Genomic DNA, 62,358 nt, shown 5'->3' with positions numbered 1-62,358 from the left:
GTGGTCCAAGGAAGGAACAGTGGTGAACCGGCGACAGGGTCATGGGCGGCCAAGGTTCATTGATGCACATGGTCAGTGAAGGCTGGACCGTGTGATCTGATCCAACAGACGAGCTACTGTTGATCAAATTGCTGAAGAAGTTAATGCTGGTTCTGATAGAAAGGTGTCAGAATACACAGTGCATGATGGGTCAGGACTGTTTTCGCAGCAAAAGGGGAACCAACACAATATTAGGCAGGTGGTCATAATGTTATGCCTGATCAGTGTATGTGAATATGACTGCTTTAAAGATGATTTGGAGGAATAGCTAATAACCAGATGGACTCGAGTTGTGAATAAAACCACTGCATTCTGTAACAAGGTTAATATTAACAAGAGGGTTGTATGATCTGATGTGAGGTATTTTCCTTTAACAGTACTTCTCAATGTTTTATCCAACTTGTAACAGTAATTTACTAACATTTATTAATGAATGTCACATCATACTTTTTAACCATTTAGGGTTATTTATTTAAGATGTTTGTTTATAATGAAAGAAACCGTGGTTCCTGAAGATTCTTCCATTGAGGAAAACTGACACTGGAGCCTCCTCTCCTAAATGTTTAATAAATGTCTCTTTACACCCAGCATCACTCTGTTATTTGTTAGATAACAGCATGTCAGGGTTAGATTACATACAAGTCCCTGTGAAGGAGTTGTTACTATATAAACGATGACATTAGAACAAATGCAGTATTTAAAAAAAAAAAAAGTGATTTGATTTAGAACCAGCATCAGAGCCTCAGAGTAGAATTTTAGCATAAAAATGACCTAAATGTGAACGACAAACCATAATAGTTGAATAACAGATATTCTCCTTTCAGACTGAACTCTTTTTATCACTACGCTGCCTTTCGACTAATATAAAATTAGTCAGGACACCGTTGGCTTTCAAGTGTGGGACCTTTTTAACCAGAATTTATCCGATCTATCCTCGGGTCACGGTGTAGCCTGTGCCTATCTCAGGCATCATCGGGCATCAAGGCAGGATACACCCTGGACCCTGGAGTGCCAACCCATTGCAGGGCGCACACACACACTCATTCACTCATGCAATCACACACGAAGGGCAATTTAGAGACTCCAATCAGCCTTGTAGCATGTCTTTGGACTGTGGGAGGAAACCCACCAAGCACAGATAAATCCTAATTCCTACCAAAACTCCACACATACAGTGAGCGGGAGTAAGATTCCTGATTGCTTCAGGTAGATTATCTTACCTCTTTACTGACTAATTTGAATGAGTTATATCTTAGTTGTAGCTTTTCAATTCACAGTGTATGAGATATATTTGAAATAACGATTTCATGGGAAGTTTAGAGCCATATCAGCACTCAAAACCCAACACACACACACACCTGAGATCTAAGGATTTATAATATTTAGCAATTTATCCACAGATAGGCTTTTGACACATTTGGTAAAATCTGAGTTGAATATTCAGCATGAAATTCAATAAAAAACATGCGATTAGTAGCATTTAGTTTGCATTTTCATTTCCCCTAATAACTATAACCACTACACAGAAATCAGAAACAAAATATCACATGATTTAGATTTGGGGGGAAAAAAAAGAAAGAAAAAGGTGGAGACGTTCATCAGTGTGAGAAAGAGAACTCTTTCCATTTATTTACGATTCATATACATCAATATTTCTTCAGCTGTATTACAAAAAAAAGAAAGAAAAAGGAAGAATAGACATACAAACAGAATGCCTCACGACCGAGCTCGGTTTATCGGCTGCTTTAGTCACTTGGCATGAAACAGCTAAAAACCTGCATCTGAATAAAGTTTCCTCTTTCAGGCATCCTGAACGCTAATCCACCACAAAACCAACTGCTTGTCAAACACAGTCAGTTGTGTCCAGGATCCACCTAATTCTTGCACATCACATGAAAACATGTCATTGTCTATTGTCATGAAAGGTATATGTAAGACCTGGACCCTGGATTATGCAAATATGATTAAAAAAACAAAAAGAAAAAGAAAAAAAAGAAAAAAAAAAAAAAAAAGAAAAAACACGAAGTTCCATCCAAAAGTCATTGCTTTGAGGTAACAAATGTTACAAAAATGCTTCATGTAATCCCTCTGCTGCCTGTTCGCTCCACAGTCAGAGAGCAGGGCATGTCAAAGAGACGCTGCTTTAAACACTGCAGTCGTGTGCGTTGCTGGTTGACTGGGGAAGAACCATCGGTTTGGGTCGAGAGAGAAAGAAAATGAAGAATGTGTAGGGCATCGTTGACACAGAAGATGCCTGGTTCCCTTGGATCGACTGTTCAGTCCCCCCCCCTCCTCCCTCCCCTTCCCCAAAACATGTCCTTTACAGACGTGCCTTAGCACCACATGTGGTTGTATTCTATGAAGCTGAAGACTGTAGTTTGTTGTTATGAGACCTACAGAATACAAAAGAGAGCAAACTGAAGTGAAGCTGTTTGATGTTTTTTATTGAACAGCGGACAAGACACGAGGGGGAAAAAAACGAAACAAAACACACACAAGACGAACTAAATGAAAATGAGACAGATAGCTAAAAGACACGTATGCATTGTCTGGGTGATGATGTGAGATGGGATGGGATGGGCGTGGACATGGCAGCCATGTTGGCAGAAATCTGCAAGGAAAGCCCTGTCTCAATTCAAGAACTGAATCGTATCTGGAGGTAATTTTGTAGCTAAATATGATGTGGGTCACTGGCAGCTTGTATATTGGGAGGGGGGAAAACCAATAAAAGGAAGTGAAATATCATAGTAAAGTCTGGATAGCAACACTATACAAAATATTCCAATCTCCAATTCTGTATCGCCGTTTAACATAAAACCCTTCACAAAAGGATTTAAAACCAGAATCTACCACGTTTTAAATACGAACTTTTTATTACTATTTCGCTGACAAAATATTGCAGATGAATGATGAGCAATGATTTGTTCACCTGCGGGGGTACACATGATAAACCGATAAATGCATGAAGTCCAGGACAAGCAGATAAACCAGAAAAAGGCTAAGAGACTAAATCCAATCCATCTTACAATAAAAATATACAAAATATTTTACCAGTGCCACATTAAGTAAACACATTTGAGGAAAACAAGGCATCGTTGTTAGGCATATACAAATAAAATATCAGAATCACTAATACGTGAACATTATTAACAAAAAAAAAAAAAATCCACATAACATTATATGCACTCAAGTCCTATCTCTTGTATTTATGATTTAACAACATGGCTGCCATTCTGTGATCGTCAATGAAGCCATGCTTGGGATACTTTTGGCCTTTAACACGTCTCCCCCTACCCCTTGTGATGAAAAGAAAAAAAAAAAGGACTTAATTAACTTAAATATAAAAATCATGTGGAGTTTCAGCTGCTCATAAAACAGCAAGTTCCATGTATCTATAAAAGAGAAACTCCACCCCCTTCAGCATAGATTCCAGCTATACGGTCAGACTCAAGACATCAATCTGTAAGAGAAGAATGAGTGGCGTGAATGGCATGCACAACACAGAGATGGAGGAAAAGCGCATGGGACAATTCTAATCAAGACACATGACGGATTCACAGGTTAGCCCACAAATGAACATGATGTCTGTGAGTAACTTTAGAACATTTATGACATAAGCTTGGTTTTAAAATGCCCATTATGAAGGCCATGATTTGATTCCATATGTTGACCCATTTCCTTTTGTTACAGGAAGTCAGGTGTAGCGTTTGAGAAACGTGCACCTCGAACCAAATCTAAAGCGACATTCACACATAAAGCAACTCGCGGTGAGTGAGCGGCCAGAGACCTTAGATTTTATTAAGAGCTGGTGACTTCTGGCTACATGAGAGACTAGTTTTGTGCGTGTCCAACGATGCAAAAAAACAATATGGAGCAACTTGGTGCACCGACTGCCAATGGAATTGAAGACAGTAGAGTGCACATGATCTGCGACAGAACACACACTGCTTCTTCTTCATCTCATATGTTGCATATACACCAATCAGGCATAACATTATGAGCAGTGAGAGGTGAAGTGAATAACAATGATTACCTCCTCATCATGGCACCTGTTAGTGGGTGGGATATATTAGAGGCAGCAAGTGAACATTTTGTCCTCAAAGTTGATGTGTTAGAAGCAGGAAAAATGAGCAAGCGTAAGGATTTGAGTGAGTTTGACAAGGGCCAAATTGTGATGGCTAGACGACTGGATCAGAGCATCTCCAAAACTGCAGCTCTTGTGGTCAGCTCCCGGTCTGCAGTGGTCAGTATCTATCAAAAGTGGTCCAAGGAAGGAACAGTGGTGAACCGGAGACAGGGTCATGGGGGGCCAAGGCTCATTGATGCACATGAGGAGCGAAGGCTGGCCCGTGTGATCAGATCCAACAGACGAGCTACTGTTGCTCAAATTGCTGAAGAAGTTAATGCTGGTTCTGATAGAAAGGTGTCAGAATACACAGTGCATGACGGGTCAGGGCTGTTTTGGCAGCAAAAGGGGGACCAACACAGTATTAGGCAGGTGGTCATAATGTTATGCCTGATCGGTGTATACACATGAATTTTTATATAGAAGCGCCAAATTTCCCTACTACATTGAACATTATTATGACAATCAGTAGCAGGGACCATTTTATGTAAGATGTAAGACCCATTTAACTGTAAATAATGATTTCATGGGAAGTTTAAAACCATATCACCACTCAAAACCCAACACACACATGCACAACTGAGATCTAAGAGAGGAAGAAAAATTTGAAAGTGAATATAAAAGCATATGGGGGGAAAAAAAAAAAAAAAAAAAGGCTAGACATCCGTTTCCCCAGAAGCCATTCTTACCTGCTTGCTTTGAAAGCTTTGAGTTTCTGTACAAAGAAGGATTCCAAGAACTCGGCACACTGGTAAAAAGGTGAGTCGCTGGGGTTGTAGTAGCGGCAGTTATCGAAAATTTTGGTCATGTCCGCTACAAATTCCGTTAGCTTGCTGTAAAATCGTTTCTGTATCCGCTGTTCCATGGTGGATAAATCTACAGGTGACAGGAAATAAAGCATTTTACATCTAAATGTAAACAAAATAAATAAATCCACCAACGTAAGCTCACAGGGTCTGCAAAAAGACAGAAATCCTGCTGTTTCATATTTAAGAGAAAATATTAAAATAAATCAGAAATGCTCTTACCCATCGGTTCCTTTATGACGCCATAATAATCTGGAGCATCATTAGGGTCCACTGGTTCCAGAAATGGCCAAGCCATTTTGTGGGCCTGATAATCAGACAGGACGAATTTCAATACCACATTACCACTGCAGCACTGACACAACGTGTACAGAAAAGCTTAATATAACTGACTGGCCATAATCACCTGTAAGGATCGGAGGATTCGCTTCAAACCCTCGTAATCCTTATCTGTGAGCGGCGACAGCACGGTCATTGCCTCCTCTGTAGACTGACACTGAGGGCAAACATATTCGTCAATGTGAGTCGCCTCGCTCTGCAGTATGCCCACACAGCGTCCATGGTACCAGTTCTGGCAGCGGTCACAGCCAATGTAGAACCTAAACACAAAAACAGCCACAAAAACTAATCCAAAAAATTTCCAATATTCAGCTTGGCCTGTACATACTGCATTTTTTTAAACCCATATTCAAAATGTACAAACAGTACACTGATCATCAAAAGTCGATTTTGTGTCACAATTCTCTTAGCCATGTTAAAACAGCTTGTACATGAAATAGACCAAAAATAAACAACCATCACATACTGGGACTCGTCATATGGTGTTCTACAGATGCAATAGAGCTCCTCTGTGCTGCCTTCCTGTGCCCTTTTACATTCCATACAGATGTAATCATCCATCTTCTTGGCCTCCTTCTCTGTGATGCCCACACACTCACCATGGTACCAGTTCGAACAGAGATCACAGCCAATATAAAACCTGCAAACAGAGTAACAAGACCATACCATTTTAAATTTCGAAAATACTAATACTAAAGACCGCTTAGCATAATTTCCATAATTCTAAGCAGGTTCTATCTGCTGTATTTCATTATCAATTTTCTTTTTCATGAAAACGACTCAGAAAGTGTCCTTACTTGGATTCATCGTAGGGCGTTTTGCATACACAGTAGAGTTTTGTGTCTCTCTTGCTGTCCTTCGATGAGGTGGAGATCATCTTCTTCTTCTTGCTCTTAGACAAGGCTGCGTCTCGCTCCTCGTCTCGTTTGCGTTTATGGCTGGAGGGAGGCGACGTGACGGTGGAGGAGTGTGTGGAGAGAGAGGCCGCCTGGGCACTAATGGCTGTGGCGGCTGCTTGAGATGCTGCAGCCTGGGCTTTCTCCTTTTCTCTTCTCAGCTTGCTCAGATCTCTCCTCAGCTCCTCCTAAGAGCAACAGGAAGGAAACAGACATGTGAGAGCAGAAAAGGGCAAAAAGTCTTAAATACTGGAGCACTGCCTTTAAATAGCTACCATTTGTTCACTTTCTTCCACTTCTATCAAGACAATTTTTGTATACCTATGGAGAACATGAATTGTGCATATGGATGCACAATGCTCTCACCTGCACCTCCACTTGTAGCTCCTTATCCAGCAGTGCTCTCTTCTTCAAAATCTCAGCTTTCAGTTGCTCTTTGTGTTTAAAGAGCAGAGCCGAGAGCTTGCTGGCGTTCTGTTTGCTGCGCTTCTGCTCCACTGATTCCTCCCGCTTCCGCTTTTTGGCTGCCTGCTTTTCATCTTTGTCAATCTTATCCAGTATGAACTTCATCACCTGATTACACACGATCATCCTACACAGAGAGCATATACACGAGACAGGGAAGGTAAATAACAAGTCAAAACTGTTTGGACAGAATATGGATATAATGAGTTTTTTTTACCTCTGATTCTCCTCCCTCTCTGCTGGCGTCATGGCTTTCTTCTGCTTTAAGTGTTCTATGACTGCATTCTGCTTCATGACCACCTGAAACGGCAAGAGAAACCAGAGCGAAATCGATGCAAATAGTCTTCAATGTTAGCCTAAAATCTCCTTGCAAAATACCATACATTTTAAGGTATCTTAAACTGTTTCTCTGTATTACATTTATTTCCATTTGATTATCTAATAGTCTCCCAGGTTACAGATTTTTTTAGTCATTGTGGTTAAGAGCATCCATCCATTCAGTACCTGCTTCTGCAGCAGCTCGCTCTGGCTGGCAGCCTGTTGAGCTTGTTCCCTCTTAGCCTCTTGCTGCTTCTTCTTCTGCTGCTGCTGATCTCGCAGCTGCTGGATGCGCTGGAGCTGCTCCTGGACGCTGGCCGTCTGGATAGTCACCACATTCTGGATTTGATGTGTTTGCACCTGGCCTCCACCCTGCTGTTGGATCTGGATAGGAAGCTGCAGTTTGATCTGCTGGGGAAGGGTACCATGCTGGGCCTGAAGCTGTGCTGCTACTTGGTTCTGGATCTGGGACAGGACTTGCTGCTGGATCCCTGGAACACTAAGAAGCTGGGCAGGGAGCTGGATCTGAGGCCGAACCTGAGTTACCGTGGTCTGGGTTACCTGTGGAGCTACAGCAATGGAGGCTACCTGTGTTGGGGGTGAAGTCACTTGGGCTACATGAGACACCGGTAAGTGGGAAGTGGGCTGGACTGGGGTTTGGGCAGGCAAATGAGATTGAGTTTGTGGCTGCTGTTGTGGGGTTGACTGGACATGGGAAGGCTGCTGAGGGAGGAGTTGTGGCTGTTGAGTCTGATGTTGCAGCTGGGGATGGTGTTGGGGTTGCTGCTGAGGCTGAAGTTGCAGCTGAGAATGGATTTGAGGTTGCTGTTGGGGTTGAAGTTGTGGCTGTGTCTGGAGAAGGGGTTTCTGTTGGGACTGAAGCTGTGGCTGTGATTGGAGTTGCTGTTGAGGCTGAAGTTGGAGTTGGGTTTGCTGTTGAAGCTGAAGTTGTGCCTGTGGTTGGGGCTGCTGCTGAGGCTGAAGTTGCGTCTGGAGTTGGGGCTGCTGTTGAGGCTGAAGCTGAGCCTGGAGTTGGGGCTGCTGTTGAGGCTGAAGCTGAGCCTGGAGTTGGGGCTGCTGTTGGATTTGAGACTGGAGTTGCTTTTGAGGCTGAATTTGAAGTTGGAGTTGTGGCTGGGCCTGAGTCTGCTGCTGAGGTTGAAGTTGCTGCAGGGGTTGAAGTTTGGCTTGCTGTTGAACTTGTGGTTGGAGTTGCTGTTGAGACTGGATTTGGAGCTGTGATTGGGGTTGTGATGGAACTTGGTGCTGCAACTGGGTTTGAAGCTGGGGTTGAAGCTGGGGTTGGGACTGGATTTGGGATTGTTGCTGAAGTTGGTTTTGAAGCTGTGGTTGGGTTTTGACTTGTGGCTGGGTTTGGTGTTGTAGAGCTTGGGACTGGCTTTGTGGTTGTGATTGTGTTTGGTGCTGGACTTGCGACTGTGGTTGAAGTAGGGCCTGTGAAGAAAATTTAGTTTGCAGAGTAGGAACTGGAGCAGGAGATGGTGGTGTTTGGGATGTGGTGGCTGGCTGTAGCATAGGTTGGGATTTAGGAAGAGGGGGTGGAGATGAAGGAAGGCTGGAGGGTTGGATGATGGGTGATACTTGGGCTGCAGGTTGTATTGCTGGAGAAGAATCAGACACAAAGACTATTTATAAAACCATAGCTGTCTTGAGTTCTTAAAGACAGATCAGGAAACTTTATCTTGACCTGAACAACTTCCACAGATGTATCACATATCTTACCTGGCCTCACTGGCGTTGTAGGTCCTGCGGTGGTGGTGGCGGCGGCAGGTGTGGTGCTGCTTGTGGGAGTGGCTGAGGTGCTTGGTGTGGATACAGTGGGAGCTGGAGTAGCTGATGCTGGTGGCATAGGAGTGAAGAGGAAGCGCTGGACCTGGCCATTGGGCATAGCTGCTTGCATGAGCTGCTGACCAGGACCCGGGATCACAGTCACACCCTGCGGTATGACCTGCAGCTGCCCTGTAGTCTGCCCCTGACCTTGGATCACTACAGTCAAACCTGGATTCCCACCCTTCAAACAGAAAAAAGACGAGTTGATCAAATTTGTGGGCACTGGGTACTCTGATGGCTGTTTAGGAGGGCTTTCTCAGGAGGGTATTAATTCATGGCATAAATTGAACACTTCTGATACAAAGGGAATAAACTAACTAAAATTAAAATTGGAAAAAATGAATACTAAAGGGAAATATATAAAGCGCAACAAAAAATCCAGTTAATTTTATGCAGTGGTCCAATTATCAGTACAAAATCTTGGCAGGATATTAATGCAACTCTGGATGAAAATAAACATTGTGTCATTGCATAAGCTTATTGAAATGATGCCATGGCATATGCATGGAGTAATCAAGGCAAAAGGGTTTTTTTTTTTTTGCCAGGCAGTGTATTAACTCAAATAAATCAGTTGTGTTTTTTCACTACTGTGGTAGAAACAGGATTCCTTTGGTTTCTCATTTATAGCAACCTGCCCATCACTACCCACCCTCTAAAACTATATTTAAAAGACCTGATTTTCAGTGTTGTATTTCAGTGTGAAATTGCCAAGCCCTGTCAAGCTCTGCTCCCAGTTCACCCTTAGACATCACCCTGAAAGAAGTACAAGCAAACAAATATGTGCAAACCTGAGCTCCTTGCGTGAGCTGTGTTAGCTGAGCCAGGGTGAGTTTAACTTGGCCTTGCTGTGGTCGGGTGGTGCTGGGAGCATGTGGAGTCTGGGGCTGCCCAGGAGTAGAGGGTAGAGGGGGAGAACCCACCACCTGCGCTGGGGAACTGCTGCTCACAGCCTTTGATACAGGTGTTCCTCGGATGATCTGAGTTACCACCTGCTGACCTTGGCCTGAGAGACGATTCGAAAAAATAAGCAAAAACAGGACAACAACAACAACAACAAACAGGGCTCGCAATGCCAAAAGGACATGCAACTTGTTGGGTGCAGCATGCAAGCAAATTTGGCACAAAAGAATACCTTGTTGAACCATTAGAGGTGTGCGTATGATGGTCTTGCCCAAAGTTGTGGCCTGTTGGAGGGGTGAACGAACCACCGTCATCCCAGGCCGGACAGGGGTTCCAGCAGTGGTAGCCTACAGGGGAAAAATATCTCAGTTCTTAGTTTGGAGATCAATATTCCCATCCCAAGTAATATACTTTTATCAGCAGTAACACCGAGCAATTTGGTCTTCCACAGTGTCAGAGATTATTTTTTTAATTTGTATTAAAATAATTTTATAGTCATTCTGGAAAATACAGTGAGGTTTAGAGAAATATCCTGGGACTACATACTTGCTGTGTGGAGTTGCTGGTGTTAGGTCGGATGTTGACTGTGCCCGTACGGGGCTGGAATGAGGAGAATGACTGAGCTGTGGCTGCTGTACTGGATGGAATGATGCCAACAACCTTCTGCTGCACCTGGACAACACCTGGACAACACCCAAAAAAACATGCCCAAAGGTCAAATAAAACACTGTGACACTTTGAAAACATGGCATCATCTTTCTCTTTCCAAAATTCTTGGCAATCAACAATTTTTAGTCAATAGTTTCTATCTTCATAATAGTATGCAAGCAGGAACAGATTCTACAAGGCATAACCAAATTTCATGTCTATTACAGAAAGTCTTGCTAATTTTTCCATTTTATGACAATACCATGCAGTACATTTGTGACACAGATTCGTAGTAAAACCGGTGTCTAAAAACAATGGCTGTGACACTCTACTGCATCGTCATATGGTTGACACGAGCTACTAACGTGGCTGTAATTGTGTGCGGGCAGGCCTAATTTAAGAAAGCATGCCAGTATGGGCAGAGGCCTGCCCTACCTCCTTGCGTGGTTGGCACATTCACTGTGACTATCTTGCTGTTGGCCGGCAGAGGCAGTTTGGCGGTGATGACATTGCCAGTCATCAAGCCTGACGCAGCAGCGATCTGGAACGTTTGCCCAGACGTGCTGACACTACTCGCCGCCACTGTGGTAACGGAAGTAGTGGAGGCTGCAAGACACATGGCCATTGGTCACCTCCATTAAATAGCCACAGCACATTATTGTGTGGCAGTGGTGCCCACAACCATCCACTCATTAAGTTTAACAAAACATCTATCATAACTCGTTAGAAAGTCTGAAGATTATTTCAACCAGGATACAAGGATATTTTACCATTTTCTTGTGTAATTATTTTAGCTTATTCTCCAAATGTTTTATTACTGGATAAGTGGGCACCACTGATTTAGAACATATGCATTCTACCATTTCAAACACCTTTGAGAACATCCATGCATTCGACTACAAACAAAACAAAATGGAAAAGCGAAAATACGTGCAAAGCACTGTACACTGAACGAAAACACCAAAAGTTAAAATGCAGCAAAACAAAAAATGCTGGTGTGACCTGATGGATAAAACATCAATGTCCGAGTTCAACTATTAATGGAAAAGCTTAATAAATGAACACATCACAACTTTTCACTTTTAACCCCAAAACCACTGACCTGCATTGCTTTGGCCCTGCTTGACCCAGGAGGCAAAGGACTGCTGGAAGTTCTTGCCCTGCTGAAATTGCACCGGAGTACCTAGCTTGGTGGCAAGCACCACTTTTGTCCCAGGGGTGACTGGACTGCCCAGAGAACCTACCACCACCTTCTGGGTGGATGATGCAGTGCTGGTAGGTGTGCTGCTCAAGTTGGATGGAGTTGTGGTTGTTCCAGTTTTCTGCTGCTCCAAACGTTTCTACAAAGTAATTTTTCAGAAGCTTGGTGAGAAACCCCAGTAGAACATCACAGCCGGGTTACTGTCATTTGGCCACAATTTCTTATCAATAATATCTATACATATAACCAAATCTGGTCTGACATGGTTTTGATTGTACTGAATTTTAAATGGCAGGTTTCTAATAAATGAAATAGAAACAGTTTTAAAAAGGAGTTTTGTTCTTTCAAAGTAGTAGAATCCATTTAGTGATAGAGTGAAACCAAAGTGTGTGGTGAACTTCATGAATACGCAGCTATAGATCTTATTTTATTCCGCATGGTCAACACCCTAAAATGTCGCTGTTCTGTTGCATTCAAACTTCTTTTGATATATTTTCAGTTTCACAGTTTGCACATGATAATTACACTGTTTAGGACAAATATGCAAAAATGTTTTAAATGGCTAATGAGTGCAACTTCTAAGAGCTGATTAATAGAGGTGTGTTTATACATTATTATACAATATATATATATATAAAAACACATGTCTAATTTCTCACCTGCTGGGCTGCCAATCTCTGCTGCTTTAATTGAGCTTCCAATTGGGCCTTGACCTCCTCAGCTGTCTTCTGGACAGTAACCTTACTTGGGTCTGTTGCTTGAGCCTTTTCCCTCTCAACCCTGTAGAGAAATCAGAGTGATGAGTAACTATCAGAGAGGCATTTTATTAAATAGACAAACAAAAATAAAAACTATATATATATATATATATATATATATATATATATATATATATATATATATATATATATATATATATATATATATATATATATATATATATATATATATATATATATATATATATATAACAGCATCGAGAGGATTTTGACAAGAGGTCAAGTCCATCTTTCACAGCTGTATCATTGGAGTTTCTCAAAAAAACTGGAGGAAAGTATCACCTTTCAGTAAAGGCTCGAATCTCCCAAAGTTCCAGGTCCTCCTCTGGCACCCATTTCTCAATCACGACAGGTCCTGTCTGCTTAGAGGGCTCTGGTTTCTTTGGCCGCAGAGCACTTGAGCGCAGACCCTTTCTTTGGGGTGTGGGGGTCTCTGAATGGAAGGAGAAAAAGTAGCTATTTATATGAAGTGTTCACTAAAACCGATGAAATCACCACTAATAACTCGCAGTTTAAAGGGCATTTCAGGGGTGACAGGAAGAAAAAAGAAAAAAAAATATGACAGCATACTTGTTCTTATATCTTACTGAGAGTCTGCATTACCTTTGGGAGTCTCGGGCACACCTAGGGGGCAAATAATTTTCCTAATGCAATACTCTGAGCGGATGCCATAAGGTCCTACATCTCTTCGCTTGATAATCTCAGTTGTTGTTATCTCAGTGTCCGATGTTTCTGTTGATGAAGGTAAAACAATGAAGTACTTTTTATATCTTCTGTGGCTATATGAAACATTAATAATATTTATTACTGGTAAACTCACCGGTGCGTGTGGTTCCAACAGCAGGAGAGGGCTTCACTGACATATCATCCCACCTGAGGCATGCCCAAAGCAGGCGTAACATCAGACTCACTCCAGCCAAAGACTTTACGGTCTGAAGCCGGTACCTGTGAAAAGAGAAATGGGGCTCTTAAGAAAAGGATTCATGACAAAAAAAAAAACAAACAACCAGAGTAATAGTACACAGGTTCCCAAACCTGCTCCTGGAATACCCTCTGTCCTGCACATTGTAGTGCTCCCAACATACACAAATCAGGAAAGGCTTTTAATTTGTTGATTAATTATATTAGGTTTGTTAGAGCATGAAAACAGAGGACAGGGCTTGGACAAGACCGTGATTTGGAACTTGTGATCTAACAGCTTAAAAATAATTCATTAACTCCAAACCGAGTTTCAAAAACGTCTCATTTTTATAGTTACAGACCTCCATGTGATTCCAAAAGTGGGCCTTGGGGATGGATAGGGCCAGACGTCTAAAGCTGGCTTGGCGTTGTAATTAAAGACGGGCACCTCACGGATACCCGCTCGCCTCGCAAGCTTCTTTAGGTCATCATTGGGGAGCACAAAAATGCTCTTCTTGCTGCTCTTTGTTACAAACTTGCGATATGAAGGCAGAGCTGTACCAGACCGGGTCTTCTTGCAGCGGGAGAACTTCAATAACCGCACTCTGTCTCTGGTGGAGAACTCCTTACTCAGGGTGACTGAGGTTACAGTGGTACTTGAAGGTGCTGATTTAGCATCAGTAAACATTGCTGTGACAGTGGTCTTGCTCTGCTCTGTAACTTTGGCTCCTTGGCTTGGGTTTGATACGTTGGTTACCATGGTGGTGGTTGTAGTGGAAAGAGTAGACACGGACATGGTGGATTCCACTTTCGGTTTAGCTGACGTCAATGTTGAAGAATCTTTACTGTTAGTGGTACCATCAGGCAAGCTGGATGCTTCAACAGTGTGTGATTCGGTGGACACTGTAGTGGTAGTAGTGGTAGTAGTGATCACTTGTGTTATTATGGTCTTGCCCCCACTACCACTGTTAGTGCTATTCTCAGCAACGTCATTACTTAAGCTAGACTCCTCTGTTGACAGGATTGGTGATGGGCTAAAAGTTTTCAACTTGGCCTCTTCAGTCTCCATTGGGGACACCCTGGTACTGCTACTAAGCCCATCTGACTTTACAGTTTCTGTTGGAGAAAGTTGGGAGGGAGAAGAACTTACAGCAGACTCAGCTATGCCCTCAGTGTTGCAGTCCATTCTAGCAACCTTCTGAGAGGCCAGAAACTCCAAGTTTGACTTCTCCTCATTAGACTGAGCTATGTCGTTCTGGCTGCCTTGAGTCAGGTCACCATTCATTAGTGATTTTACGGGATCCTTGGAGGGAAGTGTTTTTGTCTCCTCCTCTTCACCCTGCTTCATTTCTTTTGAGTTGAAATTATTGGTCAGATTTGTTGGCGGAGAGTCCACTGAACCATCTCTGCCATTGACGTGCACCGGCAAGTTTGTTTCTATACTTAAGCCATTCTCTTCCATGGAAGAAGTGTTTTCAGTTGTGTCCTTCTTCTCTGTACCCTCAAATTTCAGGCATGGCATTTTGCTGTTTGAATTAAGGCTGTCTTCCAGATCTTTCCGAGAACCTCCGTTAAGCTCTGCGTCAGTTATTAACGTGCCATTCCCCGTTTTGTGCTGTGGTTCTGGTGCTGCGTTCTGCTCTTTTTCTGGCAGAGATGTAGCTGATTCAGTCTTTGAATTTGATCCCAGTCTGACATCAAGATTTTCAGTCTGTTCTGAAGAACCATGAACCTTCTCATCTTGATCAAAGTCAAGCTTTTGTACTACAGGGTCTTTTTCCTTCACCGTCGGGTTTACTGCCTGATCAGACAGAACAGTTTTAGTAGCTTCAAAAGAGGATCCTTCAGTTTTAAGCTCCTGGGTCAGAGACGGACTGGTCTTCTCCTGATCCTTTGTCCCATTTTCAGTGGTGGGTTTTGAGGCACCAACTTGCTTGAGCTTCTCCAGCCTCTGCCGCTCCTCCAAAGTGAACTGCTTGACCCGCCGCTCCAAAAGACCATCCAGCTTTGATCCTTTGCCCTTCTTTTTGTAAGCTGTGCGCAGCTGAAAGCCCTGGCTGACGTTAACAACATCATCTTCAAATGACACCTGAGGCTGAACTGCTGCACTGACTTTGGACTCTTCACAATCGCTAGATTCCTTTTTCACACACTGATCATTCTTCAAAGGTGAAGGTGTGCTTTTAATATTAACTGCAAACATGAAAAAAATGAAGAGCAAATATTAGCAAGAGTGATAAGGATCTAAATATAGTGTTTCTCTACAAAAAACTCACAAAATAGACTGATAAGCTTTATTGACACTGGAAATGAAACAAGCAGCTACTGAGGCAGACATGTTTCCATATTAATACCTTTTTCTTCGCTGGGGCTAGTGATGTCAGGGGTGCTCGTGTCCATCTTTTCAGAAGATTCATTTTTGTCAAGCTCATCACTCGTAGACATAGTCTTCTCGTCTACCTCCATCTTTTCTTCCTTTTGTTCCTCCGTCTCTTTGAGTGTTTGCTCCTCTTCAGATGAGTGTTCCTTTGGGGTTTCAGGGATCGGGTTTAGGCATTTTTCTGGGCAGGATGTCTGACTTTCCTTGCCAGTATTAGCTGCTAAAAAAAACAAGAGACAACAATTCAATGAAAATAGACGGAAGGGATTTTCCTGTAACAAAGTAGAAGACAAGTTAAATTCAGCCTAAGCAATATGTGCCTTTAGTAAAACGTCTCTCCAACCTGTTCAGATATCAGAAATGATGACCTGTGTGTGTTAAAACTGTACTGATTTTATCAATCACTCACGGACAAAAAAATAAGAAATATACATGAAAATGCTGTGGGAAGAACCTCATTAATTATGTAACAAAGCAAACTAACAGAATTTGATATACGCTGACTGTCCACTCTATTTTAACATTTATGCAATTAACCGCTCAGCCAAATCATATGTACATATGCACAATGTTAACTTAAATCAAACATCAGAATGGGGGGAAAAGTGTGATCTCAGTAACTTTACCCCTGGCATGGTAGTTAGTACCAGTTAGAGTATTTTAGAAACATCTAATCTCTTGGAATTTTCATACAAAACAGTACTAGACTTTAAATATAATAATGGGTAAATACAAAACATCCGCTGAGAAGCAGGTTTGTGGACCGAATAGCCTTAGAGGAGAATGGCCAGACTGGTTTAAACTGAGGAAGGCTACGGCTACTCGAACCACCACACTGTACAAACATGCCGGGCAGAAACACAAGCAAAAGACTACATCAAACTCAATGAGATCACACACTGTACTAATTCTGATGCTTAATATAAACATTCACTGAAGTTTTTGACCTGTATCTACATGATGTTACGCACTGGCCTGCTGCTGAAGAGATTTTGCCCAAATAATCAGGGGTACAGGTGCTAATAAAGTGGAGCGATGCATAAAAATGGACATGGTGCACAGTACAAATTAGTGTGAGGATATACAGTGTTGTACTAACATGAATATGTCACTGTAAAGTGTAAATAGATGTGCAATGAACATGGACACAACAACGCATACCTTCAAGTGCTTTTCGATAGTTGACATTTGTGTTTCCAGGTAATCTGGGGACAAAACGTGGGACATGGGTTTTACTGACCCAGCTCCAGCCACCATAACCAGTCACTCTGTACTCCTCACCCTTCTGTTTCCACACCTAGAGCAAAATCATACAGGACATTTCAGAAAACAGGCAAGGTTTTTCCATCTTACTGTAACAAAAAAATTCTTGAATACAATGCTTTTCAAACAATTGAGTAAATTTAATAAATGAATAAATAAATTGCTTGCACAGATGTAAGACTCCTCTTTCGGAACATGGCAATAGTTTTTTATTTTCTTACACATTAAAGTCACACCAGAGCGATAATTACCTGATGCTTAATGGGGAATGTGTATTTCACCCATGTCGCCTGCTGCATCGTCTCTTCATCCTCCAGCTTTTTCTCTCTCTTTTTCACCTTCTCCTTCTCCTCCCGCTCCATAGCGGTCATTCGGTGGAGCCTAAGAGAGGATTAAAAAAAAAAAAAGGGAAGGACCAAAATGATATTGGGAATGAAAAGAGAAAAGGTGACACAGCAAATTGCTTAATCAGCATTGTCTGACCTTAAACATTGCATCGGTATGTAGCCTGGGGCAAAGACAAATGCTGCAAAAGAAATGATTAACACGGGACTACAAAGCATTGAGGGCTCATCGTTAAAGAAATGTTTCAGGAAATTACAACATATTAGTAGATATCAAGATTTGGAGCAAAAGTGCAAAAATAAGCTCATAAGCTTCAAAGAAAACAAGAAAGGAATCTGTCTGCTGACCTTGTGTGACCGAGAGAATCCTTCCACATTGGAAGCATGACCACTGGTTTGATTGCACACTCCAGAATAGCCAAAGCCAAGGCAAATTCTCTTGCTTTGCTGCACATCTGGACAGCCTTTATCCAGTTGGACCTGCAGCAAAAAAATGCATTGTTAAAACAGAAACGCTATGAAATGTTAAACTGAAGATTCTGTTTAGAACTGTGCTCTCATTACACGTGACTGTCACCTGCATGTGATCGTAACAGATTAATAACACTGGTTACAATAAAAAGCCGTCAAACCCAGTTCCTGTATACCAAGCAGCTCCATTTAGACAGAATGAAATGTATGTTTGCCTTAGTAACACCAGCTCACTAGTTTCAGGTAGAATACAGACAGCTTGCAGAAAGGCCTGCAGTGGTATGCATAAAATGCGTGTAGCATAAAGTGCCTTGGTGTTACACTGGAACCGGAATTGAGAAACACTGGGACCGATCTCAAAAGATGACTCAGACTATTTATCATTTCCGAGAGCACACGTTTAGCTGTGCTACCTGTGTGATGCCCAGTTGGGATGCAGGAAGGGTGCAGGGATATTGTTCTCCAGCTGGATGATGGTAAGCCTCAGTGTGGATATGGTCAGCATTTTGGAGCCGTGCAGTGAGCCGTTCCACTTGAACTCGCCGGCGGGAGTCATACAGAACTTGTGTGAGAGGTGCCGTCGTTTGTCGTGGTCCTCCCGGTGCTGGTGTTTGTTAAGTGCCAGAGCGTTTGTGCTGTACTGGTTATGGTAGACGCGGAATTTGCCCTCTTGGCCAAGCTTGAAGTAACCGCTGCTGGAGCTGGTCTTCAGGCCTAGGTCTTTCCTGACCAAGCTCGACAGTAGAGGAGTCTAAGGCAAGAATCATAATATTTGATAATTTGTAAGTATGTAGTATGTAGTAGTGTAGTAGTAATACGTTGCATGTTCTGGGCTAGAAGAACTTCATGATTTTACCTCTTTAAGTGCTTTACTGTCCTGTGAGCTGGCATCCTTGTCCTGCATGACCTTGCGCTGGCTCAATTTGCTGTCCGGGTTTCGGAGACGCGTCACCATGCGTGTTGCCGACCCCGTCTTTCCACCATCGCCATTTCCTTTACTCTCACCTGCCACATACACACAAGGCAAATGTTGTGGAATTTTATTGTAACTGATATCAGATTTTGAGAATGACTTCATCTTCTCCTCAGGACATCAGAATGATCTTTGCGCTAATGTTGACATGAAAAAAATCTCTCAGGTAAAGAGGCTGAAGGCTAGTTGGCTGAATGGAAATCCCTCATAGCGTTTAAAAATAAGAGTAGACAAAGGAAATCAAAAGAATCCAGTTGGACTGCTTACAACAGCTTGTTGGAAAAAAATAAAAAAATATGGCAACATTATCTGCTTTGGGGAGCTGTCGTCTTATAGTTTAATTAATGCTGGTGAGTTAATGGATCTTTAAATTATTTAGACTTCTCGTTTGAGAGCGTGCATAATTTGAGAAATCCTTAAATCGCAACAATAACTTAAAAAAATAAATAAATAAATATCCAAAAATCTGTGCTGTGAAATGAGACTAATCCGGATTTCTTTGTTATGTAACATCAACACAAGTATACTGTTACACACCTAATTCAGAGCGATTACACTTCCAAATAAACAAAAAATAAAATTTCATCTTGGGTTATTTAACAAGTATTTAAAATAAATACTTAGTCTCTGAAAAAATAAAAACTGCTGAATGAAATCAGGATTTCTGATCCATGATTTATTTAAGTTAGTATATGACGAGCGTTATGTCGGTGTGTGTCTTGCTGGATGTACCGGCATCATCCTGGCTGTTTAGGGAGGATTGAGAGGAGCGGTCTATGAGGTCAGGCTCCTCAGGAGCCCTCAAGCAGTCGGAAATAGAGAAGTGACTGCTGCAGCTGTTCTCGTCGGCGATCTGCGGTGGCTCGCTCTCCAGGACGGGCTCTCCACTGCCTCCGCAACTCGACTCCGAGCTTTTTTCTGCCGCACACAAAACAGAGCACATTACTGTTTCTCACGCATAATAGGATTTTTGCTCTGGAAGAGCACATCAAACGTTCCTGTAACATATACACACACATACGTATTTCATAAGGAGCACGTATGTGCTATTTTAAGACTTGGCCCTGTTTGAAAGAGAATGTAAGCACACATTACAGTCTGTCTCCAGTGATGCATTAAAAAAAGGAACACAATCTACACCAAACACACGAGCACATCCCAAGCTATGCACTTGCAGGGAGGACAGCATGCCAGCGGATCTCTGTTAAAGCTCACAGCAAAGATGGCACCAGGCCAGTGCTTCTCTGTGGCACTATTGTTGAGCAGAGGTAGCTGGAAGGAGCTGACTCTCTACTGCACCAAAAAGGCCTTTTTTAATATCCCCCCCCAGCACCAGTGGACTCAGCCACAGTGCAACAGTGATGTTAGCCTTGGCCCAAAAATTGCACTGAGTGCCAAATCCCATGCCATGAGGCTTAAGCAATGCATGCAGCCAGAGTGACAGTACCAAATAAATGGGAGTAGAGATTTGCAGAATTATGCAAGCAAAAAGCAGATCAAGAAGCAGGCCAAAAAACGAAGCTTTTTACAGTCTCCAGACAGGAGTGCACACTAACTTCATCAGAAAAACATGAGGAGCAAAGCTATGAGAAAATGAAACCAAGCAATTTTAATTATGCTGCAGAGAGCAGAAGCAAGAATGAGGGTGGATTAAATAAAGGCAGAATAAACAAAGCAGCAACCCAAATGCTTAAGTCTGATGAAAATCTGGAAACAACACAATAGCAATGTCTCAACGGTGGAAGTGCAGGTTGATCCAATCTCATAGAAGCACAATCAATGATGAATCAAAATGACTTCCAGGATCACGCCTCTGTACCTGCCCATTCCCTCTGTGCCCCTTCCCCAGAGTTTTCTGCAGTGGATGTAGATGAAGGGTCAGCTTTAGACGGACCGGAGGAGTCGGCCTGAGAGCGCCCACACACACTGTTACTCTCTTCACCAGCAGGAGGAGCTGGGGCTACGGAACAGGCACAACACACAAAAATCCATTCCAGCTCACCTTACAGACCAAATCAGGCAGGTTCCATTTCACTCACTGTTAAGCTAAAGGTGAGGTGCTGCCCCGTGAGTATCACACTGACACACTGACGCTTGGCCTTACCGTCAGCCTCAAGCTTGTCACAGGCCGAGTTCCCGTCTTCAGAGTCCGGTCGTAAAGAAGACAGTTCGGTAATAGACGAGACAGGGTTATCACCTTCGGACCCCTCGTTGACCTTTGACCCAAGACCGTCCTTCTCTGAAGCTTTCTGCTTTGCCTCATCGAGTTCTGCCTGGCGAGTCTTCTGCTTTTCCAGGATCTCATCTGAAGGGGAAAAAAACCCCACAAAGTTTTATTGTGATGCTTGTTGTTCTGGACAAAGCATGCTGTACTAAAAAGATATTTGTGTGCAGTCATATAAGTATATGGATGAGACAGACTCTTCTGTAAACAGACATCCTAAATGTACACATCTTTGTGCCACACACTAATATCTAGACTACAGGCTTTGTTTCTTTTTAATCACACTTTTTTTTAGGCGATTTGATGGGAGACTAAACTGATCTCATATCCGATGCTTTATCCGTTGGTGCAGTTCAGTTAGGCTGGTGAAAAACACAGAAATTGCTCTTGGGTGCAGAACAAAACAACCGAATCCAAGCAATCCTTAACGCCTGTAGGACACTACAAGAAGTCTTAGAAGTGCTGTAACACCGGACACAACTTTACGCTCTGTTCTGTGGACGCAGTATTTTGCACAATACAGGAGCTATCACACACCTGGACATCTACTGATGACACAACCTTTCAGCTGGAAAAGGACTGGAAAGACACAGGCAGAAAGGACTTGATTGTTCTGGAAAGAGAACTGGAGTTATACAGCACTGAATCTTAAGTGTTCGAGGCATTGCCAGGAATCATGTTGAGTGTGTTTTTATTTTTTGATGTTCCTAACAACCAAATAATTTCGTAGAGAAGCATCATTACTGTGCTTACAATCGTTTCTGTGAAAATACAGCTCACAATACAAGCAGTCACAGAGCCCCGAATAAGTCTTCATCAGAAAATCAGGGCTAAAAATCATGTAGTGTGCATTCAGCAGAAACGGTTTAGCTGCAGTGAGAATGCGATGTGAATCAGCTCAACTGCAGGAAATAAAGCAAAAAAAAAAAAAAAAAAAGCTGTGTATTACATTTAGGATCTTAATTTAGTCTTAGACACAAGCTGACGAACGGATTTTTAATCACTACTGGATTATGAAGCTCTATTAGACATGCGCACCTGATCAATCAGCAATCCTTTACTATAGTACCAGATGCTGCTCCTTTCTTTCAGACTGAACACCAATCTTTGCTCAAGCAAAAATAATTGCGCTGAATAACCTCTCCGTCTGTGTTAGTAAAACTGCGTTTTCTGGAAAGCAAACAGCAGATACAATACAAGCTGGAGAAGCTTACAAAATTAAGACTAACGCTATCCGTCTTTTGATGTAGCATCTCTCAGCCGACCTCTACAGGATGAGCTTCCCTCCTACACACAACAGGCTGCTTCCAAGCCTCTGTGGCTATAAATAGCTGTGGGATAATATACCCCAATGGTACGCTGGTACGTATGGTATCATCAATTTACAATTCCCACTATATCTGGTGGATTTAGAAAGTCAGGTAAACGTATGAAACAAACCAGAAAGAAAAAACTTGAGACTTGACAGTGACGTGGCCCCAAATCTGCAGGCAGAGCAAAACCAGCTGCTCTTAATATCTTCTCAAAAGGTCCGTAAATGACTTCTAGCAAAATACCAGGCTTCTTATTTTGAACTGGAGAGTCTTTCTATGCTGCATAGCACTTGAATGTGAGTGTAGCTAAAATTCCCACTGCAAAAAGACATTTTATGGTTACTTTCTGATCAGCCACACAGCCCTTCTGTCATTACAAGCCACTCAAATCTAAACAGTTCTCCTTCCCTCTGAAAGCCCATGCTCTGCAACAGTTGCCTATTTGAAATGTGCTCAACCGCGACAGAAACCATATTTCTCTATAGATTTCTCTTGGCATCTCACATATGCCTTACCATTAGTATGCACGCACGCTAAAACATAATGAACTGATAAACTGTCTAAATATATCAACACTCTAATAAACAGCAGCAGAAGACAGAAAGTGTGAATCCCAGCCCTGACACATTATCTGTCCAGCGACCGTCTTCTGCACTGCTGGACTCTTGGTCGTCATCTCAAGAATATAAAGACAAAACTAATAGGTATGCAGTGAAGTGAATCTTTGGGCTTATTATGTGACAAGCTGACACAAGACACCAAAGAGAGCAACATCGAGACGTTTTGTTCCATATAAAGTGTTAACCTTATATAAAAATCCGAGCGGCGTCACGGTATCGCTGAACGTTAAAAAGGCTCGTTGTCTGAACTGATAACTTCAAACTTAATTTCTAACTCTACTTGTCATATTTAATATTGTAATATTTAAGGAATTCCATCAGAAAATGTAACGCTAACACGACACATTTCCCCCCTTAATTTCCAGAAATATATTGGCTAAATTATTTTATTCTTGTGTCAGCTTGCAAGACATCGTGTCAAAGATAAGATCAGTAATGCCTGCCTGCATGTGCACCAGCTTCCTAAGTAACCTTTCTCAGTTTCGTTACCATTTTCTATTCATACCAAGGGTAGACACCACACAAGGCACTGTTAAATCTCTCTCACAGTCTGCACCTCTATATGCCTTCTCAACAAACAGGATGAATGAGCTTGGGGTCACATTACCACTAGGTCCTCTACAGACAAAAGCTAAAAGTGAAATAACACAGGGCACACATGCACTCTTGCTTTTTTACATCGGTCACTGCCACCAGAAAATGCAGAGGTGTTAGCTGACAACATGACCTTAAAAAGCACATTGGTATCGGTTCATCACAGATGCACACACACACACAAACGTAACATATGTTGGCAGAGGCATCTCCGGTGTATTTCTAACCTCAAACACTTCTACCTCTCACCCTGCCTCTTCGGTGCCTCTAGAGTGAGCAGGAGCTTCTGGGGGTTTGTAATGAAACACTTGTTTACGACATCAAACGCACAAGATGAATCCCCGGAGCACGAGCAAATTTCGTTTTATGTACCTGCTTCTAATGGGTGGAAACATTTAGTGCTGCTTCCTATGAGATGCACAAGGACCTTACTGAGGCGCTGTTCACACCTATACGAATAATTCTGCCCCTCTGCTTTAAAAAATTCCTGTCAATACAAACACTATTTCTGAAAATATACTATATTGCCAAAAGTTTTGGGACACCCCTCCAAATCACTGAATTCAGGTGATGTTTTTCAGGGGTTGGACTTGGCCCCTTAGTTCCAGTGAAAGGAACTCTTAATGCTTCAGCATACCAAGACATTTTCATGCTCCAAAATTTATGGGAACAGTTTGGGGATGACCCCTTCCTGTTCCAAAAGGACTGCGCACCAGTGCACAAAGCAAGGTCCATAAAGACATGGATGAGCGAGTTCGTTTTGGAGCTTTAAGAGTTCCTAACCAGAATTCAATGATTTGAAGGTGTGTCCAAAAACTTTTGCCAATATAGTGATCTCGATCAACATGAAAATATTTCCAAATCCATCCACTCACACTGGCCATTTATTCAGTTCCATCTGTAGATGTCTGCATTATGTATAATTTTGAGGAACGACATTTCTGTGAATGCATCACATGACAAAGTGACTTGACCTGACTCAAACTTATATCAAAAGTCTCAAAGGATAATAAGGAAAAAAACACCAACACCGTCAAAAGCATTCATTCATTCATCTTCAGTGAATGTAACCTGGTCAAAGCTGACCAAAAAACCCCTCTAAAACGGAAAACCACAAACACGAGGATTTCTCTGTCAGGGTTGATGTCGGGGGTTTTCACTAAAGCGGTTTCCATGTGCTGAGAGTAACAAAAGATTTCTCTACCTTGGAGGATAGTTTCAGAAAGCCTGCTTTTCAGATGTGGCCAAAACGCTGAGACAAAATTTAAAACATATCTGAACATTCCACGAAATAAAAAAAAAAAAGACAAGAGCACAGGAAATAGAGATCCATCCCTTATTATAATGACTGATTATAGCTTGTTATACTGTAAGTGACATCAGAAACTAAACCGCTTTATAAGCATTCCACATCAAAGGTAACTATAAATGGATAAAAAGTATGTCATATGTTTTTTTAATGAATAAATAAAAGAAAAAATGCAAGGAACAAAACACTTTAGGACATGCTTTGATTGATTTCCTATAACACCACGGACGGTCATGTCTTATTTCTTACATACAAGAACAGAATAAAATCGTACAATGGCCATAGAGAAAACAGGTTAAAATCCCACAGTACGATAAAACAAAAGGTAAACAGGATTAAACAGCATTATACTACACATGTTCTTAAAAGCATAAAGAATAAGTGCACCCGTGATGCTCCGGGTTGCTTACCGTTGACGACAGTGAGGTAGGCCTTGTTGTTGCCACGGGCCTTGTTAGTGAGGTCCTCCGTGATGTCCATGTGCACGTAAATCTCCTCTTTCAGCTCCTCCAGCATAGCACAGAGGTCATTCTCCCAGAATTCCTTATCCAGGACCTCGATCAGCTCACTCAGCTGCACTTTAGTGCTGTAGTACCAGATCCTCTTCCCTTCCTCATCACCGTCTTCCTCCCTGATACAGAAAGACGAGATAGGGCTTCAGTTAATCCGTGCAATGTAGATCAGATCAGGAAATTACATTACAATGTGAACAAAAAGTGTGGTTTAAAATTGGTTTTGCCACTGGATCCGACAGAACATTCCTTAAATATAATGACTTTGATACTTGTGCATGTTTTCGTATTCAATACAAAGATGAACTCGGAATAGAAAAGACTTTTAAAGCCCCCCAAAACCCCAAAGCTTCTTTTCCATGCCTACATTCATTAGGAGGCTTTTAAACAAAAGATACAGTGCCATTAAAGCAGCACTGTAATTAAAATGTCTGCGTATCTCTTGCACAACTTCAGAGGAAATTTCTTATGCATTCTCATAAAAGAAACTGAGTCAGTCAAAAATAAAAAATAAAAAAAGAAAGAAGAAGAAGAAAAGATAAACAGTCAACGTGTCAGGGTAATTTCGTTGTTCAACCCAAAAAACCAGATGAACAGATGCTGGTACAACACTGAAAAACAAACACTGCATTTCAAATGAACACGTCAAAAAGCACATGACCTAAACAATACACTGTTATCCTGATGCTGGTCTAGACAAAGCCCACCAAGATATTTAGCAATATGAATGTTCTTGCTGTTTTAAACAATACGGATACATGACAATTATTGTTCATCTAGGAGATCAGTGATCTCATATGATGTAGAATGCAGTGACAAGAGTTTGAAGATACACCAACAGGCGGCTCACCGATGCCAAATACTACAGCACCTGATGCTTCAACTCTCATACAAAACACATCTGGTTAAACTCAACAAAATACATTAAATAATAGATTCATTTGGGTTTAGCTCTGAATCTAAACTAATAAAAGCATGCTGTGCTCCCTCAGGACCTAAGGTGTCTTACACTATATTGCCAAAAGTTTTGGGACACCCCTCCAAATGATTGAATTCAGATGTTGTTTTCAGGGGGTTGGACTTGGCCCCTTAGTTTCAGTGAAAGAAACTCTTAATGCTTCAGCATACTAAGATATTTTGGACAATTTACTGCTCCGAACTTTGTGGGAACAGTTTGGGGATGGCCATAGCAAAGGTCCATAAAGACATGGATGAGCGAGTTTGGTGTGGAGGAACTTGACTGGACTGCACAGAGTCCAGACCTCAACCTGATAGAACACCTTTGGGATGAATTAGAGCAGAGACTGTGAGGCAGGCCAAAACTGGGACGTCTGCCTTTACATGCACATGAACGTATTATGGAGTTGACCCGCCCTTTACAGCTATAACAGCTTCAACTCTTCTGGGAAGGCTTTATGTGAATTTTTTTTACCATTCCACTAGAAACGCATTTGTGAGGTCAGGCACTGATGTTGGACGAGAAGGCCTGTCTCGCAGTCTCTGCTCTAATTCATCTCAAAGATGTTCTATCGGGGAGGATGTGGAAGCTTAGTGGTTAAGGTGTTGGACTACTGATCAGAAAGTTGTTGGTTTGAATCCCAGGTCTACCAAGCTGCCACTGCTGGGCCCCTTAACCCTCAACTGCTCAGTTGTATAAAAATGAGAGAAATTGTCAGTCGCTCTGGAGAAGAGCATCTGCCAAATGCCAGAAATGTAAATGTATTAGGTTACAGGTCAGTCAAGTTCCTCCACACCAAATTCACACATTCATGTCTTTATGGACCTTGCTTTGTGCACTGGTGCGCAGTCATGTTGGAACAGGAAGCACCCATCCCCAAACTGTTCCCACAAAGTTGGGAGCATAAAATTGTCCAAAATGTCTTGGTATGCTGAAGCATTAAGAGTTCCTTTCACTGGAACTCAGGAGTCAAGTCCAACCCCTGAATTCAATGATTTGGAGGGGTGTCCCAAAACTTTTGGCAATACAGTGTATCCTACAGACCTCTCTGCATGTGTGATGAACTCTAAAAAGTCTAAAAACAGCTGTCTGAGGTTCCACTGTTATCTAGACAAGGGTTCTGTGTTGATTAAACTTGGATTCAAGTTTGGAAAACATTGCAAAGTCTTTCTAAGTGAGAAAGTGATTTATCAAACCCAATTAAACTATAAAATCTGAGTCTGTATATGGACAACAAAAGATCACAGAACTGTTGTAATGTCTAAACAGACGTAGTTAAAACTAGAATTTTAAGCCTGAATATTTATTATAATAACTGTGTGTTAAAAAAATGATTCACAGTTTCTGTGGAGCGAGCAAACAGACCCAGGAAGCAGCCTGCCAATCATGTTGGCAGCCAGTGGAGACGGGTTTCCTGGGTTTAGCCTGATGTGAAAATATTGGTTTCATATGTAAAGAGCTTCAATTCATCTACCTTTTGCTAATTGTCACTGCTCTAACATAATCCAACATAACTGGACGTGCATGTGATTTGCTAGTGATAGTTATTTGTGCTGTATTCAAAGATGTGGAATACTGCAGATTACGCAAGACGATTCAAATTTTACGAGATGTAAAACTCACACAATAATCCGGCGATTGAGGAACCAGTACTTCCGCTGGTGCCGGTCGTAGCCGATGGGCTCCTGTCGCAGGTACGGGCGGCTCCTCTGGGCCTCAGTGATGCAGTCACTGACCCCGGGCACACGATGTGCTACACATATCTCACACTGCCACTCATCCTCGGGCACAGCCTCCAGAGGCGGCCGCACACACTCGAGATGGTAGACAGCTGAGCACGTTTCGCAGCAGAGCAGGTCACCGAGACGGTGGCAGGCGCGGCAGTGGTCGTCGTACTGCACGGCTCCTTCGCTCATCAGCTCTTCACGGGCCATATTAGTGGTGAGAAAGCGGTCCACAAGGAACTGCAGCACCTTCACCTTGCTTTCAAGCGGGCCGTAAGGGTACTCGTCAGCCTCCAGGTGCTCGAGTGCGGCGCCACCGTATTCGGGTTCGCTCTCACAGTACGCTCGCACCACCTCAGGCCACGTCATGCCGTCCACAAAGTACAGTGTAGAGTTGACGCTGTCCTTGAGGTCAGCTGGCCCAAAAGTGGTGTTGGAGGAGTCCTCCTCACGCAAGATGGCCTTGAGCAACGCTATATGTGTCTCGGCCAGAAGCGCACACTGCTCCTGGCCTGCCAGCGCTGCGCAGAAGTCCTCAAAGCGAAAGGGCGAGAGGCGTAACACTGTGCTGAAAGTACGCAGCACCTCGTACACTGCTGAGGCGTTCAGGAGCTGTTCGGGAGGGATGAGCAGGTCCTCTGAGGACTTGGGCAGCTCCAGGGGAGGGATCTCTTTCTGCTCCAGGATGGGAGAGGGTGGCCGACGAGCTCGTCGTCTCCTCCGGCCTAGCAAAGAACAAGACGACACATAGTAAATACAATCCTCTAGATTTTGCAGCATGCATCTGTTACAGCAAATCTGGTCATTAAACTCAAATCTGGATTAGATCTCAGTAACCTTATGCATTTATAAATTACAGCCAAATGTGTCTGTAGCTGACCAACATCATCAGGTCAGAAACAAAAGATATGAGAAAAATTTGGGGTGGAGGGCTTTTTTTCTTTTCTTTTTGCTTCTGCAATTAATGTGTTATAACAGTGTATTAGAAAATCTGGCTTGGTGAGACTGATGCATTTATATTTATAATGTGTCAGAGCTCCTGAGGTGCAAATAGGAAAACAAAACAAGTTAAACTGAGTGAATACATGTGGCTTGTGCATTTAAATGTAAATAGTCCTTATTATATGGATATAACAGGGATTCTGACCCAGGAAATGGCCACAATAGTTAGAAAACTACGGGGGGTTAGAAAAATACATGATATGAGTGCTGTAAGAAAATATTGAAATATATATGTGTAAACATTTTTAAAGCCAAACATCTACACTGTTATTGACTCTCATCAATGACTTTGGCAATGTCAGGAAGATATTGTCAGTCCCTCAGTATGAAACTCCCTCCGTGTGTGAGGTGAAGCGCTACTGGCGCTCGATTTCAAAACAATCCAACGCATGGGATCCTGTCATTAGCCTGACTAGCTAGTTAGCCACTTAGCTAATGAAGAAGAGCCAGGGTTAGCTACATGGGTGCCTGTTCGCTACAAGACTAACAAACAATATGAAAATGTTTACTTCTCCAAATAAAGAAAATAACCTTAAATCGTTAAAAAAAACAGAGCTTATGTGTTTTCAACACTACCTGAACACAGAGACAGCTAGCACACCGGTCTGCTAACACGAATGCGATTTTTTTTTTATATTCACATAATGAGATTTCTAACTTCAGCTTTAAACATTTATGAACACAATTCGCCTAAATTCAGAGGTCGAAGACGACAGAACCGGCACGTTGCACAAAGCTTTAATAACATGCAAATTATTCGGCTAATTAAGAAAATGAATTCCATTGTATTTAAGCTTAAGTTGACTGCTAGCAAGCCTGCTAACGTCAAGCTCCGGACTGAAACATGCTAAGTTTACTCAACTAACCTGCAAGCTAGCTCTATTCCTCTTTGTGTATTCGGTGATCGGGGGCGATATTGTGAATGAGGAGTGAATAAATAATATTGTAATAATCAAACATCTGTTCTCTTATAGCCACTTACTCAATACAAACATGCATATTCGACTCAGATAGCTAGCCAACACTGAGCTAAAAGTTAGGCCTGCCTTTGCTTAGCACATAGCTACTCCATTTTGAGAGATCTAGCCAGCACTTGGGTAAAAGATTGAATAGAAATATTGAATAAAAAGAAAAGGTTAATAAAAGAGGCCATTGGGAATTTTGCAGGCGTGTGTTCAGGACATGAGTGTGCATGGTGAACTTGGATAGTTTAGCTAGCCGTTAGCTAGAGTGATACCTGGAGTGCTGCCGTGGCTGCTCTCCGTGCAGTAGCTGGCATCATCCTCCTCCTCCTCCTCGGGCAGCTCTTCGAGGTAGTCCGACTCGTTGTCGATGACCTCATCTTCTTCCTCCGAGAGAGGCTCTTCTTCCATGTACTCATCCTCCTCCGAGGCTAAACTCACCGCATCCTCCTCTTCCTCGCTCTCGTGGTCATCGTAAACCACGGCGTTAGCGGAGCTCCGTCTCCCCCTGCCTCGTCCAGCTCCTCTGCCCCTGCCTCTACCCCGCGATGCCGCGGATCCAGATTTCCTTTTGCCCCGCGATGAATGAGGGTTTCCCCGCTTGGGTGTCACAAATTCGTCGTCGCTGCCACCTCTCCTCTTCCCCTTTAATCCTTTCCGGGGTCTGAGACCGCGCACCGGCCCTGGAGAAGGCTCCTGCATCAGCAGGGTTTTGGGCGGCCTGCCTCTTCTCCCCCTCATTACACATAGAAAAACCTATTCTTTTCTTTTTCAGTCCTAGCGCGCACCGGAAGTGCAGAAAACTCGAATTTTCAGGCACCGACGGAAAGCTAGACTCGCAGAGACACGGATGCAGCAGTCCAGTAAAGCCAGAGACACGGTTAACGCGAGAAAGCTCAAAGCGAATGGCCGGCGTCCCGCTTCGGGTCGCTCGCAGTCGCCATGTTGCTTCCTCTCTCTCCGTGTACTCCAAACACAGCGGGCCGCGAGCCCAGGTCACGTGACCCCCCGTTCTACACAACCGCCTGAACGCTCGGCTACGTTTATTCACTCTGTCTTTCACTGCAACTTTACAATGATAGATACTATCACTTTACTGAGCATTAAATACCCTTTCTGATATTTTTGTGCAGTGCAATTTCAGTCTTATTTTACTTAATCTTTGGTCGCACGTTATCGTTATCGTGATTGCTCCTGTATAAACTCTCCATGTACCTTCATACTTCATTCAGAAATAAAGGTACATCTCTTCATCAAGGAAATTGTTCAAGTATCTTTTGGTGTGTCTTTCACCTGGAAATGTCAACATCATTTACAGATCTGGATTACTGACAGACCATTAAACCTTATTAATGATTTTTTACAACACTAGTGGAATAAGGACATTTTGTCCTTAATTCATATATCATATATATATATATATATATATATATATATATATGGAAATTTATTGAACATATAGAGCTTTGTAAGATCATCAAGAAAAGAATACAAAATGGTAATTTAAGCTATTCCAGTAGCAATTATATATCTAGTCAATGGTTATATCAGATACACCTATTCAGGCAAACAAGCAGAAAAAGAATTTCTATTTAATAATTGATTCATTCTAGCCAAATTTTTATTCATACATTTTTTAAACTCCACCAAACATGACCGTATTCTTGAAAGAAGTTTCTTTTTGTCTTTTCCTTGAAATGGAAAGGAAAATGAAAATAACTTTTCCCATAACTAATACCCATAAATAACACACACACACACACACAAACACACACACACACACACATTCAAAATGCATCTATGTTTACAGCACCACTAATATACACACTAACTTTAATGCTGTTTTTGCACATCATACCTTAATGATGCTACCAACTGCTTCTAACTTGTAGATAGATAGATAGATAGATAGATAGATAGATAGATCATTACAGCTTCCAGCAGTATCCACAAGCACAGGTAATAGATAAGATAAGAAGGAATATAACAAATAACAAAATATTACACAATTTAACAAAATATAGCAAAAAAAGTGCCATATTTTTACAAGAATCGTTTTTCTACAAGAATCGTTTGTCATATTTACTGTGTACTAGATCAGCTATATATGTTTGCAATGAAAATAAAACCTTTTTGACTTGACTTGGCCTGATCTCTAACAGCAATGAGAGGGTCTATCTGGAAGAGATAAAAAGCTTGGAGAACAGGTGCCAGGAGAACAATGTCCTCCTGAACGTTAGCAATTCAAAGGAGTTGATAGTGGACTTCATCATGAAGCAGGAGATGAGTTACAAGCCTCCAGTATACATACATACTGTAACATACAATAACAACTTTCTGAGAGCAAATACAGCTGTGCATGAAATGCTTGTGCAATATTATTTTCAAACATAGTCACTTGATATGTCCACATGCCGAGACATTTATATTACTATAACAGGTACATTATAAAGTATTTACCCCTGAAAATTATGTTACTGTGTTGGGTGGTATCGAAAAAATTATTAGGCTTAGATCAAACCAAGACACACCACTGAAATGCTAGCTTAGTTTATTACTTAGGTAATTAATGCTCTATGTAGAAATGTCAAATTTCAGGAATATTAGCTTTAAAGGGTGGCACAGCAGCTCACAGAAAGGTTTTCTTCATTTTTAACATTTCCAAACATTACTTTTAGACTGACAATAAAGAGTTCAAAATCATCAAAACTACCGATATATTTTAAAGTCCTGACAGAAGCTTTGCACATAGGGGCATGAAAAACAAACAGGCCAAGTACTTGGATGTTTTAGGTCTTCTAAAAATAAAAATAAAAAATACTAAAATGTTGTACATGGTCATTAACTTTATTAAATTTTTAGTTTAAATGTGTTGACAATGAAAGAAAAACATATTCCGGCTAGAGTTTCTGAAGTTTTTATTGATTTGAGTTTGGGAGTCTGAACGTTTTAAGACACTTAATAATTTGAGATCTTTTTTTGAGATCTTTTTCTCCGTTGACCGGTGTTGATTATTTTACAATGATCATCAGATATAAAATAGATCAATTTCTTTTCTGACTTCTTCTCTGTTCTTAAAGTTGGCTTTTGTTTTCTTCATCTTTTGTTTAGACCACATGGCCAGGGCAGGCTGAGTTGGCTTTAAGCCAAATAAAAAAAAAAACAGGCCTGTATGAAAAACACGTGGTTTTAGTTTCGAAATTTGTCGAATTCAAAATGTGACTCGTTCTCAGTCTTTAACTACTATACCTTCTGTAGCTATTTGCTAAAGCTAGGCTAAATGGGTGCTAAAGCTAGGCGCAATGCATGCTAACGCTAGTTTTTCAGTTGTACAATAAAGTCAAATTTTTTTTATAAAGTTCTCCAAATTGCGCGCGGTGATTAAGTGTTCTGATTTCACTGTTCTGTGAAGAGACAATACTTTCGCAAGTAGTCGTGGCCGAGTGGTTAAGGCGATGGACTAGAAATCCATTGGGGTCTCCCCGCGCAGGTTCGAATCCTGCCGACTACGTCACGGTTTTTTTTTTTTTGTCCTTTTTCAGGCGACCACTAATCACGTGAGAATAACATCCCCTTTAATATGAACATATACGACGACGTTATGTAGAGAGTGTTAAAGGAGTTTATGCATTTAACCTCGTATTGTTTTGGATGTTAGTTCTCTCCTTTCTCATTTCCACTGAGAACCGGTTCGGTCTCTGGTTCTGGAGTCGGTTCGTGGTCAGTGTTGGGTCAGGCAATATATAGAGCATATTGCAAACCAGTTAGAAGTTTCCATGATGCTTCACAGTGTTTGTGTGCAGCTGTTCATGTTTTTGAAAATTTATTTGACCCTATAGAGAAATGCAATGCAATGTAATGTAATTACATCAACACAACTGCCACTATCAAAGTCTACAATAAAAATAACAGATAATGAGTTCTATCTTTATTATAGTATGGCTCGGGCAGCTAGTGACTCAGCTCCTGAATTCACTCAAACAGTATTTTCATTATGTATGTAACAATCTGAGCAATGAACTGCATGGAAAAAAACACATAACATATCATTTATGATGAACACCTTGTTATCGCCCTTTGGAAGCAGGTCACCAGCAGCGAGTACGGAAGGGTCAGTCACCGTTAAAGTGTTTTAGGTGATACACATCCACTTCCCTGATTCTGCAAAGCTGCTGGAGATGGAAAATCATTAGGGAGTACCAAAAGGTCTTAGTATGATCGCTGGCAGCCATTTACCTGTTATAACACATGGAGAATATCCTGGTGACTATTTTAATAGAAAAGGACAGTATTCCCTAGTCCAGCAAGCAGTAATGGTTAGGAACGGTTAGGAAATCTTGTGGGATATGGGTTTTGGCTATTTTTGGAGTATTCAAGACTCAAGAATCCTTAGACAATCGTCTTTGTGGGATATCTTGGGAGATGGACATCTGTTTAGCCAACACAAAGTCAACATGTCTGGCTGTGATGTTGGTACAATTACAGGGTGAGTGCAAGGTCCGGTGTGGAGATAAGTTCTGAGAGTCTAAAATGGACAAAAAGGGAATGACTGTAACCTGGAGCTGATTAAGAAGATGACTTATGTTATTTGCTACACAAAATCTGCAAGACGCTTGGAGACTCCTGTTATAAGGACAGTTCAACATACAGCCCCCCGTCCAGGCGTTACCTCGTTTCGTGTCCTGTTCTAGACAAATGCAAACAAAACCAAAATAAATAAATAAATAAACCCAGGCATCCCATTCAACCAAATCTACACAAAAAGTTATTTTATAATTTAAAGTTTGCAAATGTTTAAGCATAGTGTCCATAGTGTTCTGACACTTCATCACAGCAAGCATTTCATTCATTTTATTCAGCATGGACTCCTGACGTTCGCTGTTCTGTTTTACAAACTGCCCGTAAATAATCAAGCAGCTCCTTGTTTAAATCCCTATTCCTATTTTCGGTCCTTCTCAGAGATTTCTTTGTTGAGATGAGGAAAGAGATGACTCTTTTATATATGCATTTACACCGATCAGGCATAACATTATGAGCAGTGAGAGGTGAAGTGAATAACACTGATTATCTCCTCATCATGGCACCTGTTAGTGGGTGGGATATATTAGAGGCAGCAAGTGAACATTTTGTCCTCAAAGTTGATGTGTTAGAAGCAGGAAAAATGGGCAAGTGTAAGGATTTGAGCGAGTTTGACAAGGGCCAAATTGTGATGGCTAGACGACTGGATCAGAGCATCTCCAAAACTGCAGCTCTTGTGGGGTGTTCCCGGTCTGCAGTGGTCAGTATCTATCAAAAGTTGTCCAAGGAAGGAACAGTGGTGAACCAGTGACAGGGTCATGGGTGGCCAAGGCTCACTGATTCACATGGGGAGCGTGGCTGGCCCGTGTGATCCAATTCAACAGACGAGCTACTGTTGATCAAATTGCTGAAGAAGTTAATGCTGGTTCTGATAGAAAGGTGTCAGAATACACAGTGCATGACGGGTCAGGACTGTTTTGGCAGCAAAAGGGGGACCAACACAATATTAGGCAGGTGGTCATAATGTTATGTCTGATCAGTGTATATCCTAACCAAAGTAAACCACTGTTTGTATTCCTAACATTTCACATTTTGAAATTTATGTGCACATCATTGTTTATTAATAATGTTAGAAGTGTAAAAGAAAAACTAAATAGCAAAAATAATTTGGTGAATATATAACTATAACTTTCCAAGGTTGACCAATGTTGCTAAATTCAGTGCCCCTTTAACTGAAAGGCAGTTCTGTGTCTGAATTTTTACACACCATGTTTTTAGGGCTGGGGTGGAGCTGATTTTTCCAACCTAGAACAGCTTCCTCTGTGGTGGATACACTCTGAACTGGCACAGGCCAGGAACCTGCATCGGAACCGTGCCGGTGGAAAAGTGGCTTATTTCTGTTAAGTTGTGAGGTGGAGCCTTCAAAGATTGTCCAGAACATCACAACTTGATTGGATAGAGATCTGGGGAATTTGGCTAGATCAACACTTTCATCTCTTTGTCTTGTTCCTCAAACAATTCATTCCTCTATCCATTTTCTGGACCGTTTATCCTATGAAAGGACTCAGGGAACAAATCGGGATGTGGTGCCAGTGAAGATCACAGGTTCCTCAAAACACTCCTGAAGAAATTGCAGTGTGGGAGGACTAGTGCTTAATCAGAACCTAAAAAGCACATGAGAGCAGAAGGCTGAAAAGCCCCAGAACATAGTGCTGAAGGCAACATGCTATTTTTGCAAATCCCCACTTACTAAGATGTGCAGCTTTCAAGCCTCTATTTCAACTAATTTGCATGACATAAATGTTTACATAAATAAGTAAAAAATTATTTGAGACTACTTTGCACAACACACGCAAGTGCCCAGCTTAAATATCTACATCACTACATGCTTAACTGTAGGGCTTACAGCATCTGCATTTTATTTCTCAACAGGTTATACATATATATACACAGTAATACTTCACATTTCACTATAAACAATCACAGAAAGCTTTCTAAAATATTAATAGACAAATGTATGCTTGCCTCTTGTAGTTGTCCAAAATACCTTACACCACAGCCATATCCAGATTCCAAATAGTTATTCATCCCATCCGGGACCTGTTGCTAGATGCCCCGAATTCTTCTCCTCTGCTTAAAGCTCTCTCCTCCCCCTCGAGCATGGACTTGAATCTCTGACCCTCTCTCTGTCTGACAGTCTACTGCCTCCTGCTGTCGAAACCTGGCCTGGCTAGGTGTTGCAGTGGTGGCCTTTTACAAATGCTATAATAATTTCATCATTCCAAAAGGAACGCTTGGTGCAGAAAGGGTGCCAATCCATCACAGCGCACATTTACACATCTTTTAACACACTACAGACAGTTTAGAGATCAGCCTACAGTTTTGGACTACAGCTTTGGACTGGGGGAGGAAATTGGAAACCCCCAGTGCACAGGGAGAACATAAAAGAACTCTCTCTCTCTCACACACACACACACACAGAGGCAGAGACAGAGAGATAAAGAGAGAGAGCGCAGAGGCGGGAAATGAATCCACATCCCTGGAGGTGCAACAGATAGATAGATAGATAGATAGATAGACAGACAGATAGACAGTGTAGATAGATAGATAGATAGATAGATAGACAGACAGATAGATAGATAGATAGATAGATAGATAGATAGATAGATAGATAGATAGATAGATAGATAGATAGATAGATAGATAGATAGACAGACAGATAGACAGTGTAGATAGATAGATAGATAGATAGATAGATAGATAGATAGATAGATAGATAGATAGATAGATAGACAGTGTAGATAGATAGATAGATAGATAGATAGATAGATAGATAGATAGATAGATAGATAGATAGATAGATAGATAGATAGATAGATAGATAGATAGATAGACAGTGTAGATAGATAGATAGATAGATAGATAGATAGATAGATAGATAGATAGATAGATAGATAGATAGATAGATAGACAGTGTAGATAGATAGATAGATAGATAGATAGATAGATAGATAGATAGATAGATAGATAGATAGATAGATAGATAGATAGATAGATACGGTGGTCTTTGACTAATGTGTATTAAATGACAGATTATTTTATTTTGCAATCATTATCATTAGCAATGATTACAAAATAAAATAAGTGTTACTTTAATTTATAGTTTAAATGGATGTTTCCTAACATCTGTGTGATAACTGAGTTCCTGTTAGTATTTACATCATAGCAAATAAACATATAAACAAATAAACAAACAAACAAAAAATCAATGAACATAAATACAAGCCCACAGCTTGTCATGACACTGAGAAATCGTGAAGTACAATAATACAAGTCTCTGTCATTAAAGTTGTTACTATAGAAACAATAACCTATTAGAACTGAATGCATTAATTATAAAGCTGTGATTTATTTGTAAGACCTGAAGTCCTGTTAGAACTGCAGTTATAGAAAATGACTCCACCAGTCAGAACGGAGTATTCAGCAATGCTGTGCTTTGTAACATTATAACAGCTTATGACACCTGATATTGGTAAAATGTCAGGGTTCTAGTGAAATGTTACACCTTTTACAATGAATACATACATAAAAAATCCATAACAAATGCGAAAACATAAAGTAATCCATAAATTTATTTAAGTGTGTAATGGAAATTAATAAAGAGAAAATAATAAATAAAAACATCCAGCAGGTGGCAGTATTACACCATTATATCACATTCCAGCAGGCTGTATGTGCAGTACTCACAGGACACGAATTCTAGCAGCGGTGTTTTGTGTGGTTAAAGGTTTAGTGATTATCAGTGGACTCTGTATGAAATAATAATAATAATAATAATAATAATAATAATAATAATAATAATAATAATAATAATAATAATAAAGTAATTTAAGGATTAAAAATATATCCTACTTATAGATACACTGTATTGCCAAAAGATTTGGGACACCCCTCCAAATCATTGAATTGTCCCCTTAGTTCCAGTGAAAGGAACTCTTAATGCTTCAGCATACCAAGACATTTTGGACAATTTCATGCTCCTAACTTTGTGGGAACAGTTTGGGGATGACCCTTTCCTGTTCCAACATGACTGCACTCCAGTGCACAAAGCAAGGTCCATAAAGACATGGATGAATGTTTGGTGTGGAGGAACTTCACAGAGTCCTGACCTCAACCTGATAGAACACCTTTGGGATGAATTAGAGCGGAGACTGAGAGCCAGGCCTTCTCGTCCAACATCAGTGCCTGACCTCTCAAATGGGCTTGTAGTGGAATGGTAAAAAAATTCCCATAAACACACTCCTAAACCTTGTGGAAAGCCTCCCAGAAGAGTTGAAGCTGTTATAGCTGCAAAAGGCGGGCCAACTCCATATTAAATTCATGTGCATGTAAAGGCAGACGTCCCAGTTTTGGCCTGGCTTACTGTCTCTGCTCTAATTCATCCCAAAGGTGTTCTATCAGGGTGAGGTCAGGACTCTGTGAAGTTCCTTCACACCAAACTCTCTCATCCATGTCTTTATGGACCTTGCTTTGTGCACTGGTGTGCAGTCATGTTGGAACAGGAAGGGGCCATCCCTAAAATGTTCCCAAAAATTTGGGAGCATGAAATTGTCCAAAATGTCTTGGTATGCTGAAGCATTAAGAGTTCCTTTCACTCGAACTAAGGGGGACAAACCCAACCCCTGAAAAACAACACCTGAATTCAATGATCTGTAGGGGTGTCCCAAAACTTTTGGCAATATAGTGTATGTATGATTTCAATATTCATAATTTAATATTATCCTATGCTATAGTATAGAGGAATTTAAAAAAAAAAAAAGTATACTGTATAATCATCCAGACACAAGTGTGGATAAGTGTTTATTTGCTCCTGAGGTGAAGTGAAGAGCGAGTATACAGCTTCCTGGAGAGGGGAAAAAGCCATGAAAAAAAATACTTGCGTGATTAGTTATGCTTAAGTGCAACCAAGATTACAAATTCTATTTTTTACCATGATGCTAAATGTGTAGAAGAATATGATAAAAAGGTCAGCACTTCACTTATCAGTGTGTCTGTGTGAAGATAAAGTTACATGAAGCTGAAGTACAAAGAGCTCTGCCTTTTTGCATTTTGGGACACATTTACATGGGGTGCGGCTGAACAGTTACATCTGCCAGGGTTATCCGTTTTTTATCCGATGACAGCACACAGGTTTGCATGGAAATTTCTAGTACCATTTGTATTGACCTGGTGTAACCCCAGGTGTGCTATGTGCACATGCTGGTAGCGACGTTATATTAAATAAACACTAAATATAGTTTTACAAAGAAGGAAATCTGTTGCATTGAAAATGTTTTTCTCTCACTAATGCATACTAGGAATTTGGTTGTTGAGTGATCACTCTGCTTAAAGAAATTACATTTTTAATAGCAATAAGGATAAAAACAGAATCCTGTTAACACACATGTATGGAGTGTCTGCCAAAGCCTCTGTCCTGAAAACATTTTCAGAAAAAAATACAGCTGTTATAAAGATCTGACACTGGAGTCTCCTTCCAGAAATCCAAGAAAAATTGGATTTCATTGAATACAGGTGATGTTTTTCAGGGGTTGGACTTGGCCCCTTAGTTCCAGAGAAAGCATACCAAGACATTTTCATGCTGCCAACTCTCGTCCAACGTCACTGCCTGACCTCACGAATGTGTTTCTAGAGGAATGGTCAAAATTCCCATAAACACACTCCTGAACCTTTACACTTACTAAAAGCCTTCCAAGAAGAGTTGAAGCTGTTATAGCTGCAAAGGGCGGGCCAACTCCATATTACATTCATGCACATGTAAAGGCAGACGTCCCAGTTTTGGCCTGGCTTACTGTCTGTGCTCTATTTCATCCCAAAGGTGTTCTATCAGGGTGAGGTCAGGACTCTGTGAAGTTCCTCCACACCAAACTCGTTCATCCATGTCTTTATGGACCTTGCTTTGTGCACTGGTGTGCAGTCATGTTGGAACAGGAAGGGGTCATCCCCAAACTGTTCCCACAAAGTTGGGAGCATGAAATTGTCCAAAATGTCTTGGTATGCTGAAGCATTAAGAGTTCCTTTCACTGGGACTAAGGGGTCAAGCCCAACCCCTGAATTCAATGATTTGGAGGGGTGTCCCAAAACATTTGGCAATATAGTGTATATCATATATAGAAATGAATATAAAGCACAATAATATAAACCTGAGGTGTTCTGGTGGTCCAGTAGCTACAGTAGGATCCCACGCTCTCATGACTGTGACCTGGGTTTGATTCCTGAGAAGCAACTCAAGAGAGATGCACAAGCCAGATAGTTTCAGTGGTGGTCTCAAACCAGGAGGCTTGTGTCAGGAAAGGTGTGGATCAATGATGTGAATCAGTGATCAATGATCTGCTGTAGTGACCCCTAATGAGAACAACTGAAAGCTGTGATTTAGCTTGTAGAAAGCACTACTGTTAGATCTGCTCTTACAATTAATAAACACTTTCTTAGCCAATTCAATATAGAGGATTCAGCTGCACTGTGCTATAATGTGGTGGTCTGGGTGCAGGGAGTCAGTGCTGATCCGGAAGTCATGTCCCTGTAATAGTAAGAGAAAGCAGTGGTAAAGGGGCAGCTCCTAAAGTTGCAGATTCAGATTGTTGTCACTGTATAAGAAAACCATCTGTCAGACACGTCAGTATTTCGGATCAGACCGATGAGTCACGATGCGTCACCTGTAAACGTCAGGAGTTTAACAGGAGGAGGTAGTTCTGCTCCCGCACTGATGGATGAGATTCACTCACAGATGTGTGTTTCCTCAGCCAAGGTGCTGACAGTGGTAATGTACTGGACGGTAAATTACAGTGGACTGTGTAACAAGCTTCAGATGTTTTTTCCCTACTGTATTAAATGTGAAAGGTTTAGATGGTTGTTAAATGTTAATTATGCTTTCCCTTATCCCCAGGCAGTTGCCATTTTCTTTATTGAGGCTATATCATACCAATATACAATTTTCTTTTAGAATAAATACACCATTCAGGCATAACATTATGACCACCTGCCTAATACTGTGTTGGTCGTCCTTTTGCTGCCAAAACAGCCCTGACCCATCATGCACTGTGTATTCTGATGGCTTTTTTTTTTTAATTTTTTTTAAATTTTTTTAATCAGAACCAGCATTAACTTCTTCAGCAATTTGAGCAGCCTTCACTCCCCACATGCATCAATAACATAGATACTGACCACTGCAGACCGGGAACACGCCACAAGAGCTGCAGTTTTGGAGATGCTCTGATCCAGTCGTCTAGCCATCACAATTTGGCCCTTGTCAAACTTGCTCAAATCCTTACGCTTGCCCATTTTTCCTGCTTCTAACACATCAACATTGAGGACAAAATGTTCACTTGCTGCCTAATATATCCCACCCACTAACAGGTGCCATGACGAGGAGATAATCAGTGTTATTCACGTCACCTGTCAGTGCTCATAATGTTCTGCCTGATCGTTGTACATTGACCTAAATACATAAGACTTATTTCCTCCTGGATGAATCTTTCATTTTCATCATCGGTCCTCAGTATGACTTCTACAAATATTATTATGCAGTACTTTGACACTGTCTTGACTACTGTGTCATAATTGTTATGAACTGACACACTTTAATTTGCTAACTGGGTTAACTCAACAGTTCTCTTTATGTTTTTATCATAACAGTGTGCATGTGCCACACACACACACCCCACTCTGTTAGGCCAAATTACAGAGGAAAGGAATTACATTACAGAACTTTAACATATGTAATAAATACATAAACAACATTGATTTTGTTTTGTAGAAAAAACCCCCAAATAATCCTAAAACGTATCCAGTGAGCAGCAGTTCAGCAGGTAGAAACGACTTGTTGAGAGAGACCAGTCTGATTCAGGCCGACAGACATAGCTATGAAAAACTCAGATAAGCTGTGGTGGGTTGAAAACAGGAAACTGAAGCTACAGTTCATTGATAACAGGTAATAATTTTCTATTAAAACCTGACAACCTGTGCCCACTGTTGCCTCTTATCATATAGGAGTGGATCGTGGTGTGGCAGCAAGTGAACATTTTGTCCTCAAAATAGATGTGTTAGAAACAGGAAAAATGGGCAAGTATAGGGATTTGAGCAAGTTTGACGAGGACCAAATTGTGATGGCTAGATGACTGGATCAGAGCATCTCCAAAACTGCAGCTCTTGTGGGGTGTTCCCAGTCTGCAGTGGTCAGTATCTATCAAAAGTGGTCCAAGGAAGGAACAGTGGTGAACCGGTGACAGGGTCATGGGCGGCCAAGGCTCATTGATGCACATGAGCAGTGAAGGCTGGACCGTGTGATCCGATCCAACAGACGAGCTACTGCTGCTCAAATTGCTGAAGAAGTTAATGCTGGTTCTGATAGAAAGGTGTCAGAATACACAGTGCATGACGGGTCAGGGCTGTTTTGGCAGTGAAAGGGGGACCAACACCAATATTAGACAGGTGCTCATAATGTTATGCCTGATCAATGTAATAAAACCCAATACAGAAATGATCTCATTTTCTTTTATAATGTATAATATGAACATTTTAGATATACATTCTTCAGGAGTTTGCATAATAAATGAAATTTTAAAACACAGAGGAACAAAAGGCACCACACGTAGCTACGTCAGCTCTAAGCAATAGTTACTTTTAATACACAACTATTCTTAAAGATCAGAGAATAGTTAGAGGTAGCATTTGTCCTCTATATGATTATCGCACTGTGACTAGTTAAAAGTAAAACCTAAATTCAGTTTTACGGGGAAACTGGAAATAGCATCAAATATAAGCTACATTCGACCATAAAACCGCTAGAAGTTTGCAGGTGGTGTGGTTTAAACAGCCTGAGCTCTTATCATCAGTAGCAGCAGCAACAGCAGCAGAAGCAGCAGCACACATGGCAAGAGAACCAGAGATCTTACTGCTTTTGCATATTTTCAAACCACCACCGCCAGCAGAGCAGAGCAAAGCAAAGCAGGCCATACTGGTAAAACTGAACTATTTTAAGACACAGCACACATCTGATACCACATTTAATGTCATGTGAATGAAAGAAAACATGGAGCACTGCTCTGAGTTATGATGTAAAGTTAAATGCCTCAGATAATTAGACTTGATCACAGCCATGAACCTGTGTAGGGGGAAAAAAATGTAATCTCTAACTGAGTTTTTTCAGGTTAATTACACAATAGACCCACAGTAGGTACATTTCCTCTTTGATTCAGTGTAGTGAAATTAGAGGAAGAAGAAAATAGCAGTATTTCACGTAGGCTTCTCATTCAATGAAGCATTAAATATGACCTCTTCTGCAAAATCAGGAAGATAGCTTCGGAGTACAATTGCTACATAGTTTTGTACTCAAGTCTCCATTAATGAGCAGTTAGACTTCATATTAAAACTAGAATAAGTTTCTAGTTACACAATTTGCACTTTCTAACCGTATAGTACACCTTTATAGAAGAGAAACGATTTTATCTCACTGGTGTCACCAAGATAAGGACGGCTTCCCTTCTGACTCTGGTTTCCTCCAAATATCAACTGAAGAAAAAAATGTATAAATGTAAAACTTTTAAATGTATCTACTGTGTTGTTTATGTGTACATTTCTCTAACTGCTTGTCTATTGTTAAAAGTGCTAAACAAAAGTCAATAAAATTGTATTTTACCATTTTACATTTAACGCAATAACACATTCCTCACATGTTTTAAGTTAGTGTATAAAAAAAAAGGAAGGAAGTGAGGTATATATTTAAACCGATCAGGCATAACATTATGAGCACTAACAGGTGAAGTGAATAACACTGATTATCTCCTCATCATGGCACCTGTTAGTGGGATATATTAGACAGCAAGTGAACATTTTGTCCTCAAAATAGATGTGTTAGAAACAGGAAAAATGGGCAAGTGTAAGGATTTGAGTGAGTTTGACAAGGACTAAATTGTGATGGCTAGACGACTGGATCAGAGCATCTCCAAAACTGCAGCTCTTGTGGGGTGTTCCTGGTCTGCAGTGGTCAGTATCTATCAAAAGTGGTCCAAGGAAGGAACAGTGGTGAACCGGCGACAGGGCCAAAGCTCATTGACGCACGTGGTCAGTGAAGGCTGGACCATGTGATCCGATCCAACAGACGAGCTACTGTTGCTCAAATTGCTGGTTCTGATAGAAAGGTGTCAGAATACACAGTACATGATGGGTCAGGGCTGTTTTTCAGCAAAAGGGGGGCCAACACAGTATTATGCAGGTGGTCATAATGTTATGCCTGGTTGGTGTATATTACTTGTATATAAATGTCCTTCTTATTCACAGGGTTGTAAGGGATCTACAGCTGATCTCGCTAACACACAGCACAAGGCAGGGGAATTTATCCTGGATGGGATAGTCCATTCAAACCAACAATCAATAAACTGCACAATGTTTTTGGACAGTAAGATGTAACCGGAGAACCTGGAGGAAAACCATGGAAATGCAGGAAGCAGGGTCTTATATATCAGTCATATTTAGCTGGGGCAGTTCAGTCACGTGGCTTTCTGATATCAGCTAGTTAACTGGATGCGTTATTTTGGCTGCTCTCTATTCTGTTCAAGGTCACCACAGCAGATCAGTTGGTCCGTGTGTTTGATTTGGCACAGGTTTTTTGCCAGATGCCCTTCCTGAAGCAACCCTCCCATTTTATCCGGGTTTTCGAGCCGACACTGAGAATGAATCCCTCAGTGACTGGGTTAGTTCCTTGCCCGGGAATCGAACCCTGGCCACAGCAAATAGAGTGCTGGATCTTGCTACTGGAGCGAACTGTATTTAATCTGTATTAATCAGTTTGAGTTATTACACTGATAAACAAAAAAAAACAAACAGAAGAAACATGAAACCATTTAAAAAAAAAAAATCAAGTGCACCAATAATTTTGGCTCTGACTAAAAATATATAAATACACAAAGAAAATAAAGTGTCAGAGAATGGATTTCACAAAGGTGGGTTTTCATGTACTTTATTCTACAAATACACTTGAGCAAGAATATGTGGACCTCTGATCATCTCTCACACACACTCTCCAAACTGTGGCACACAACTGAGCAGGAAGTATTTACACGCTGTAGCTTTACAGCTTCCCTCCACTAGAACCAAGGAACCCAAATCAGTTTGTTTAGCAGAGAGGAATTGTTGAAGACTGTTATCATTAGAACAGTAGCTGTGCAACAGCAAGATGATAACATCCACTATATAATCATACTGAACTTTCAATGTCAGATCTTTAAATAAATATAACTAATAAAAGATACTGATAAAGAAAAAAGGATGTAAATAATGCAAGTAATACAACTTGTCAATTAATACATTTTTTAAAGATTATTCTAGCTACTTTTATGCCTTGATTTTTCTCCTGATTAGAGCAGTCATGGCTTCATGCTGTGGTGGAGGTGTTAAACTTCAGTCTGGATCCCTGGATCGAACAACCAAGACCCTGGAGCTGGAGTTTAGAATTTCTTGGGCAAACTGGTAATGCAGCGGAACCTCAGCTTTTAACAGGTCTGATCCTGAGCTCTGGTTACTGTTTGTTAGGAGTTTCTCATCCTGGGTATGTCCCTGGGATGAGCTCCAGATCGACCATGACTAGGATAAAACATATATACATATACTATATACACATATATTATAACAAAAGACTACTTATGCAAAAATCACTCTTATTTAAACCTTTTTTTAACCCATCTTTAAAAGGAGCCAATCCTTCTGACTAAAAATAATAATAATGTCTTAATAAAAGACTCTAAACTGAAAATGAAGTGATGGACGGTTCACTGCGTTTTCAGTACAAACAGAGGGCAAGCTAAAGGTCAATGATGACTTCTTGATTGTGTGCTAGTTTACGGAACACCTGAAGTCCTAAATCTCGCGTCTCAGTAAAGACGATACATCACCGACACAAAATTCAAGCTAAAGTCTGTATATCAATCTCCTAAAATGAAAGAACAAATAATACATCACAAGATTTTTAGAATTTCATTTTTATTAATTGAAAAAAAAAAAAAAAAAAGCAAATAAAAAAAAAGAGCCCCAAAAAAAAACAACAAGAAAAGGAACTTTTTTAAAACGTGTTTTGTTTTTTTTGTTTTTTTAAGTAAGAGAAGGTGAGACATTTAAATAGGAAGGATTGGTTCCATGTAGACACTGATGCAAAAGTGTCGAATGGGGAAATGTATACAGGGAAATGTGGTGAAACAGCATCTCTCACTGTGGGACTGACGAAAACCAAACACACGAGCCAGAGCTGCAGGCCAGAGACACTGACACACCAGAGAAAAAGGCACTAATCCAGAGAGAACAACAATAACAAAAAAAAAAAAAAAGTTTGGAGGGGAGGGATTATATAAAACAAAGGAATTAAAATGGCTGACATAGAAAGTGCTCAAAAACACACAATAAGTAAATGGAGAGAAGAGGGAAAATAAACATAGTTACATCAGTAAAGCTGATATCTCTACTATTCACATACAGACTCTTTATAGTTTCGCATACTGGTATTATTGGTGCCAGTTTGGGGACTGGCGAAATACATCGGAAAGAAAGATCAAACTCGCTCGACTTTGTGTATACACGCCTGGTGCATATTGGTTGGTGTGTATGCATACATGGTCATACGTGGTTCTGACACTGTAAATAGATGCGCCTTTGAGTGGGTGTGTGGTTCAGGACCCTAACGTCCCTCATTTCTAAGGTCTAAAGTCAGCTACATTCACGGCCTGAGAGGGGGGGAGGAGGGGGAAAAAAAAAAAAAATTGGCTGCGGTAAAAAATACCTTGGCTTTGAATGATGGCTGGCCTTGTGACGAATTCACATTAAACAAACTCCTGCAGGATAAAAACGGCTCTTGCCTGCACGTCACTGAAAGAGTCATGATAAACAGTTATGTTTAAGAGTACGCAGCTCCGAAGCGAACGGTTTTCTGTCTCAACGTGGAATATGTGGAGAGTTAAATAGCATGCCGATGTGTCTGAGGAATCTCAGATTAGGATTCATCAAAATTATACTGACGATTCAGCATGTCCCAGAGCTACTCCGTTTCATTTAAAAACGACTGAACATAATTTACATCTGAAAAGAAAAAAAAAAAAAAGGTGTGGAAAGATAAAACAGACAAACACATACAAATATATAATATATATCTTCTTAAAAATTGATTTTCTCTCTCTCTCTCGATCTCTATGTATATTTTCATGGCCAAAAACTGATGTACAAAGTTCCTGTGCCTGATATTTCAGACATTGTGACTTGATATTAGCATTAATTAGCATTATTTCCAAAAAAAAAAAAAAGAAAAAAAAAAAAAAAAGAGACTTCCATCTAATGTGTGTGGTTGGTGGTTTTTTTTTTTTTTTTTTTTTAAATCTTTTTCCATCTGTTGAACTTAAAATGGCCTCAAAATTTCCTGTTACAATGTGATTAAAACATGCAGCCAAAACGTAATGAAAGGAAAATGCACTACAATGACAAGGTTGTGAATAAGAGAAGATGGGGAGGCAGACGGAGCGGGGGGGGGGGGGGGCTTGGGGTGGGGATATGGAGGGGAATCTACACACAGGATCGTTGTGGTGTTAATTTGTATGGTGTAGCACTAAGCTTAGGCTCATTAGACCCTGGCTGCAAGCGTTCATAGTGATGCGATCAATAATTCTCAGGAATCAGTGTTGATTTTTTTTTTGCGCCCATATGTCACTGGAAAACTGAAACACACACTCTCCTGATCTTTGTTTCTCTTTTTTTTTCTTTCACCAGTTTCCATTTTTCTCTTTTCACTCTGCAAAACACAGGGTGTTAAGGGCAGAGGGGGACATTTAGGCTTATTTGAGCAGGGGTGTGTGTTTTTTTTTTTGGAAAGAAGGGACCTAGACTTTCGTTGTTTACATGTTCCGGTTGACAGGTGTGACATAATTGCGCGGGAACATGCCTGTCTGGCCGTGGCATGCACCTTTCCACCAGTTAGGGTCAGAGTTGTCCAGGACCTGGATGAAATCGCCACGGCGGAAACCCAGCTCTCCGTCCTCCTGAGGGTCAAAGTCAAACAGGGCCTGCACATACGTAGGATGCTGCATGGACAACAAAATAAGAGGTTAGAATTACTGAAAGTTTCTGAATGTCACTTAATAATCACTTAGAACTGTCCAGAAGAAATGTTTCCTCTAAAAATCAGTATAATATAATCAGGTCAGTGGTGGAAATGCAGGCTCGTGCTGACTGACCTGAGGCACCTGCTCAATATCCCGTAGAAAGATCTGTTGGTTTCGAGAGACTGAGGTGGAGCGGTGATAATCCACCAGCTCGTTTAGGGAGTTGAACTTTACAACCCACAAGAAGTATTTTCCTGCACCATCACGCAACACCTTAAAGTGCTGCACATCATTGCCAAACCTGCAGGAGCATGTGCGCACACACACACACACAGAGAGAGAGAGACATATTTTTAAACATAGTTTTTAATCAACTGTATGTGAAGCATATAGAGGATTACCATTATCAGTAAATCTGGTCACATTTTTCTCCATTAAGAAACACAATGGGTAAGACTTTCTCTGAGGTCTATTTTATAACAAGACATAGTATTATAAATATGTACTGCTTGTAGTTTTGAATCAGTTGGCATATATTTCAAACGCTCATAGATGGAATTTAAAAGCTAGACTTGCGTTACAAGTCAGCTTTGAGGTTTTTCATTCTCTTCATAGTAACATGTCACAGAAACATGTCTGAATAATACCGCTGCTCCTCATGCAAATGTTCCTGATGCGGTGAACGGAAAGTGGAAAACACGACCATGTTCCTTTAAGAAGGCAACACGTCGACCTTATCTTCAGCACACCAATTATAGTGCCATAATATAATCCTGTAATAAAATGCATTCAAATGGTGGACTGTGGAATGACCTTATCCTGGAACACGAAAATAACCCCAGAATCTCTCTGCTCTTCCAGCCACTTGTGTGGCAGTGGAATAAATCGGGTAATTACACTGATGATAATCAAGAGTTACTTTGCATATGAAACTGCACATGAAAGGCTGGAACCACTGAAGCAGTGACAAAGAAGCCGATAGTACACACACACACACACACACATGGCCGCGTAGGTGTGCCCATACACACGCGTGTGAGCAGATGAAACAGAGGTAGATTATAAACAAGACTGAAAGCTGGGCTGTTGGTAAAGGTTAGGGTGGGAGAAATGACCACTAGAGGTCAGCTAAAGGCCTAATGTGTAAGTGTTCACCTGTAAGTGTTCAGACTCTTTAGTTTTTGTACGTTAACATACTTCCAGTGCATATAACATTAAAATTTACATGCACAATGTCGTTAATTATAAATATAGAAAATACAAATTCACAAGCATAACTGAATGAAAAATGCTACAGAGGGGAAGGGTCATAGGAATTGGTCTCGGGATATATCGATATTAGAAGACAGAAACCAGCAGTCACTGGAAAAGAGCTGCAGGACGACCTGAAAGCAGCAACAATTTGAAAAATCGAAAGTTTTGGAACACCATACATGCAAAAATTTAGCTTGTTTAGAGAAAGAAGTGTCTGTATGCATGATCCCAATAACACCACACTCACAGTGGAGTATGAGAGCATCATGGCATTGGGCTGCTTATCTGCATACACCACTCATTACAATTCATTTCATCAAAGGAAATATACATGGAGCAATTTAATCTCCCTGGCTAAGAAACTGATTCTCGTGAAAAGGGAAATGTTTTAACAAGAGCACAACCTCAAACATGAGGTCAAGGTGGTCTTGCATAGTATATGCGATTTCCACTCATTGGCAGAGGATTTATAGTGGATTTTAAAACTGCAAGTCCATCACTGGGTCTCTGGTTTCCCTGGGGGAATTAAAGACAATATGCCAAGCCAACTGAGCCCAAATTGAACCACAAAAGAAACTGCAGAAACATAATTAACTCTTACTGTAAACGTGGCGAAGTGGTCATTGCCAACAACGGCTTTGCTACAAATTATAATGCTGGTAATTTGTGGTGTCTGAAATAGTTCCCCTCCGTCAGTTCCACTTTTTAAAAACATTTTTATGCTTATGAATGACATTTGTGTACATTCATGAGCACGAAATCAAAATTATGTCTACATTTGAACTACATGTTAAATTCAACAACACTGATTTCCACTCCCTCCAAGTCTTCCTGACAGACCTACAGACACAAACAAAACCCCAGAAGTGAGACCCTGACCCTGTGAAAACACACCATCCAGTTTTACAGCAAGGTAGGAAAAAACAAAAAACAAAAAAACACAGAATAATTAAAAGAAAAAGCTGAGTGAGGATGCAATCATGGTGTCAAATATCCAGTGTGATAAGGTGTGAGGTCCTGCATGCTCACTCACTTCACGGACAGGGAGAAGTCTCCAGGCGCACTCTCGCTCTCTCTAATAAGGAAAGCTCCATCATGCCTCTGTTTGTTCAGCAGCTCCTCTGCTCTCGCCCGAGGAATCCTCCCAAAGAACCACCTGCACGCACGCACGCACGCACGCACACACACACACACACACACACACACACACACACACACACAGAGAGAAGATAAGAGATTGACTGCTATATTAAACACTCAGAAATGAGTGGGGATCTGTCCATCTGTGAGGTGGGCTTCATTATAATACCTACAACTAATACTTTCAGGCTGCGCATATATATGTCAGTGACCAGTTCAGACTCATGTTCCTATAGTAAAAATAGCTCTTGTGTTTTATTTTCTGCTACATTTTCTGTACAGGGTGACGGGGAAAAAGCTGTAAGGTCACACAGGACTGTCTGCATGCCATTCCACTTATTTGCATAATATGAATGATAAGAAACCAAAAAAGGTGCCAGTGCAATACAGAAGATCCATAAAACCCAGCTGTCCTTTAGTAGCCTCTCCCTTTCCTCTGCCTAAGATTGGCACAGTCGTACAAAAACATACAAATGGCTGACTAGAAGAGGAAAGAACCACCGCCCCGTGCCCATCTTCCTGGAGAAAACTGCCTGCCTGTGACACTAATATTCAAATACGTATAAAAGTAAAGAGAGCCTGATGGCTTGTTCTTGCTACAATGCTTAAGTTGCATTTATGTCCAACATATAGCCCGCTGGCCACAAAGAACCTGATAAAGTCCAACAAATGACCTTATAATACATGTTCAAAGTAAATAAATCAGTCTATGGGCAAACTAATATGGGCAATAAACTCAGCTAGGAATAAAATGCTGAATGAGTCGCGCTAACTCTGTCTTTTCAAACAAGATACACAAGGGGTTTCACAGCAAATGCTTATCCAATCAAAACTTTTACATTTATTAATTTGTGCCTTTCATATAAATGCTGATTTCTTTTCTTTTAAATGCCATGTTGATTGCCAAACCCAAACTTTTCTGCAATGGACCACTTTTCAAACTTGCCCAAAAAAAAAAGCAAATGCAAACCAAATTAAATTTTAGCAAACTTGACAAAAATGAAATAAATATATTAATCTTTAAAGACTAACACACAAGCCGATAACAGGATAGTTCTGAATGAACATGAGGCTTTTAAAAATACAGATCGGTTGTAAACACAGCCATTTGTACAGTCTAATAACAGCTGCTGTGTGCGGTTAATAGTAATAAAGCTAATGATGCGATCAGCTAGGGCCATACAGTAGGAGTCTCATCACTATTTTATATATATATATATATATATATATATATATATATATATATATATATATATATATATATATATATATATAAACACAGTTTGACATTATCTTTATCTCTGGATCCTCATCAATTTGGTTCGACAGCACGCTAGAAAGAAGACTAGATGACTAACCAGTGCACACCGGGAACACCTAACAAGTCCTGCTGGTTTGCTTAAATGCTCTGATCCGGTCGTCTAGCCGTCACAATTTGGCCATTTCAAAGCCGCTTCCACCACACGGATGTGTTCACTTGCTGCCTAATACATCCCACCCCTCAACATGTGCCAGTGTAACTATGCCACCCTTTAAAAGTGAAAAGATAAACACATAGCTGTGTTGTGATCTTGTATTTTCACAATTTTTCTACAAGACTTCACACTACCTCGACCCCTGATGCACTCACTAGAGATTTTTTAGAACTGGCTGAACTGATAAAGTGACGTGTAGCATATATTTGTGGTTGTGGTGTGAAGGAGACGGAAAGGCTGTGAAGTTGTACTTACGGGTGTGCTTTCATTTCTATGTAATTCTTGGGGATGAAGCCATCTTTGCCATTCAGCTCAGCCTTGTACCAGTTCTGATCACATTCTTCATTTAATACCTGTTAAACAAAAAAAAATCCGTACAGGTTAGTCTAATGCTTGTGAAGAAACCATACACAAGTATAACCTGACAGTGCAAGAACGATGACCATAAGAAAAGGAATGAAATCAGAAAACTTTACGAAAGAGATTCAACCATTTCGCAATCACATTTTATGCAATCAGCTGTGCACACGAGTAGGGTGTGGTGTATCTCTTTTATGCATGGGTTACTATGCGTGCTCTGATAACACACACACACACACACACTATGTGTGTATTATTCCGCTGTGTGTGCTTGAACAGCCATGATCAGTTTTGACTGCGTTTCTGACTCGCGACAACAAACCACAAGCACATCAAATAATTAGGAGACTGACCATAGGTCTTGCATTTTAAATCACACCTAGCTAAAGTCTTAACCTAAATACAAAATTACTGCAGCTTAGTACGTAGCAGTGAGTCTGGGAGAATAAATCCTCCTGTTAGCTGAGGAGATTCAGAAATAGTTCGGGAAAAGATGGAAAAGTTTATTTTATTCACATTATTTATTCACTGCTGCATGACTGACATCTCTGACATCATGAGCAGACTCTGACATGCTGTGAAACCAGTGGGCTGCAGATGAAAATTATGAAACCACTGCAGGAAAATGATCATAAGAGTGACTGCATTTAGGTGTTACAACACAGCATCTACATGCTAAAACGTAAAACACATTTTCGATTGAGCAAAATTCTTGGTGGAGCAAAACTAGAAGACGATTCTCAAACAAGAACAAAAACTTATGCATTCACAATTTTCAAGTTTTCCAATTTTTTCACAAATGTAGACATAATTTTGAAGGGACAGTTACTTTGGGTGATCATAACTGCCTTCACACTAACAAACCTGTTTCAATCAGATGAATGAAGAGGCCTGGGTACCTTAGCGGTTAGCAGTTTTGCCTTGCACCTCAGTGGTTGAAATCTGAAAACCCCTCGAGATTCTATTAACATATGCAGATCTTACAAGTCCTCTGCATGATGTAAGCGGAGGTTTGTAGAAGAGCGCAGTTGTAAAAGCTTAGGGCTCTCTAGTTTCCATATAGGTTTTTGAGAAATATTCAAATGCTAATAAGAGCAAAGCCAAAATAAGAAATAGAGGAAATGGACACTGCAATTAGGATGTGAGGGGTGTGAAGTTTCAACTCTATCTCCCAGCAGCTTAAAACGGAAAGGCAAGACTGCAGTTTAACCAATCGCAGCTCATAAAATACCCAAGTATGAAAACTTTTCATCATGGTTAACACTTTAGCGCTCCACAAACCAGAGCTAAACACACCTTCAAATACTAAGCATCACTTCTGCACACATTTGTTTTTAGATTATTTTATACAGCATGGTAGAAATGTATTTGGGCAAACAGCATCTAATGGCACACAGACACACACACAGAGACACACACACAGAGACACACACACACACACAGACACACACAGTTGTGATTCTATCATCAATTTCTCATCAGCTGTCAAAGATAGGAGACTGTTTATACACTAAATATACACTACCCTTACTATTTCTGTTTTTGTTTGAGGTTAATGTCTATTTATGAACTCTTTTTACTAGCGCATGGCCTGGTGGTCCTTACATCCTCTTTGTAACCTAATCAACACAAATCATGACCACATGCACTGAAACACAATGATCGCCATTCTGTCCTATGACGGAACAGACCCTTCACCAGTGAACTACCACTGCTCTCATTTCAAGACAAAGATTCTTAAAAGAAATGCTCCTGCTTCTGCTAGGTTTAGTCTGTGAGGTACAGGACGCTGCAGCTTGGGTTTCACCTTGACTAGACAACCACCTGAATACAGGAAACCTGCTCAAAATCTCCCTTGTGGTAAATAAAGAGACTTGCGTACTTGATTGAGAACACTGACATGGGTAGATTCACATAATTGTGCATGACTACCTAAATTTGATCACAGAGAAACTTTCAATTCCAAAATTTACAGCATTTACGCTGAGCCCTGAACTATTCTGTAGTCTCCATTAAATACATATTTGCGTCGCTCCAGCTCAGAGAATTTCCATTACCCCAAAGCCCTGTTAGAGAGGATTTTAACTGCTGATAAATGGAGAGGGCGGAATCTCATCCACATGCCTCTAAAGATGCAATGTTTATCTGTTAACTGATTAGAAGAGAAGACAAAACTGATCCATAAATTTAACTTTTCCTCTTATCTAGGCTACAGTAGCGCTTTATGTACCTGTCTACCTGAAACCTGAATAATATCCTAACTGCACAGAGTTTACTTCACACCAGCTTAGTCATCACTGAACTGGTTTCCTGTTTGTATAACTGGCTATAAAATGTTATTACCGGGTTTTAAACCTTGCCATGATGCTGAACCTTCATATCTGAGTATACAACAAACTGTGCTCTCCACATGCTTTACTCATGAAACAAAAAAGGGGAAAAAGGCAGAATATGCTGTTATTAAATATTAAAAATATAATCTTGCTGTGTATAATCACATTAGCTGTAGTTTCCAGGCCACAGACAAATGCTTCATTTCTACACGTCATAAGTTATCAAATAACATCGACATTCTACAAAAACCAGCACTTGCCACCAAGAATTGACCTGTTTGATGGTCGATTTCTTTTGGGAAGTGAAATCACCCATCGATGAGCTGTTTAATCAGAGCACGGATAATGTTACCTCACATGATCATTTCTGTCAATAGCTGCAGTAACGCTATACCGCAAGCACGGTTATTAGGTTATCAACTAAGCTGAAGAAGAAGAAAAAGTAAAAGCCTGTATTTGTAACATATACATTATGTTACAGTAACTCATGTTACAGTACCCCCCCACATATCTCAGCTTTTTAGGTAGATATAGGGTCTGCCATCATACAACACCCATTGAGCAGAGAAGATTCAGAATCATGATTAAAGCCCCATCAGTGGCAGCACCGGGGCTCACACCCAACATTCAGATCAGTAACCCAGAGCTTTAACCATTGGCATTTAGCTGATTAGAGAGCACCAAGACAGTGCAGAAGCAACACTGATGCTGGCTTTTCACATCTGTGGACCGTGAATTTTCATACACTAAAAAGGCAAAGAAGCAGGCACTTCCTGCACTGTTTCAGATTTTCTGTGCACAACTGTTAATTAATGCATTTACTGAGAGTATGATTATTCGCATCCGGGAATTGTGTGATATCAGCACTCTAATAATTCAGCATGACTCTTTACATGCTTGGACACTGCTTGAGTCCCAATGCACACAACCTACAGCATTCCAGTACATAGAGGACACGCGATTCATAATCTTGCAGTACTTCCACTGAAGAATCACATGAAATCAACTGTACATGTGAAATGACCGACAGCACCGGATTGCAACAGTCATCGTGAATTATACACTGTATGGTAACATGATCCTGTTATTACTATTAAAAAGCACCAGCACATGACACCAGCCCCATGCTTCTGTGATCTGCAATGCCCTAGAAACAGGCTGCAGAAATCTGGTTGACTCTGGGACAGGATTTCTGCTACAGCTCATTATGTTTCAGTAGGTTTCATTTTTCCACATTCCCAATGAGAGATTTGGTTTATTCAATTAACATTTTTAAGAGAATTGACTTATTATTATTATTATTATTATTATTATCATTATCATCATCATCATCATCATCGTTATTATTATTCAGATATAAATTGTCTGAGAATCTAATTGAAATCATGACTGGAGTGAATCATTATACCTTACACTACTACCAATACTCTCTGATTACATACTGAAGTTTACAATTAACCAGACCCTCGGACCGTGCCTGAGGACGCGGAGGAAACTGCTTTTTCTCTCCATTTTTCCCATCGTCTGATCTCGCTAAGCTGCAATTGCAGAGACAGTTTCTATTTCTGTGCCCGAAGCCAGGGATAATCTCGTCCACAGCTGGTTCGGCCTCCTGCTGTTACCCAGAGCAGCAATTAAAAAAAGCCACATCAGGGTATCATGAGGATCAATCATTTAACAGCATTAAAAAAATCTGGTGAAATGTTTTCACCAGCTGCAAATTACAAAAATAATAATTCTGCCCAAGTCTCCATATGGACAGATAGCCGAGACAACATACAGCATAACCTTAGGAACATGAAAAATAATCACTATAATCAATTCCATTAGAACAGGGGAGCCACTTGTCTTTCACACAGCACCATCACCATCCCTGCATGTGATTTAACACTAAGTTGCCTCAGCACAGCTGTACACTATAATAAACAGTAAAGTACTCTAAACAAGGCTTACTATCATTGCTCCTTTCACAATTCTGCGCGTGTTCGTACCAGCCTCTCTGGGGCTTAGTTCATGAGCACTTGGAGAACTTTTTCTAAACAGAACACACAGCGTTACAAAAGACTCAGACACATTTAAAGTGGGGGGGGGTTAGTTAAATAATGAGGGGGTTAGTTAAATAAGTGTCTAGCGCAAAAGCAAACACGGCAAATGTTTGCCTGGCCAGCTGTCTGCCAAAGGAAGCTGATTTCAAAACCTAGTCTAGGATACAGAAAGCATGCTAGGTGGTGTAATTGCGACTCTGGAAAAGAATCGGCTTCTGTTGTGCCTTGATGAATGTCAGAGTCGAAGTCCTGCCTTAAATGTATATGCTCTAAGCTGACATTGAGGGAGTTGCTATGGAGTTGTACGGGAACCTCTGGAGACATCCGGCAGCACCTGAACACGGCTATGAGAGCAAGCCTTTTTATATTATATTTTTTATACTTCACTTTAAGCCTGCAACAGAACAGAAGCAAGTGACTAATGACCATATTCCACTATCACTTGTGTAAGCCCAAACCCACCCCCCTAAAGGCCTGGCCTCAGGATAGGACATGACCTGGCACACAAACAACTAGATTTGGGGCAGAGCTGCGATTACACCATACAATACGCTTACCATAAAGTGCAAATAATAAAGCCAGAGCAAGCAAACAGTTTCATGTGCATCACCAATTTTCCTGGCCCCTAAACCACGGAAATGTAACCCACAGCAGAGCTCTGGTCAAAGAAGACAGAGTTTGATGGTTATAGCATGGCTATAAGTGATAGAATATGCCTCATTTCCAAAAGAGGATGTTAAAAACCAACACTATTCTTGGACTGAAGAGGTGCCTTCAGAAGGCTGCTTAAATGCATAACAGAAAAGCAGGGCAAATTAGGGCAATTTATCTAAAACACAGCTCCGATTAGAGCTAAGTAGCACATGATCAGCACTTCACATGACTAAAGCCTGGTCAAGAAAATAAAGAACAGTGTTATTACAACTCTCTGGTTGCACCTTATTTATTCTCTTCCCTTGCATGTCTCAGTTTGTCAGAGAAGCATACATTACAGAATGCCATTTTCCCCCCAGTAAGCAATGCAAGTAAGAAGATTCAAGATTCAGGAAGCTTTTATTTATACAGCTGACGCAGTACATAGTGAAATGAACGACATTTCTCCAGGATCCTAAACAAAGTTCAAACACAAAAAAAAAACCCCAACACAGAGCTAGGACAGAAGTTTGTCCACATAAAGGGCAAAGTGTGCAACTACGTGCAAACAGAGCAAAGAATTGAATATAACTAGAAAAAGATTTTATAGACAGGATCTTATCATGACAAATCCGAGCCGTATTCGACAGATGTTACCGATAATTCTAGAAACGATCACAAAGCTTTTTGACCTGTTGTCAGACACAGGGTTACTCATTTCTCTCTGAATATTTCCATTCAGTCAATCATAAAGTTCAATCTAAATAAAAAAATATCAACTTGCGCTTCTTTTTTTAAGGGTTTCAATAAAATATTTATCAAATATCACATCATGTAAGGTCAAACAAAGGAACATAAAAAAGGCAGCATATCGTGTAATAAAATGAGAAGTGGAAAGGTCAGTAACAGAACATGTGCTCCATCTTGTTATTACAGTGTTAACTGAATAAGAAACTAACTTTTTCCTAAAAGAGGAAGGATTAGAAGAAAAACTGAACCAAACCTCAAATAGGCTGAGAGAAAAAAAAAAAAAAACAGTTTAGAGGGTTTTGCATTCCTTAATTCTTTCAGCCTGGTCCTTCTGCCTAAATGTTATTTATATCTAAACTGATGCTCCAGATGTTTAACAGAAGAACATTAGGACTTCCTCTACACAATAAGATCTATAAACAAAACGTAAGAAAGAAAAACCAAACTAAAAACTGTGTGCACAGAAATGAACTCAGACTTAAAACAATATGCTGAGTATTAATATTTAAAATCATTAACAACAATAATAAAACGAAGAAGAAGCGAAATAAGACGACAAAAAAGAAGAAGACAGAAGAGGAGGACGAGCAGCAGAAAAAGGAGAAGGAAAAGGAGCTACTGAAATAGAAAAATAAAAAAAAAAAAAGAAGAAGAAATTCCACATGCAAATATCTGTACTGAGCTTCAGTGCATTTTAAACCGCACTGTGATGCTAAAATTGATTAATTCTACAGGAATTTCCTCACTATGCTTTGTGGCCATTAGAGATTTCCCCTACATTTTAGATTTTAATTATAGTCAGGCACACAGCTGAAGCAAGACTACAGCCCACTTAGCTTATTTAGATTAAACGTAGCAAATATTAAATCCCCCAATTACTAGGAGAAAGAAAGGATGAGGGTAGGGAGGGAGGCTGCACACACCGACTCACTTAAAAACTCCCAATGAGGCATTACACACAGAGTGATTTTCACACACACACACACACACACACAGCGTACGAGTCTCTCTCAGGAGAGAAACAGAAACACCACCACGACTCATTCTATACCTTGCTGATAATAACGGCTTTCATTTATCAATTAGTTCTCACTATTTTGAACTTTATCAGAGAATCATGAGACGATGAGAATTATGATGGCCGAAGAATTGTGCAACCCTTCCAGACTTCCACAGAAATTCTGCTGCAATATTATTACACTGATGTGGTTTAATTTCTTTATACACCATCAAGAACCCGAGATACTGAAACATCTCCCCTTTCTGTCTCTCTTTATCATCTCTAAAGAATACTGAGCGTACGGGAGGGTCATTTTAGCCCAGTGCTGTACTTCCGTGTCAATCAGCTCATAGGACAATGATCACAGCAGGAAGGACAGATGCTCTCATCTGTCTCTTCGCAAAGAGTGCACAAAAACCAAGCCTTAAAGCCTGATTATAAAAGAGAGCATCTGTCTGAATTGCATACAAACATATAAAATAAAACCGTGTCGCACGGATCACTGTGTATAGAGCTGAGTAGCTGCAGACTGGTCAGAATGCCCGTGCTGACCCTTACAATGTGCATCAGAACTGGACCATGGATGAAGAATCACGTTTTCTTTTACATGAGCAAGAATGGTACAAGGGAGATGTACTCTATATAATCTATATAACAGCTGGTTTTAACATTATGGGTGATTAGTGTACATGAAACGCTGTAGCACTTTCTTAAACTGTCTCCAGCAATGTACACTAGACAGCACTGAAATTAAAATAACACAGAGAGCACAAAAAAAAAAGAGGATGACTTCAATTGAATAGCATTTAAGACTAGGACTGGCATGTAAAAAAACAAACAAACAAACTTATACTTACTTATTTTGTAAATAATGTAGCTCAAGAAACATAGCAAACATTAATAAATCATCAAAGAACAAAAATGAACTATTTTACTGGCAATTGCTAATGACTGGGATTTACACTGCTAACGTTGGTAAGCATCTATTTGTTCAATAAACTAAAAAAAAACAATACAAAGAGGCATCTCCTCTTGTGAAGGTCACACGTTTTATTTTGTAATCGTTTCATAAACCAGTTATTTGTATCGTCTCTTAAAAGCGAAATAAGTCGAACACAGAGCTCAACCTGAATCATAATCTCTCCACTCTCGTTTTTCCCCCAATTTAAAGATATCGATGTCGATACGTGTCTTCGATTAATAAGCGCACAAGCAGTGATGTTACAAACAGTTATTTCCTTTACTATAAAACATCAACAACCACAGAAAAGCAGCTGTCAGTTTGTGCTGATGCTATGCAAGCCTCAATGCACTGGTGCAGCCTAGAGCTCTCATTCTGCTTTTCTGGGTCAGTGTGAGATAGGTGGGTGGGGTTATGTGGGGGGGAGGAAAAGAATCAACAATGTTTGCTTTAGGAGAGGAAAGAAGACGTTAATTAAGAAATAATCGGTCCTGCTGTGCAGTCCCTGAACACACACCACGTGGAAAAGCTTCCTATCCTGCTGTGGGAAGACAGCTTTTCTCACAGCAGGGTTCAGACGGGGATAAACAGCAGATAAAGGAAAACGCACTGGAGCATTTGTGGTACAACGACCGCTTCCCGGGAATAATTAGTGCTTCTTACTTTAACAAGACGTGAGAATTACAAGAAATAATAAACCGCGAGGCTTGCCCTAAAGAAGCCACGGCGCACTTATTTTCCCCCTTCCATTTCTTCTTATTTTCTCTTCAGAAATTCAATATTTAGACTTGTAGAGAAGGTCTGAAGCCTTGAAGGAGGGCTTAAACACGAGGTAGTAGATTCGCAGAAACCTGATTTGATAACCGGCAATTAATAATAATAAGAAACTTGAGACAAGGTGTATGTAAGAGCAAATCAGCTCAGGTTACTGAAACAAAGCACATAAAATAACAGGGTGGTAAAAGTGGGAGGAAAAGCACAGAGGACACACATTCAGAGAACCTAACAGGAAAGTTCTAGAAGAGTCAGACAGAGAGTAAAGACAGCGCATGCTGCTCCATGAAGACAGGAAGGTGATGGGGGTGGAAGAGGCACTAAACAGGAAGTGAGAACAAAGTGGTATCAAGGGCGGCTGCAAACTTGCACGCGCATGTCACTGGGTTTGCTGCTACGTTCACACAATCGTGCTTTGCAATCACAACGGCTTAGAAAAATCGTGCAGGTTGCAGTAAGTTATTCCATAAAACTAAGTGATGCCTGAACTACAGCACTGTGAGCTCTAGGGAAACAGTCAGCGCTAACAACCAGAGCAAGTGAGAAGTGAAGCTGGACTGATGGAGCCAGACTACCTGCTGGCAGGTAATATTACTGTTTAAAGGTGAAATAAGAGAACACACACAGAGCAAACTGGACAAGCAGAGGAGGAAGAAAAGAACACAACACTGTCCGATGAAGTCAAAGTTTAACTAAACTTCGGACGAGGTCACTAACGACTAACCACGCAGGTCCAGAAAATACATCTACTTGAACTTCCATTTTGTACTGACATTCTGTACTCTTACACCGAGAACACCTCGAGCACCCTGGCTCAGCTAACTGCTCCGAATACAGGACGATGCGGTGCAAACCCAGGGGCATTTTTAGTCGGTTTAGCTCAAATGGGCCAAAAAAGCTTCCTTCTCCTTTTCCATCTGCACATGATTCAAAACCACAAGATCTCCGTGCTGAAACGGAGCCTTCTATGATGCAAGAAAATTCCCGCTAGTCATATATACACACAGACATACTGTATGCGTGTTAAAACTGAGAACTAAAAAAAACCTCAGTAATACAGTAATGA

At 40.8% G+C, this 62,358-nt stretch overlaps 2 protein-coding genes and 1 non-coding gene across 7 annotated transcripts in view; 1 reads left to right on the top strand and 2 right to left on the bottom strand.

Annotated features, from left to right (window-relative positions):
- Nucleotides 1-1,637: 1,637 nt before the first annotated feature.
- Nucleotides 1,638-30,886, bottom strand: bptf (bromodomain PHD finger transcription factor). 5 transcript variants are annotated; one of them, XM_058410818.1, is made up of 32 exons: nucleotides 30,193-30,886; nucleotides 27,853-28,678; nucleotides 25,170-25,390; nucleotides 20,804-21,004; nucleotides 20,519-20,659; nucleotides 19,432-19,617; nucleotides 18,583-18,731; nucleotides 18,140-18,477; nucleotides 17,604-17,735; nucleotides 17,163-17,292; nucleotides 16,810-16,945; nucleotides 15,623-15,868; nucleotides 13,631-15,461; nucleotides 13,189-13,313; nucleotides 12,972-13,100; nucleotides 12,651-12,801; nucleotides 12,249-12,369; nucleotides 11,491-11,728; nucleotides 10,824-10,994; nucleotides 10,287-10,423; nucleotides 9,973-10,087; nucleotides 9,629-9,843; nucleotides 8,733-9,021; nucleotides 7,176-8,611; nucleotides 6,889-6,971; nucleotides 6,573-6,798; nucleotides 6,108-6,394; nucleotides 5,777-5,950; nucleotides 5,378-5,570; nucleotides 5,194-5,278; nucleotides 4,855-5,041; nucleotides 1,638-3,499 (listed from the first exon to the last, which is right to left on the bottom strand). In XM_058410818.1, the coding sequence occupies exons 1-32, from the start codon at nucleotides 30,656-30,658 to the stop codon at nucleotides 3,487-3,489; spliced, it is 9,378 nt and encodes a 3,125-aa protein (XP_058266801.1). In that variant the 5' UTR covers nucleotides 30,659-30,886; the 3' UTR covers nucleotides 1,638-3,486. The 5 variants fall into 5 exon arrangements, with proteins under 5 accessions (XP_058266801.1, XP_058266784.1, XP_058266792.1 ...); XM_058410801.1 differs by having other exon boundaries at nucleotides 1,638-2,432; XM_058410809.1 differs by having other exon boundaries at nucleotides 1,638-2,432; nucleotides 15,623-15,865.
- A 2,460-nt stretch (nucleotides 30,887-33,346) lies between these two features.
- trnas-aga (transfer RNA serine (anticodon AGA)) lies at nucleotides 33,347-33,428 on the top strand. The gene has a single exon. It is a non-coding gene; the product is annotated as a tRNA-Ser (tRNA).
- A 14,243-nt stretch (nucleotides 33,429-47,671) lies between these two features.
- The window catches only part of grb2b (growth factor receptor-bound protein 2b), a 25,568-nt gene continuing 10,881 nt past the window's right edge, over nucleotides 47,672-62,358 (bottom strand). Inside the window, exons 3-6 of the mRNA XM_058373233.1 lie at nucleotides 52,692-52,789; nucleotides 50,855-50,977; nucleotides 48,700-48,868; nucleotides 47,672-48,546 (exon numbers count right to left, since the gene is read on the bottom strand). Coding sequence (XP_058229216.1) covers nucleotides 48,361-48,546; nucleotides 48,700-48,868; nucleotides 50,855-50,977; nucleotides 52,692-52,789 — 576 coding nt within the window. The 3' untranslated portion in view covers nucleotides 47,672-48,360. The remainder of the gene's footprint in view (nucleotides 48,547-48,699; nucleotides 48,869-50,854; nucleotides 50,978-52,691; nucleotides 52,790-62,358) is intronic.

The sequence above is a fragment of the Hemibagrus wyckioides genome, linkage group LG02, assembly GCF_019097595.1.
Source record: "Hemibagrus wyckioides isolate EC202008001 linkage group LG02, SWU_Hwy_1.0, whole genome shotgun sequence".
NCBI lineage: Eukaryota > Metazoa > Chordata > Actinopteri > Siluriformes > Bagridae > Hemibagrus > Hemibagrus wyckioides.
This window is presented reverse-complemented; position numbering and strand designations above follow the sequence as displayed.

Coding starts and splice junctions, on each gene's coding strand:
- bptf (XM_058410801.1), bottom strand. CDS start 30,658: ATGAGGGGGAGAAGAGGCAGGCCGCCCAAAACCCTGCTGATGCAGGAG. Junction 18,478..18,582: donor ACAGTAAAGCACTTAAAGAG/GTAAAATCATGA, acceptor TTCTTGCCTTAG/ACTCCTCTACTGTCGAGCTT. Junction 5,571..5,776: donor ACACCATATGACGAGTCCCA/GTATGTGATGGT, acceptor TTTTGTGTTTAG/GTTCTACATTGGCTGTGACC.